At 44.5% G+C, this 72,089-nt stretch overlaps 1 protein-coding gene across 1 annotated transcript; it reads right to left on the reverse strand.

Moving 5' to 3' along the window:
* Positions 1 to 23,664: 23,664 nt before the first annotated feature.
* On the reverse strand, positions 23,665 to 50,522 carry LOC116967722 (testis-specific gene 10 protein-like). Its single transcript, XM_033014328.1, has 7 exons — positions 50,466 to 50,522; positions 42,006 to 42,119; positions 40,740 to 40,878; positions 38,915 to 39,030; positions 27,349 to 27,440; positions 24,800 to 24,920; positions 23,665 to 23,764 (listed from the first exon to the last, which is right to left on the reverse strand). The coding sequence occupies exons 1-7, from the start codon at positions 50,520 to 50,522 to the stop codon at positions 23,720 to 23,722; spliced, it is 684 nt and encodes a 227-aa protein (XP_032870219.1). The 3' UTR covers positions 23,665 to 23,719.
* Positions 50,523 to 72,089: the final 21,567 nt, after the last annotated feature.

Raw genomic sequence — 72,089 nt, forward strand, 5'->3', positions numbered from 1 at the left:
CCTAAATCACCATTTATTGGTGTCCTCCCCTGATTCACCATTTAATGCTGCGCTCCATATTTCCCCATTTATGAGTGCGCTCCCCTAATTCCCCATTTACTGAGGCTTGCTCTTTTTGCACCATGCTCGCAGCTTTCGCAGCAGGCTCGCACTTTTCGCACCAGGTTCGTACATTTAGCACCAGGCTCGCACTTTGCGCACCAGGCTCGCACTTTATGCGTCTGATAGCAGTTTTCGCACCAGGATCGCACTGTTCGTACCAGGCTCGCTATTTTCGTAGCAGGCTCGTACTACTCTCTCCAGTCTCGCAATTTTCGCAGGGGCCTCTCTAAACCCCTCTGACCACCTCAAAACCTCTCCAAACCCCACTAAACACATCTGAACAACTGAACGGCTCTAAATCCACCTATTCCCCTCTGAACCCCTCTAACCCCCGTCTAAACCATCTAAAACCCTCTAAACCCCTCTAAACGACTCTGAACGTCTCTGAACGCCTCTGAACCCCTCTAAACTCATCTGAACCCCTCTAAACCCCTCTAAACCCCTCTAAACTCTACAAAACTACTCTGAACCCGTCTGAACCCTCTGACCCACTTTAATCCCCTATAAACCCCTCTGAACACCTCAAAACCCCTCAACACCACTCGGAACCCCAGTAAACCTCTCGGAATCTCTCTGAACCACTGTCAACCCCTCTGAACCCCTTTGGAATCTTCTGAACCGTTCTGAACCGCTCTGAACCCATCTGGACCTCTCGAAACGCTCTCCAAACCACTCTAACCCCCTCTAAACCCCTCCAAACCTCTCTGAACCCCTCTGAACCGTTAATGTGGATTAATATGAGGTTATCCACTTTGGTGGTAAAAACAGGAAAGCAGACTATTATCCAAATGGTGGCCGATTAAGAAAAGGGGAGATGCAGCGAGACCTGGGTGTCATGGTACACCAGCCATTGAAAGTAGGCATGCAGGTGTAGCAGGCAGTGAAGAAAGCGAATGGTATGTTAGCTTTCATAGCAAAAGGATTTGAGTATAGGAGCAGGGAGGTGCTACTGCAGTTGTACAGGGTCTTGGTGAGACCACACCTGGAGTATTGCGTACAGTTTTGGTCTCCAAATCTGAGGAAGGATATTATTGCCATAGAGGGAGTGCAGAGAAGGTTCACCAGACTGATTCCTGGGATGTCAGGACTTTCATGTGAAGAAAGACTGGATAGACTCGGCTTATACTCGCTAGAATTTAGGAGATTGAGGGGGGATCTTATAGAAACTTTCACAATTCTTAAGGGGTTGGACAGGCTAGACGCAGGAAGATTGTTCCCGATGTTGGGGAAGTCCAGGACAATGGGTCACAGCTTAAGGATAAGGGGGAAATCCTTTAAGACCGAGATGAGAAAAATATTTTTCACACAGAGAGTGGTGAAGCTCTGAAACTCTCTGCCACAGAGGGTAGTTGAGGCCAGTTCATTGGCTATATTTAAGAGGGAGTTAGATGTGGCCCTTGTGGCTAAAGGGATCAGGGGGTATGGGGAGAAGGCAGGTAAGGGATACTGAGTTGGATGATCAGCCATGATCATATTGAATGGCAGTGTAGGCTCGAAGAGCCGAATGGCGTACTCTTGCACCTATTTCTATGTTTCTATGTATCTATGTAAACCTCTGAAGACCCCTGTAAACCCCTGTAACAGCAGGTTAACCCTACAACCCTCTTTAAACCTCTGTAACCCACTCTAAATCGCTCTAACCCCGTCTAAAGTTCAGAAAACCACTCTAAACACCTCTAAACCACTGTAATCCCTCTAAACCTTGTCAAGCCCTCTAAACCCATCTACACCCCCGCAAACGCTTCTTAACCTCTGTAGACTCACTGTAAACCCCACTAATTATGGAGAGGGTCAGAACTGGACCAAGGGTTGAGATATTTGATTGGAGAAAGGCTAACTTTGATGAGATGCGAAAGGATTTAAAAGGAGTGAATTGGGACATCTTGCTTTATGGGAAAGATGTAGCAGAGAATTGGAGGACATTTAAAGGGGACATTTTAAGAGTACAGAATCTTTATGTCCCTGTTCGGTTGAAAGGAAATAGTAAAAATTGGAAAGAGCCATGGTTTTCAAGAGAAATTGGACAGATGGTTCGGAAAAAAGAGAGCGATGTACAATAATTAGAGGCAGCATGGAGTAAATGAGGTGCTTGAAGAGTATAAAGAACGTAAAAAGAACCTTAAGAAATAAATAAGAAAAGCTAAAAGAAGATATGAGGTTGCTTTGGCAAGTAAGGTGGAAGTAAATCCAAAGGGTTTCCACAGCTATATTAATAGCAAAAGGATAACGAGGGATAAAATTGGTCCAATAGAGAGACAGAGCGGACAGCTGTGCCTCCATCACAGTGAGGATTTTAATGCTGATAAGTGTGAGGTGCTACATCTTCGCAGGACAAATCAAAATAGGACGTATGGTAAATGGTAGCGAATTGAGGAATGCAGTTGAACAGAGGGATCCAGGAATAACTGTTCATAGTTCCCTGAAGGTGGAATCTCATGTGGATAGGTTGGTAAAGAAAGGCGTTTGGTACGCTAGCCTTTATAAATCAGAGCATTGAGTATAGAAGTTGGGATGTAATGTTAAAATTGTACAGGACATTGGTGAGACCAAGTCGGGAGTATGGTGTACAATGTTGGTCGCCCAATTATTGGAAGGATGTCACCAAAATAGAGAGAGTACAGAGGAGATTTACTAGAATGTTGCCTGTGTTTCAGCAATTAAGTTACAGAGAAAGGTTGAATAAGTTAGGTCTTAATTCTTTGGAGCGCAGAGGGTTAAGGGGGAAATTGAGAGAGGTCTTTAAAATGTTGAGAGGGATAAACAGAGTTGACGTGGATAAGCTTTTCCTATCGAGAGTAGGGAAGATTCAAACAAGTGGACATGACTTCAGAATTAAGGGACAGACGTTTAGGGGTAACATGAGGGGGAACTCCTTTACTCAGAGAGTGGTGGCTGTGTGGAATGAGCTTCCAGTGAAGGTGGTGGAGGCAGTTTCGAATTTATCATTTAAAAATAAATTGGATAGTTATATGGACGGGAATGGAATGGAGGGTTATGGTCTGAGCGCAGGCATATGGGACTAGGGGAGAATACGTGTTCGGCACGGACTAGAAGGGTCGAGATGGACTGTTTCCATGCTGTAATTGTTATATGCTATATGTTATATGTTATAAACGCTTCGAAACCCTTCTAAAGCCTTCTAAACCGCTCTAACCCCTCTAAACACACTCTAAACCCTTAGAAATATCTCACCCGTCGAAGCCCTTTGAAACCCACTAGGAACCCATCTAAATCATTCGAAACCCCACTATACACCTCGAAAACCCTCTAAACACTTCTAAGCGTTTCTGAGCCCCTCTGAACCCCCCTAAGCCTCTCTAAGCCCCTCTAAACCCTCTAAAGCCCTCTCAACCCCTTGCAGCCTTTCTAACCTCTTCGAAACCGCTCGACACCCCTCTGAACCGCTATAACCCATCTAGCCCCCTCTAAAGCACTTCTAAACACCTGTAAACCCCAGTAAACCCTCTCAAAACGTCTATAACCCCGTCTATACCCCCTCTAAACCACTCACATGTCCAGACTTAAGAACAGCTTCGCACAGCAAGGAGCTTCTGATGCTGGTTTCAAACGAAGATAGACACACAATGCTGGAGTAACCCCGCGTGGCAAACAGCATCTCTGGAGAAACGTGTCTCGAAAAGGAACAGTGCGAGTCTGCACTGACAAGCGAACCCCACACATTATCGATGTCCTACACGCACTGGGGACAACTTACATTTAAACCTGTATATCTACAAATCTAAGCGTCTTTAGAGATTGGGAGGAAACCGAAGATGTCGAAGTAAATCCACGCGGTCAGGGGGAGGACGTGCAAACTCCATACATACGGTATCCTTGGTCGGGATTGAACCCGCGTCTCAGGCGCTGTAAGGCAGCAGCCCTACCGTTGTGCCTCCGAGTTGGATAGCTTTAGCTGAGAAACACAGATATAACATATGTGGTCATAAAAAACTGGAGTAACAGCGGGCCACGCGGCATCTCTGGAGAAAATCCACGCGGTCACGGGGAGACATACAAACCGTGCGGACGGCGGCCGTGTCGGAATCGAACCCGGTCTCTGAACGAGAGGCAGCTGTGCCACTGTTTAATGGCGCGCTCCCCTAAATCCGAATTACTGGTGCCATCCCCTAAATCACCATTTATTGGTGTCCTCCCCTGATTCACCATTTAATGCTGCGCTCCATATTTCCCCATTTATGAGTGCGCTCCCCTAATTCCCCATTTACTGAGGCTTGCTCTTTTTGCACCATGCTCGCAGCTTTCGCAGCAGGCTCGCACTTTTCGCACCAGGTTCGTACATTTAGCACCAGGCTCGGACTTTGCGCACCAGGCTCGCACTTTATGCGTCTGATAGCAGTTTTCGCACCAGGATCGCACTGTTCGTACCAGGCTCGCTATTTTCGTAGCAGGCTCGTACTACTCTCTCCAGTCTCGCAATTTTCGCAGGGGCCTCTCTAAACCCCTCTGACCACCTCAAAACCCCTCCAAACCCCACTAAACACATCTGAACCACTGAACGGCTCTAAATCCATCTATTCCCATCTGAACCCCTCTAACCCCCGTCTAAACCATCTAAACCCCTCTCAACCCCTCTAGACCCCTCCAAACGACTCTGAACGTCTCTGAACGCCTCTGAACCCCTCTAAACTCATCTGAACCCCTCTAAACCCCTCTAAACTCTACAAAACTACTCTGAACCCGTCTGAACCCTCTGACCCACTTTAATCCCCTCTAAACCCCTCTGAACACCTCAAAACCCCTCAACACCACTCGGAACCTCAGTAAACCTCTCGGAATCTCTCTGAACCACTGTCAACCCCTCTGAACCCCTTTGGAACCTTCTGAACCGTTCTGAGCCGCTCTGAACCCATCTGGTCCTCTCTAAACGCTCTCCAAACCACTCTGAACCCCTCTGAACCGTTAATGTGGATTAATGTGAGGTTATCGATTTTGGTGGCAAAAACAGGAAAGCAGACTATTATCCAAATGGTGGCGGATTAGGAAAAGGGGAGATGCAGCGAGACCTGGGTGTCATGGTGCACCAGCCATTGAAAGTAGGCATGCAGGTGTAGCAGGCAGTGAAGAAAGTGAATGGTATGTTAGCTTTCATAGCAAAAGGATTTGAGTATAGGAGCAGGGAGGTTCTACTGCAGTTGTACAGGGTCTTGGTGAGACCACACCTGGAGTATTGCGTACAGTTTTGGTCTCCAAATCTGAGGAAGGACATTATTGCCATAGAGGGAGTGCAGAGAATGTTCACCAGACTGATTCCTGGGATGTCAGGACTTTCATGTGAAGAAAGACTGGATAGACTCGGCTTATACTCGCTAGAATTTAGGAGATTGAGGGGGGATCTTATAGAAACTTACACAATTCTTAAGGGGTTGGACAGGCTAGATGCAGGAAGATTGTTCCCGATGTTTAAGGATAAGGGGGAAATCCTTTAAGACCGAGATGAGAAAAACATTTTTCACACAGAGAGTGGTGAATCTCTGGAACTCTCTGCCACAGAGGGTAGTTGAGGCCAGTTCATTGGCTATATTTAAGAGGGAGTTAGATGTGGCCCTTGTGGCTAAATGGATCAGGGGGTATGGGGAGAAGGCAGGTACGGGATACTGAGTTGGATGATCAGCCATGATCATATTGAATGGCAGTGTAGGCTCGAAGAGCCGAATGGCCTGCTCCTGCACCCATTTTCTATGTTTCTATGTATCTATGTAAACCTCTGAAGACCCCTGTAAACCCCTGTAACAGCAGGTTAACCCTACAACCCTCTTTAAACCTCTGTAAACCACTCTAAATCGCTCTAAACCCGTCTAAAGTTCAGAAAACCACTCTAAACACCTCTAAACCACTGTAACCCCTCTAAACCTTGCCAAGCCCTCTAAACCCATCTACACCCCCGCAGACGCTTCTTAACCTCTGTAGACTCCATGTAAACCCCACTAATTATGGAGAGGGTCAGAACTGGACCAAGGGTTGAGATATTTGATTGGAGAAAGGCTGACTTTGATGAGATACGAAAGGATTTAAAAGGAGTGAATTGGGACATCTTGCTTTATGGGAAAGATGTAGAAGAGAATTGGAGGACATTTAAAGGGGACATTTTAAGAGTACAGAATCTTTATGTCCCTGTTCGGTTGAAAGGAAATAGTAAAAATTGGGAAGAGCCATTGTTTTCAAGAGAAATTGGACAGATGGTTCGGAAAAAAGAGGGAGATCTACAATAATTAGAGGCAGGATGGAGTAAATGAGGTGCTTGAAGAGTATAAAGAACGTAAAAAGAATCTTAAGAAATAAATAAGAAAAGCTAAAAGAAGATATGAGGTTGCTTTGGCAAGTAAGGTGGAAGTAAATCCAAAGGGTTTCCACGGCTATATTAATAGCAATAGGTTAACGAGGGATAAAATTGGTCCAATAGAGAGACAGAGTGGACAGCTATCTGCAGAGCCAAAAGAGATGGGGGAGATATTGAACAATTTATTTTCTTCGGTATTCACCAAGGAGAAGGATATTGAATTATGTGAGGTAAATGAAACAAGTAGAGTATCTATGGGTGCTATGAGATTCAAAGAAAAAGAAGTACTGACACTTTTGAAAAATATAGACGTGGACAAGTCTCCGGGTCATGACAGGATATTCCCTCGGACATTGAGGGAAGTTAGTGTAGAAATAGCAGGGGCTATGAAAGAAATATTTCAAATGTCATTAGAAACGGGAATAGTGCCCCAGGATTGGCGTACTTCGCATGTTGTTCCGTGGTTTAAAAATGGTTCTAAGAGTAAACCTAGCAATTATAGACCTATTAGTTTGACCAGTGGTGGGCAAGTTAAAGGAAAAGTTATTTAGATAGATAGATAGCCTTTATTGTCATTCAGACCGGAGTCTGAACGAAATTGCAGCAGTCATACATATAATACAATAAAAACAACAATAAACACATATTAACATCCACCACATTGAGTCCACCCAGCATCTTTTCACTGTGATGGAGGCAAAAGTCTTAGGTCTGCAGTCTCTTCCCTCTTCTCCCTCTGCACTGAGGCGATACCCCCCGGGCGATGTTATAAATCAGTCCCGCGGCTCAAACACCGCGGCCCGCTGCCGCCCACCAGTCCTGCAGACACAGCCGCTGGCCCGCGGCCGAACCCCGAACTCAGGCCACCACCGCCAGAACACCGTCCCAGCCACCCTCACGTGAGTACCGTACCGTCTTCAGCCTCGGGCCGGGCCGCCCCGGACATGGGCGCCGAACCTCCCCCGGGCCGGGCCGCCCCGACATGGGCGTCGCTTCTTCCCCGGGCCGGGCCGCCGCGACTTGGGCGTCGCTTCTCCCTCTGGCCGGGCTGCCCCGACTTGGGCGTCGCTTCGCCCTCTGGCCGGGCTGCCCCGACTTGGGCGTCGCTTCTCCCTCTGGCCGGGCCACCCCGACATGGGCGTCGCTTCTTCCCCGGGCCGGGCCGCCCCGACTTGGGCGTCGCTTCTCCCTCTGGCCGGGCTGCCCCGACTTGCGCGTCGCTTCGCCCTCTGGCCGGGCTGCCCCGACTTGGGCGTCGCTTCTCCCTCTGGCCGGGCCGCCCCGACTTGGGCGTTGCTTCTTCCTCGGGCCGGGCCGCCCCGACATGGGCCCCGAACCTCCCTCGGGCTGCGAGCGCCGCACCTCCCCGAGCTCGGCCGCTCCGACGGGAGCCTCGTTCCACCCTTGGGCTGGCCGCCCTCACGGGAGTGTCCCAACCTCTCACGGGAGCACTGTTCCAGCCCTGAGCCGGACCACCCTCACGGGAGCGGGCTCAGGGCGAGTCCTGACGGGCTCTGCCTCCGGAGCCTCGAGGTCCTCAGCGCAGCCGGAGGCAGAGAAGGGGAATACGACAAAAAAGTCGCATTCCCCCGCAGGGAGAGACTGCAAACCCCGTTTCACCCCCCCCCCCCCCCCCCCCCCCCAACACAAACTAAGAACCAAAAACTAGACTAACCAAAACAAAATAAACAACACAAAAAACACAAACAAACGGGACTGCCGGTGAGCCGCTGCAGCCAGGGCCGCGCCGCCACTCCGAAGATTAGAGATAATATATAATATATATGTATGACATAGTTGGCACCTAAAATTAGGTGCCACTGTATTGTTTTGTATTGTATTAACTTCTAATAAAATAAACAAAAACAAAAAAAGAGATAATATATATAAGCATCTGGATAAACAGGGTCTGATTAGGAACAGTCAACATAGAATTGTGCCCGGAAGGTCATGTTTGACTAATTTTCTTGAATTTTCTGAAGAGGTTACTCGGGAAATTGATGAGAGTAAAGCAGTGGATGGTGTCTATATGGACTTTAGTAAGGCCTTTGACAAGGTTCCTCAAGGAAGGTTGGTGAAGAAGGTTCAATTGGTAAATATTAATGCAGGAGTAGCAAGATGGATTCTACAGTGGCTGAATGGGAGATGCCAGAGTGTAATGGTGGATGTCTGTTTGTCAGGTTGGAGGCAGGTGCCTAGTGGGGTGCCTCAGGGATCTGTGTTGGGTCCATTGTTGTTTGTCTTGTACATCAATGATCTGGATGATGGTGTGATAAATTGGATTAGTAAGTATGCAGATGATACTAAGATAGATGGTGTTGTGGATAATGAAGTAGATTTCCGAAGACTACAGAGAGATTTAGGCCATTTGGAAGAATGGGCTGAAAGATGGCAAATGGATTTTAATGCTGATAAGTGTGAGGTGCTACATCTTCGCAGGACAAATCAAAATAGGACGTACATGGTAAATGGTAGCGAATTGAGGAATGCAGTTGAACAGAGGGATCCAGGAATAACTGTTCATAGTTCCCTGAAGGTGGAATCTCATGTGGATAGGGTGGTAAAGAAAGCGTTTGGTACGCTAGCCTTTATAAATCAGAGCATTGAGTATAGAAGTTGGGATGTCATGTTAAAATTGTACAGGACATTGGTGAGACCAAGTCTGGAATATGGTGTACAATGTTGGTCGCCAAATTATTGGAAGGATGTCAACAAAATAGAGAGAGTACAGAGGAGATTTACTAGAATGTTGCCTGTGTTTCAGCAACTAAGTTACAGAGAAAGGTTGAATAAGTTAGGTCTTTATTCTTTGGAGCGCAGAGGGTTAAGGGGGGACTTGAGAGAGGTCTTTAAAATGATGAGAGGGATAGACAGAGTTGACGTGGATAAGCTTTTCCTATCGAGAGTAGGGAAGATTCAAACAAGAGGACATGACTTCAGAATTAAGGGACAGACGTTTAGGGGTAACATGAGGGGGAACTTCTTTACTCAGAGAGTGGTAGCTGTGTGGAATGAGCTTCCAGTGGAAGTGATGGAGGCAGGTTCGATTTTATCATTTAAAAATAAATTGGATAGGCATATGGATGGGAAGGGAATGGGAGGTTATGGTCTGGGTGCAGGTAGGTGGGACTAGGGGAAAATAAGTGTTCGGCACGGACTTGTAGGGCCGAGATGGCCTGTTTCCGTGCTGTAATTGTTATATGGTTATATGGTTAAATCCCCCTAAAACCCTTGAAACGACTGTAAACCACTACAAACACCTCTAAACCCTTGTAATGCCTCTAAACCCATGTAACCCAATGTAAACCTATCTAAACCCCTCTACATCCTTGTAAACTTATCTAACCCTCATGTAAACCCCTGTAACCCCTTGTAATCATATCTGAGCCCCTCTAAACACATCTGAACCCCTCGAAACCACTCTTAACCCCTCTAAACTTCTGTAAACCCATCTAAACTCCGTAAAACCGTTCTAAATCACTCTAACCCCCGATAAACCGCTCTAAATCCCTGAAACCCACTCTAAACCCATCTAAACCTCTGTAAACCCCTCCAATACCCTCTACACCCCTGTAAACCCCTCCGAACCCCTCTAAATTCATCTAACCCTCTGTAAACTCCTGTAAACCCCTCTAAACAACTCTGAACCATTCTAAACCCCTCTAATCTCCTGTAAACACATCACAACCCTTCTGAAACCATCCAAACCTATCTAACACCCTCTAAATCCCTCGAAATGGCTCTAAACCACTCTAAATCACTCTAAACCACTCTACCCCTCGAACCCCCTCGAGACCCATGTAACCCCCCTCTAAACCACATCTAAACACCTCTAAACCCATCTCAACACCTCTAACCCCTTCTGAACACATCTGAACCCCATCCAACCCCTGCAAATCCCTCTAAACCGCTCTGAATTTCTCTGGGCCCAAACGTCTCTAACCCCCCTTTAAACTCCTCTAAACGCACATGAACCCCTGTAAACCCCTCTAATCTACAAAACGAACCTACAACCATTATGCACATTACAAAAAAGAGCAATAAGAATTAACAATAACTTTGTATATCTTGAACATACCAATTTATTATTCTTAAAGTCACATACACTGAAGTTCACTGATCTGGTTAAATTTAAGACTGCGCAAATCATGTACAAAGCAAGAAATAATTTACTTCCAAGAAATATACAAAAACTGTCTCTGGAAAGACATGGTGGGTATAATTTGAGAGGGGTACATAATTTAAAAAAACTCAATGTCAGAACAGCTCTTAAAAGTATGTGTATAGCAATCTGTGGTGTGAATTTGTGGAATGGTCTGGAACAGGAGATAAAACTTAGCAGAAGCATAATTCAGTTTAAAAAGATGTACAAAAACACATGTTTAAAAGGATATTGGGATGAGGATAGGTGATTGTGATGTTTGTTATACTGATTGTATTGGGAAGGGTGATTATAGAGTGATGGGTTGTAAAATTGACTAAGACACTGTATAGTATATGAGGGGTTTCTCTTTTTTTTCTTTTTTCTTTTTTGTCTGGCTTTGTAAATATTTGATTAGTGTTCAAATGTAAATAATTTTGTGTACATATAGCTGCTAAATTTGTATGAGATAATTACAAGCAGTTGAATAAGGGGTGGTTATTAATAAGCTTTGGCTTCTTCCTGCTCCTTTTCGGACATATGCTTTCATTTATTTATAGATATTTTTTATGACACTTTATAAATATTTTTATTTTGTTTTTGTATGCTGTTTCAAATTTGCTTTATATTTTTTTATGCTGCCCGAAAAAATAAATAAATAAATAAATAAATAAATAGATGAATAAATAAATAGATAGATAAATAGATAAATGAATAAATAAATAAATCTCCTCTAAACCCCTGTAACCCCTCAAAATTCTTCTAAACACGTTTAAACCACTGAACCGCTCTAAACCCCTCTAAACCATATTAAACGCTAAGGGACCCCTCTAAACCAAATTAAACGCTAATGGACCCCTCTAAACGCTTCTAAACATCTTTAAACCCATCTAAACCCATCTAAACCCATCTAAACACCTCTGAACACTTCGAACCCCCTCCAAGCACCTCCAACCCCCTCTAATCCCCTCTAAGCCCCTCTAAAGGCTCTATATGTAAATCACTCTATATGCAGGACTGCAAGGCAACAACATTTCGGCTACTTTGACTTTTGACTGACGTAATCCCCTCTAAACTCCTATAAATCCCTCTAAACAACTCTAAATCACTCTGAACCCCTCTAGACCTCTCTAAACCCCTCTAAACACCTGTGAACCCCGCTAATCCCTATAAACCTGTCTGAACACATCTAAACCCATCCAACCATTCCAAAAGCTTCTAAACGCCTCTAAACACCTCTAAACCCCTCCAATCACCCCCGAACACCTCTGAACACTTCTAAACCCACCTGAACGCCTCTGTGCCCCTCTGAACACCTCTAACCCAAATTAACCCCCTCTAACGCCATCTGACCACTCTAAACACCTCTAAACACCTCTAACCCCGCCCCCAAGCACATCTTAACTTCTCTAAACCACTACAAACTCCTCTAAACACTTCTGTACATCTCCAAAAATATCTCAACCCCTCTAAACCCCTCTGAACCTCTCTGAACCCTTCAAAACCCCGACAAATCCATCTACACCTCTCTGAACGCTTCTGAACCCCTCTATACAACTCTAAACCCCTCCAAACCCCTCTGAACCAGTCTGTACAAATATAAACCTCTGTGAACCCCTCTAAACACCTGTAATCGCATGTAGACCTAGTCCTCTTTAAAGCACTGTAAACCACTGTAAACCGCTCTGAACCCGTCTAAACCTCTGAAAACCACTCGAAACCACTATAAACCCCTCTAAACTTTGCTAACCACTCTAAACCCCTCATGTAAACACCTGTAAACTACTCTCAATCCCGGCAAACGCCTCTAAATTATGTTAACCCATGTAAACACCTGTAAACCTCTGTAGACCTCAGTAAACCCCTCAAAAACCCTGTAAACCCTTCCAACCCACTTTAAACCTCTGTAAACCACTTTAAACCGCTCTAAACCCGTCTAAAGCCCTGAAAACCACTATGTAGACCACTAGGTTACCCCCTCTAAAATCCTGTAAACCCTTCCAACCCACTTTAAACCTCTGTAAACCAATGTAAACCCCTCTAAACCTTGCTAATTAATCTAAATCTCTCTGAACCGCTGTAAACCCCTGTAAACCCCTCTAAACCACTCGAATCCCCACTCGAATCCCCCTTTAGCCCCATCTAAACCTCCTCTAAACACCTCTGAACACATTTGAACCGATCTAAACACCCTTCCCGCTTCTAAATAAATAAATTCCGCTTCAGGATATCTGAATTTCCCCTGAATAAGGGGATTAATAAAGTAAATCTAATCTAATCTAATCTAATCTAAACCCCCTCTTAATCCCTCAAAAACCCTCTAACACCACTATACCTCTAAATACCTCTACACCCGTGCAATCCCTTCCAAACCTCTCTAAACCCCTATAAATAATTCGAATCTCTCTACACCCGTCTAAACCCATCTAAACCTCTCAAAAGTCCTCTAAACACGTTTAAACCTCTAATGCCCTCTAACCCACTTTAAACCCATGTAAACCCCTCTGAACCCCTGTAAACTCCTGTAAACCGCTCTAAAAACCTCGAAGTTCCTCTAAATCCATTTAAAGCCCTCTAAATAGATCTAAACTCCTCTATTCACTCTAAACCCTGATAACTCCCCCCCCCCCTCCTATAAACCACTCTAAACTCCTCTCCACTCTAAACTCCAAACTTCTCTAAAACCCTCGAAACACCTTGACTCTTCTAAACACCTCTAAACCCCTCAAAAAACCTCTAACTCTACTATACCCCTCTAAACACCTATAAGCCAATCTAAACCCCTCTAAACCTCTCTAATCCCCTACAAACCCCGCTAAACCCCTCTAAACCTATCTAAACATCTATAAAGTTATCTAAAGCCCTCCAACCCCATCAAAACACCTCTAAACCCCACTAACGCCCGCTAAAGCCCTCAAAAGCCATCGAATCCCCTCAGAATCATTCTAACGCTATCTAATCCCCTCTAAACACTTCGAAACCCTTCGAAGCGACTCTTAACACTTCTAAATCATTCGAAACCACTCTAAACCCCTCTGAACCCCTCTAAACGTGTCTAAGCCACTTTAAACTTCACTAAAGCCCTCTAACCCTCTCGGCCCGAGATGCTGCCTATTTCCTTCGCTCTAAACCCCTCTTACCCCCACTATACCCCATAAACCCCTCGACAGCCCTCCAATCCCCGCTGCTGCACCCGCTGAATTTCTCCCGCACTTTCGTCCAACCACCTCTAAACCCTTCTAAACCACTCTGACCCCCCTACCCCCCTCACCCCCTAAACCTCTCTAACGCACTGAAAACCCCTCTGAACCTCTCTAACCCCATCTAAACTCTTGTAACCGCCTCTAACACCCTCTACCCATGTCTAAACTCCTCTGAACCACTCTAAACACCTCCTAACCGATCTAAACCCCTCTAAAGCCATCTTAACACCTTTATCCCACGCTAAAGCCCTCTAAACCCATTTAAACTCATGTAAATCCCTCTACACCACTCTAAACCCCTCAAAGCCCCACGTCTAAACACCTCCAAACCACCCATACCCCCCTAAAGACATCTAAACATATCTAAACCCCTCGAAACACCTCTAAATCCCTCTAAATCCCTCGAAACGCTTCTAAACTCATCTATACCCATCTAAATCAGTCGAAACCTCTCTAAAACCCTCTAAACACATCTCACCGCCTCCAAACTCCTCTAATCCCGCCCCCAACGCCCTCTAAACCCATCTAACCCCTCTAACCCCGTTTACACACTTCTAAACCCCTCTTAAACCCATCTAAACCCCTCTTAACTGCTCGAAACCCCTCTAAAGCCCTCTAAATAACTTTAAACCACTAAAGTCCTATAAACCCCTTTAAACTCCTCGAAAACCCACTAAACCCCTCGAAACCCCTCTAAAAACATCTAACCCCATTATACCTTTCTACACACATCGTTTCCCCTCCAAACCCCCTCTACCCCCCCCCCTATAACGATCTAAACCACTCTAAACAGCTCTAAACCCCCCTAACGCCGTCTAAACCCCTCTAAACTACTCAAACCCCCTCTAAACCCACCTATAGCTCTCCATAACCATCTAAACACCTTTGAACCTCTATATCCCCTCTGCGACACCCAAAACCACTCGAAGCCCCCAAATCCCCTCTAAAGCCCCATAGTCCCCTCTAACCCTCTCTAACCCCCTCTAGCCCACTCTAAACCCTTCCAACCCTATCCCCGACAAACTCAACCCCATCTAACCCCTTCTACCCACTCTAACCCACTTTTAACCCATCTAAACCCGTTGTAACCACTCTAAACTGCTCTAAACATCTCTAAACACCTTTAAACCACTAAAGCCATCTAAACCCCTTTAAACCCCTCTAAACCCCTCTAAACCCTTCGAAACCACTCTTAACCCGTCCAAACCACTCTAAATCCCCTCTAAACTCCTCTAAATCCCTCTACGCCTTTCTAAGCCCCTCTAAGCCCCTCTCAACCCATATAAACACGTCTAAGCCCCCTTCAAACGATCTAAACGCCTCTACGCCCTTTAACCCACTCTAAACCTCTCTAAACAAATCTAACCTCCTCTAACCCTATCTATACCCCTTCACCGCCCTCTGAACCCCTCTGAACCCATCTAAACCCATATAAACCTTTCTAACCCCCTCGAACGGCCTCTACCCACTTCTAAGAAGAAACTGCAGATGCTGGAAAACCGAAGGTAGACAAAAGTGCTGGAGAAACTCAACGGGTGCAGTAGCGTCTATGGAGCGAAGGAAATAGGTAAAGTTTCGGGCCGAATCCCTTCTTCAGTCTGAAGAAGGCACCCGCTTCTCTCGCTGAGTTTCTCCAGCACATTTGTCTACCAACTTCGTTGGGGAACAGTTCGGGACTAGTAATCACAATACCATTAGTTTCAATATAATTATGGAGAGGGTCAGAACCGGACCTAGGGTTAAGATTTTTGATTGGAAAAAGGCTAACATTGAGGAGATGCGAAATAATTTAAAAGGAATAAATTGGGACAGTTTGTTTTATGGGAAAGATGTGGAAGAGAAATGGAGGACATTTAAAGGTGACATTTTAAGAGTACAGAATCTTTATGACCCTGTTCGGTTGAAAGGAAATAGTAAAAATTGGAAAGAGCCATGGTTTTCAAGGGAATTTGGACACTTCAGTTCGGAAAAAGAGAGAGATCTACAATAATTATAGGCAGCATGGAGTAAATGAGGTGCTGGAAGATTATAAAGGATGTAAAAAGAATCTTAAGAAAGAAATTAGAAAAACTAAAAGAAGATATGAGGTTGCTTTGGCAAGTAAGGTGAAAGTAAATCCAAAGGGTTTCTACAGCTATATTAATAGCAAAAGGATAACAAGGGATAAAATTGGTCAGAGTGGACAGCTATCTGCAGAGCCAAAAGAGATGCGGGAGATATTGAACAGTTTCTTTTCTTCGGTATTCACCAAGGAGAAGGATATTGAATTATGTGAGGTAAGGGAAACAAGTAGGGTAGCTATGGAAACTATGAGATTCAAAGAAGAGGTAGTACTGACACTTTTGAGAAATATAAAAGTGGATAAGTCTCCAGGTCCGGACAGGATATTCCCTAGGACATTGAGGGAAGTTAGTGCAGAAATAACAGGGGCTATGACTGAAATATTTCAAATGTCATTAGAAACGGGAATAGTGCCGGAGGACTGCGCATGTTGTTCCATTGTTTTAAAAGGGGTCTAAGAGTAAACCTAGCAATTATAGACCTGTTAGTTTGACGACAGTGGTGGGAAAATTAATGGAAAGGGTACTTAGAGATAATATATATAAGCATCTGGATAAACAGGGTCTGATTAGGAACAGTCAACATGGATTTGTGCCTGAAAGGTCATGTTTGACTAATCTTCTTGAATTTTTTGAAGAGGTTACTCGGGAAACTGATGAGGGTAAAGCAGTGGATGTTGTATATATGGACTTCAGTAAGGCCTTTGACAAGGTTCCTCACGGAAGGTTGGTTAAGAAGGTTCAATTGTTGGGTATTAATGGTGGAGTAGCAAGATGGATTCAACAGTGGCCGAATGGGAGATGCCAGAGAGTAATAGTGGATGGTTGTTTGTCAGTGACTAGTGGGGTGCCACAGGGATCTGTGTTGGGTCCACTGTTGTTTGTCATGTACATCAATGATCTGGATGATGGTGTGGTAAATTTGATTAGTAAGTATGCAGATGATACTAAGATAGGTGGGGTTGTGGATAATGAAGTAGATGTTCAAAGTCTACAGAGAGATTTATGCCAGTTGGAAGAGTGGGCTGAAAGATGGCAGATGGAGTTTAATGCTGATAAGTGTGAGGTGCTACATCTTGGCAGGACAAATCAAAATAGGACGTACATGGTAAATGGTAGGGAATTGAAGAATGCAGGTGGACAGAGGGATCTGGGAATAACTGTGCACAGTTCCCTGAAAGTGGAATATCATGCAGATAGGGTGGTAAAGAAAGCTTTTGGTGTGCTGGCCTTTATAAATCAGAGCATTGAGTATTGAAGTTGGGATGTAATGTTAAAATTGTACAAGGCATTGGTGAGGCCAATTCTGGAGTATGGTGTACAATTTTGGTCGCCTAATTATAGGAAGGATGTCGACAAAATAGAGAGAGTACAGAGGAGATTTATTAGAATGTTGCCTGGGTTTCAGCAACTAAGTTACAGAGAAAGGTTGAACAAGTTAGGGCTTTATTCTTTGGAGCGCAGAAGGTTAAGGGGGGACTTGATAGAGGTCTTTAAAATGATGAGAGGGATAGACAGAGTTGACGTGGATAAGCTTTTGCCACTGAGAGTAGGGAAGTTTCAAACAAGGGGACATGACTTGAGAATTAAGGGACAGAAGTTTAGGGGTAACATGAGGGGGAACTTCTTTTCTCAGAGAGTGGTGGCTGTGTGGAATGAGCTTCCAGTGAAGGTTGTGGAGGCAGGTTCGTTTTTATCATTTAAAAATAGATTGGATAGTTATATGGACGGGAAAGGAATGGAGGGTTATGGCCTGAGCGCAGGTATATGGGACTAGGGGAGAATACGTGTTCGGCACGGACTAGAAGGGTCGAGATGGCCTATTTCCGTGCTGTAATTGTTATATGGTTATATATGGAAACCCCTCGAAACCCTTCTAACAGACTCTAGTCCCCAGTAAACCCATCGAAGCCTTTCGAAACCCTTACAATTCCCTCTAAATCATTCGAAACCCCTCTGAACCCCTCTAAATCCTCATATGCCCCTCTGAATCCCACTGAACCCTTCGAACCCCATCGAATCCCTTTGAACCCCCTATAAATCCCTCTAAACCATTCTAAGCCCCCTAAGCACCACTGAACCCCTATACACATGTCTAACCCCCTTTAAATCAATCTAAAAAACCCTCGGCACCCCTCTAAACTCTTCATAAGGCCACCAGACACATCTAAACTCCTCCAACCCCTCTAAAACACTCAGCACCCCACTAAACCACTCTAAATCCCTCTAAACCTCTCTAAAACCATGTAAAGCCCTCTAAATACCACTAAATATCTCTATCCCCTCTGAACCGCTCCATGTAAACCCTCTAAACCCCTAAAGCCCTCTAAATTTATCTATACCTTCTAATCCCCTCTGGACTACTCTAAACTAATCTAAACCCCTCTAAACCCATCTAAACCACACCAAACATTTCGAAACCCTTCTAAAACCCTCGAAACACAGACAAACCCCTCAAACCACACTATACCTCTCTAAACCTCTGCTACAGACCCACAAAGTCATTGCAATCCTGCTCCAAGAGACTCACAAAAGTGATAGCACCCATCTGAAGATCCTTGGTGATACCCTGGCCGCCTGCACCAAGAGCGACACCCACGGGATTGCCTCTTTTGTAAGGAACACAGCAAAATGGAAAGCGATTCCAGTGTCCCCTCCTGACTGCGACGTGGAATGGGCAACAACGCAAGTCGAAGGTGTCACGGTCATCAATGTATACAAGCCACCTTCTACCAAGCTCCACAAAGACTCCATCTCCACCTTTGGTTCGCCCTGCATGTGCGCCAAAGACTTTACCTGCACAGCACCACCTGGGGCTACCATTCAACTAACTCAGATGGCGCTGCACTAGAAGACTGGGTCTCAGTTCCTGCCGTTCAACTCCTGTATGACCCAAAACAACCGGACAGCTTCCAATCTGGCAGGTAGAACAACACTACCAACATTGACTTGGCTTTTGCAAACCTGAATGGACCATCCCCACACCGTATCATCCTGGATCACTTCCCGAAATCACAACATCACCCATCTCTGATTATCCCGGACAACCCCATCGAGCTGGACCCAACCAAACCTTCGAAGAGGTGGAATTTCCATAAGGCCAGGTGGGACCAGTTCACAAGTCTGGTGGACTTCTGGATCGACAGCCTTCCCACCCCCACCTCCACCAATCTGGACAAAGCCTACTCAGCCTTCTGCAAACTCCTCATCAGGGCAGCGAAGAGTTCCATTCCCCGTGGCTATCATTGCCGGTACATCCCCACATGGGACGAAGAGTGTGACGCATGCTACGATGCATTCCTGGATGCTGAACCTGGCGAAGAGGTTGCCTCCAAGGCTACGGAAATGACAATCCGCCTCGACAAGAAGCGCAGAGAGCGGTGGGAAGAGACAGTCCAAGGAATCGACTTCACACACTCCAGTAGGGTGGCATGGAAGACCTTCAATCGCATCACTGATCGAAGTACCCGCCCAAAGCATTGCCCTGTCACGGCCAACTCCATCGCCCACCAGCTCATGGCCAACGGCCACTTCAAAGACGTGGACAAGAATCATACTCGTTCTGTCAAACAGGAAACCACTAATCTTTGGAAAGCTCCAGGCGCTGATGGGCTCCTGTCAGCAGCCATTTCCTCTGCAGAATTCTCTCATGTCATCACTCAATTGAAATGCGGAAAAGCCCAGGGTCCTGATAACATCCCCCAGAATTCCTGAAACACTGCGGTCCAAAATGCCAGGTCTGGCTCCGTGAGTTCTACTCCCCTTGCCTCATTGGTCAGTACATTCCGAAGATCTGGTGGAAAGCCACCGTCATTGTGCTACCAACACCAATACAAGCGTGTGTACGACCCAAGGAACCATCGGCCCATCTCTCTCCTCTGTGTCCCATACAAACTTCTCGAACGGCTTCTCCTGGCCCGGCTCGATCCAATCGTTGACCCCCAACTACCCGCTGAACAAGCCGGATTTCATCCAGTATAAAGGTATATAACCGTTTTATATAACACATAGGGCTCATGTTGTCGACCTCCCCGTGGTGAGTCCTGTCAACTGACCTCAGTCAGGCAAACGACAACAAATAGAGACGGCAGCAAAAATAACCGCGATCAACAACAGCGTGCAGCCCTAATGCAACCTCAGTCGCCGCAGCTCGGCGCCAACCAGGAGCATGTGCCCTTTTTAGGGCGGGCACCTACAGATGTCGAACCGGATGGCATCACCCTGCTGCAGCTGAATGCAGAAGACCTCACCAAGGCCAAGACCATCATCATTGAACATCTGCTACAGACCCACAAGCTCATTGCAATCCTGCTCCAAGAGACTCACAAAAGTGATAGCTCCCATCTGAAGATCACTGGTTATACCCTGGCCGCCTGCACCAAGAGCGACACCCACGGGATTGCCACTTTTGTAAGAAACACAGCAAAATGGAAAGCGGTTGCAGTGTCCCCTCCTGACTCCGAAGTGGAATGGGCAAAAACGCAAGTCGAAGGTGTCACGGTCATCAATGTATACAAGCCACCTTCTACCTAGCTGCACAAAGACTCCATTCCCACCTTTGGTTCGCCCTGCATCTACACCAGAGACTTTACCTGCCACAGCACCACATGGGGCTACATTCAACTAACTCAGATGGCGCTGCACTAGAAGACTGGGTCTCAGCTCCTGCCGTTCAACTCCTGTACAACCCAAAACAACCAGACAGCTTCCACTCTGGCAGGTGGAACACCACTACCAACCCTGACTTGGCTTTTGCAAACCTTAATTGACTATCCCAACACAGTATCATCCTGGATCCCTGTGCTCATTGCCGGTACATCCCCACATGGGACGAAGAGTGTGACGCATGCTACGATGCATTCCTGGATGCTGAACCTGGCGAAGAGGCTGCCTCCAAGGCTACGGAAATGACAATCCGCCTCGACAAGAAGCGCAGAGAGCGGTGGGAAGAGACAGTCCAAGGAATCGACTTCACACACTCCAGTAGGGTGGCATGGAAGACCTTCAATCCCATCACTGGTCGAAGTACCCGCCCAAAGCATTGCCCTGTCACGGCCAACTCATGTTGTCGACCTCCCCGTGGTGAGTCCTGTCAACTGACCTCAGTCAGGCAAACGACAACAAATAGAGACGGCAGCAGAAATAACCGCGATCAACAACAGCTTGCAGCCCTAATGCAACCTCAGTCGCCGCAGCTCGGCGCCAACCAGGAGCATGTGCCCTTTTTAGGGCGGGCACCTACAGATGTCGAACCGGATGGCATCACCCTGCTGCAGCTGAATGCAGAAGACCTCACCAAGGCCAAGACCATCATCATTGAACATCTGCTACAGACCCACAAGCTCATTGCAATCCTGCTCCAAGAGACTCACAAAAGTGATAGCTCCCATCTGAAGATCACTGGTTATACCCTGGCCGCCTGCACCAAGAGCGACACCCACGGGATTGCCACTTTTGTAAGAAACACAGCAAAATGGAAAGCGGTTGCAGTGTCCCCTCCTGACTCCGAAGTGGAATGGGCAACAACGCAAGTCGAAGGTGTCACGGTCATCAATGTATACAAGCCACCTTCTACCTAGCTGCACAAAGACTCCATTCCCACCTTTGGTTCGCCCTGCATCTACACCAGAGACTTTACCTGCCACAGCACCACCTGGGGCTACCATTCAACTAACTCAGATGGCGCTGCACTAGAAGACTGGGTCTCAGCTCCTGCCGTTCAACTCCTGTACAACCCAAAACAACCAGACAGCTTCCACTCTGGCAGGTGGAACACCACTACCAACCCTGACTTGGCTTTTGCAAACCTTAATGGACTATCCCAACACAGTATCATCCTGGATCACTTCCCGAAATCACAACATCGCCCATGTCTGATTATCCCGGACATCCCCATCGAGCTTCTCCCAACCAACCCTGCGAAGAGGTGGAATTTCCGCAAGGCCAGGTGGGACCAGTTCACAAATCTGGTGGACTTCTGGATCGACAGCCTTCCCACCCCCACTTCCACCAATCTGGACAAAGCCTACTTCTGTAAACTCATCAGGGCAGCGAAGAGTTCCATTCCTCGCGGCTATCATTGCCGGTACATCCCCACATGGGACAAAGAGTGTGACGCATGCTACGACGCATTCCTGGACACTGAACCTGGCGAAGAGGCTGCCTCCAAGGCTACGGAACTGACAATCCGCCTTGACAAAAAGCGCAGAGAGCGGTGGGCAGAGACAGTCCAAGGAATCGACTTCACACACTCCAGTAGGGTGGCATGGAAGACCTTCAATCGCATCACTGGTCGAAGTACCCGCCCAAAGCATTGCCCTGTCACGGCCAACTCCATCGCCCACCAGCTCCTGGCCAACGGCAACTTCAAAGACACGGACAAGAATCATACTCGTTCTGTCAAACAGGAAACCACTAATCTTTGGAAAGCTCCAGGCGCTGATGGGCTCCTGTCAGCAGCCTTTTCCTCTGCAGAACTCTCTCCTGTCATCACTCAATAGAAATGCGGAAAAGCCCATGGTCAAATAGTCAAGCTGACCAACAACATCGAAGTCAGTTTGGGAAAGGTTTGCAAGGCGAGCGTCACACCGATGGACCTCACCGCCGCTTACGATACAGTGTAGCACCAGGGCCTGATCTTGAAGCTCCTCCACACCATTCCTGACCGCCATTTTGTGCGGTTCCTTGCCAACATCCCGGCCAACTGCAGTTTTGTACTCAAGACCAGCGACAGACAAGCTAGCCGACTGCAACAGCTAAGAAACGGAGTCTCCCAGGGCTCGGTACTGGTTCCCATGCTCTTCAATCACTTTATCAGCGACATGCCACTCACGACCTTGTGCCAGTATGTATACGGAGATGACCTGGCCCTACTGTGTAGTTGGTCAAACGTGGAGGATGTGCTTTCAGTGGATATGGAACTTGTCGCGGGCTGCCTTAAGACCTGGAGGCTAAAACTGAGTGTGGCAAAAACCACCACAACGGCCTTTCACCTGATCAACAAGGAAGCTCAACGCCAGCTAACCGTCACCCTCAATGGGTCAGCCCTACCCTATCAACCCATTTCCTACATACCTCGGGTAACTAGATCGGCAGCTGACCTACAAGCAACTCCTTGAAGCTCTCCGTGCTAAAGTCTTGGTGCGGAACAACCTCCTGCGTTGCTTGGCTGGATCGTCATGGGGCGCCAGGACATCTAATCTCTGAACCAGTGCTCTAGCACTCGTGTATAGTGCCGCTGAGTACACCGCCCCAGCATGATTCCGCAGCGCTCGTACTAGCAAGCTAGACGCCATCCTCAACGACACCGTGCGGATCATCACCGGGTGTTTACGTCCTACTCCGGTTCTTCTGCCGGTGCTCGCAGGTATCACACCCGCCAAGCTACGCAGAGAGTACTTCACCCACACGCTGGTGTGCAAGGCCCCATCGGACGCCAAACATCCTTTGCACCACCTCGCCCAGGACTCACAGCAACTGGGACCTCAACGCCTGTCATCTCGTCGCCACTTCTCCCGTCACGCAGCCACCCTCTGTGGCTCCGGTTTCAACACACTAGGAGCTTGGAGAACCGGCTGGGAACAGACTTCCCGACCTCTTCAATTCACTGTTGCACCGAACACCACAGCCACACCTGGCTCGGACATGCCCTGCAAAGAGTGGGTCGCCCTGAACCGGCTCCGTACAGGGGTCGGCCGGTTCAACCCCAACATGCATCGCTGGGGGCTGCCTTCATACATTAACAATACAGAATTCATTTATACAGAACTCATTAACAACTTTGATAAATACATTGGTGTCATTCCCATCTGTAGTGCGTCTACAAAAGCCTCGCCAGGTACATGTAAAAGCAAATGTGGTGTTGCAAAGTACGCCAAGACCAAGTAGCGTGACCTGGTCCGGGAAGTCTTCATTTTCAAGCAGTAAATAAGCGCTTGAAGAAATTCACTCGCCTCTTCCCCTGCAAAACAGAAACAGAGGTCAATAGCTAACTAACATCAACCTAATACAGGTGTCAGAGTACTTGGGGAGAAGGCAGGAGAATGGGGTTACAAAGGAGAGATAGATCAGCCATGATTCGATCAAGGAGTTGACTTGATGGGCCAAACGACCTAATTCTTATCCTATCACTTATGAACCTCAACTAATTAGTTCTTTCAGAATTAAACTAATTAGTAAAATACCAAGGTACAGATGTGAAGATTTGTTTTTACTTATCATTTTATAAAGATCCGCATTATAATGTACGAATGGGTGGCAGCGGCTTCAATACAATGGTCCAAATGAATGCACTATTCTATGAGTAAACAAGCAATGTAGATTCCTTGGTGAACTATTGGACAGGAGGTCTAGATTCTAAACAATCCTCTATCACAGTCAATCAGAAAATGACAGAGCTTCCATGGTTAGTCTTGGATTCCTTGGTGATGGGTGACGTATCCATTCTTACACTATACAGCATGATGAAGGTGGGGAAAGATGAACCTTCATCAGCTGTTTTTCCTGCTCTCCGTATTCCTGGAAAGGTGTCTCTACATTTAAGATCTTCTTTTGGTTAAGAAGAGATAACTAAATTTATTGCATTTCTTTCGAGATTTGGCTTACACCTTGGCTTGTATTCACTGCGCTCTTTCATACTGAAACAGAGAGATTAGAGATATGCATTTGAAAACCGATTCGCGTGAGTGCGACATGAGAGTAACTCAAACACCTCATGTCTCGCAGGAGAGGAGGAGTTGCTGGGTGAGGGGACGGGCACCACGTGCAGACCTCGAGGCTGGACAAAGAAACCAGGCCAGGTTTTCTGTGTTGATGCCTGAATCACCCACTCCAAACCAATGCACTATGTATCCTATTTATTAGTTAGTAAGTACATAGAAGCAGGTTTTCCAGAGTTTCCCAGTTCACTGGGGTGGGGGTGGGGGGCAAGATATATGTAAAATATCAGGAAATTAGACTACAACTAGAAAACGATTAATTGATTGGCAATACACACCTTCCGTGCCACCACCACCTGTTCACTGGGGTCTATCTCCAAAGCCTCCTCACATTCCTCGTATGTTTCATTTTCAATGGTTTGCTCCCTGGGTGCTGGGCTGACAAGAAGAGGTCCATGTCTGGAAAGAAACAGCAGTATGAACGGTAACACAGTAACCCCACCTTCTCAATGAAATGTCATAGAAACCAAGGGCTGGGAAGAACACACGGCTTTCAAGGAATCTTCTCCAAGGACTTTGAAGCAGCTGCTTTCTGCAGTCAGTGGATTCCTCTACAAGCGGTTTGATGGAGCAGAACAGGAAAGACCATTTCTTGAATTGGAGGAAGCAAGGGTATAGAAACTAGCAAAAATGCCAGGGGAAGAGGAGGAGGAGAAATTATTTTTCACTAAGCAAATTATGACCGTTATATTCCCTTAAAAAGTGGTAAAAAAATACTCAATAATAATATATATATTTTAAAACAATTCAAAGGCGCGTCAAAGAGGAAAGGGGGTAGCATTAAGTGGATAAATCGTTCAGTGCTAGTACAAGCAGAATTCTGTAATTCCACATGGTTCCTCAGATTCTATCAAGTAACAGTTTCCTCCCACATCCCAAAGACGGGAGGGTTTGTAGGCTATTTGGATTGGTTAAAATTGTAATTTGTCCCTAGTGTGTAGGATTGCGCTAGTGTACGGGATGGTTGCTGGCCGGCGCAGACTCAGTAGGAAGAAGGTTGCTAAAAGTGATGGACGAAATGGATGTGCCATTCTATTACCATGTTAACAAACAAGCACCAACATTCAACTCAGTGACTCAATTCAACTTCAAGCAATGCTTCCTCTGCAGAACCTCTCCTTAGTTCATCATCTCAAGTTAGCCAGTTTGTGAAACAGAGACAACTGTCTTTTCTTTGGATTTGGATCCAGCCGTTGTTTGACTGTGCATTCTGCTGCTCCATTTGAAGTGGAATGGTATGGAGCGACTCTAGTGTGTTTTAAACCATTCCCTTTCATGAATTGTGCAAACTCTTGTGAACAGAATTGAGGTCCGTTACCAGACACAATTTCCTCTGGAAATCCATAGGACGCAAACAGTCCTCGCAAAATGTCTATCGTTTTGCTGGATGTCGTTTTGTTCATTGGAAACATCTCAACCCACTTGGAGTGACTATCAATCACAATGAACAATTGTTGTCCATCTAACTCTGCACCAGACCACCATAGATAGCTTCTACCTAGACTCTTTGTTAGACACATTCCCAAATGCTGATCAGGAGGATCTCCGAGCAATTTTACTCCGTATCTTTCAGGGATTACAACTCTCGCTCCCCACATGACACACCCTTGGTCTACTGAGAGTTCATTCCTACGTACAAAAAAATGGTTTCAGTTCTGCCTCTGAATCCGGCAATTTGTTTGGCTATCCATTTGTAACATACTCCTGCACTCTTGACAAAGGTCTGTCAGTGCGAGTAGCCTTCCGCCTGTCCCCTGAAGTGATAGGTAACTCATCTACATGAGAGAAATAAAACACGTTCTCTCTGTTTGGGGTAACCTCCGATTCCAAAGATATGGCGTCAGCATTGCTGATACTGGTGTGCAGTCAATATCAATGCCCATCTTTCCATTCTGTCTGCTGCCAGAGTTGGTATGTGTGCTTTTGGATTTAGGATCACTGTCAACGGCTGGTGATCTGTCACGATTACAAACCTTCTACCATACAAGTATTTGTGAAACCTTCCTAACGGCAAAAAATAATGCAAGATCCTCTCGTTCTATTTGTAACTGAATGTACTAGACGCAAAGGCTATAGGCCTCTCCTCTCCATTTACTAGCACATGAGAGACAGCACCAACACCGTATGGTGAAGCATCACATGCTAACTTCATTGGATTATTGACATCGTAATGAACAAGTATTGTACTCTCTACCAACTGAGCTTTACATGATTTGAAAGCTAGGTCACATTCACGTGTCCACTTCCATGGTACATCTTTTCTCAAGAGCTCGTTCAAGGGATGTAAACAGGTGGACAGACATGGCACAAGCTTCCCACAATAATGTGTGTCTCAAGGCATGTGAGTACCACTTCCAACCTTTCATCATGTACCTGCCTGCCAGGGGCTGAGATGAGGATGTCATCGAAGTAACACACCACACCTTCAATTCCGTCTAGAATTTGTGTCATAAACCCTTGAAAAATCCCAGGGGCTGATGATATGCCAAATGGGAGCCTATTGAACTGAAACAATCCCAAATGCGTGTTGATAGTCAGTTTGGATTTAGATTCTCTCTAAACTAAACTAATCTAAAACAAAGCAAATGAAAGCCGTTCAGCCATTCGCAACAGAATGTCCTCCTTTAACCAAACGGATTCTCCTTCGTCAAGGAGTTGAATAATTTGTGGCTCTACGACACCACCCTACGAAAATTGACTGCCGTGTTTGCTACCATCATCGACACTTCAAACGTTGTTTGCTGGCCAAAGCATTAAAGGATAATCCCATTTGATCGTATGGGACAATAGAAATGCAACTGATATCCCAGTCCAAGTAGAACCAAACCTTAGCTCAGCCAATTCATTCTTGCAGGATGGATCTTGCTCTGTGCGCTCCTGCTGTGTTGATTTTTGAAGGGTTTCCAGTTCTTCCTTTTCCTGCAAAATGAAAATAGTGCTCAATCTTTATACACACATGAATGCAAAACAAGATTACAACATATCTTTGCTGTGTCCAAATTGGAATCTTTTAAATTAAAAAATAAATAAATATACAAATATTTAGTCATCATATGCATCCTGAGGAACAAGTCTCACCAATGAGCAATGTCATGGCTTCATCTTTAGTACCTTGAGATTTAGTATCCTGCTCAATTTATTAATTGATGCAAGGGCTGGTTTCCGTGCATGTCATTAGTAAATGAAAGTGCTCTTTTAAAAAGTCCCTTCTAAGATTTGTGCTTAAAAAACTTTAATTTCTACCTTGAGATCATGTTTGCCTTACTTGAAGTTTCCCAATATCCTCCAGACATCTGTCTCTGTCCGTCTGTACTGCCAGCAACGTTTTCTCAAAAGATTCTGCCCGAGAAGCAACTTCCTTGTTCTCGTTTATAACATCCAAAAGTCTTTGCTTCATCACTGACAATCCCACCAACTATTCTTCAGGTTTCTCCTACGCTATTCCATCAGCACTTTCAGACATTTTCACTCCCGCCTTTACTTGAGCCAGATTTTCAAATTCAGTTTCTTCAAGGGCTTTCGGCCTTCATTACTTTGTTTTAGATTAGTTTGTTTAAGGGATCTTTAAGGGACTTTGTTTAAGCGGTCCTTGTGCAACTATCCATTGCTCTTTGAAGATGGATTTCTCGTTCTCAAGATGCTTAATTTGCTGTTGTTGCTTTTGCAACAACTCCTTCAACTGATTATCCTTCAAAGGCAGGATCTGGTTTAGCTCCTCCCTGTACTGAACTAACTGTGCTTTTAGCAACGCGTTGTCAGAATTAAGGTCATCCATCTGAAGCTGTTGGGAGATATGCTGCCAATGTGATCATCGGTGCACTGGCGGCAGGTCAACCATCAACAGAGTAGTTGTTGACATCGGAAGCATTGGAGAAGTCAAACAGCTCAACTATTGCTCAGTTTACATCTTCACTTGCTGTACTTTGGCCAGAAGGTATAAAACACGAGAATGTTCTTCTGTTTGTGACTTAAAAGTTTTATTCCCTCATAAATAATAGTATCCAAAATATTAATAGAAACGTTTACTTCCTTGCACATGAATTCACAACACAGTTGTACCACGGAACAACAAAGTTGCTGTATTAACAACCCTTTAAATTTCCCAAATGTAGTTACTTGGTATCAAGCTAAAATGAATTCACCAACGCTCTACTCATTTGCTTTGATGTATTTTAAATACTTCCCTTGAAAAATACAGATCCGTAAATGATCGGTAGTAACAGAGATGGAGATACTGTGCACACTGGATGGAACCCAATGACTATTAACACCAAACATAAAAATTGGGAGTTAAAATTGATCAGGTTGTCACAACCCCAGAAGCCATCCTTTTGCCCATTATGTCTAAAACTGATATTTATGTTGAACTATTCCAAATGTTTATATATAAAGGGGTAAATTCGGTAAAATGACAATTATTGTTGTACATTCCAGATTTGTCAGTGATTTCCCAAAGTATACTTCTGTCTCTATTGTTTGTCATTTTACTTTTAATATTAGAAATTGAACATGTGCTTGATATAATGCTTTCTCATTGTATGAGGCCAGCCATCTCAGTCTAACTTATAATGGCTCTGAAAATTGAGTTGAAGGCTTTTTCAGTTTAGCAAATCTCAGTATATATTTACCTTCTCAAAACTAATGAAGGCTTTGGACTTTCAAGATGCAGCAGGGAAACAGGCCCTTCGGCCCAATGTGTACAGGCCAACCAGCGATCACCCCCGGACACTATCCTGCACACTAGGGACAATTTACAAGTTTTACCCAAGCCAATTAACCTGCAAACCTATACGCCTTTGGAGTGTTGAAGGAATCAGTAGCACCCGGAGAAAACCCACGTGGTCACAGCACCAGTTGTCACGATCGAACCCGGGTGTCTGGTGTTGTAAGGCAGCAACTCTACCACTGTGCCACTGTGCTGCTCCCCACTCCCCCCCCCACCCCCCACTCCAAACAGAAAATATTTTATTCAACCTTGGCAAAGCTTAAAATTAATAACAGCGTAAAATGTCGAGTGAACTCAAGCATTAAATTTCCACAGATATTTAAAATCAAAGTTTAAATTGAAAGTGTCAGACTGAGCACATACCATAAGCTTTTGGCCAGCTGTGGTCTGGTTTGTCCATCCTTGATCCTGTCCTCGTCTCTGAAGACCCCCCAGTTCCTCCTCCAGCTCCTGCAGTTCTGAGATCAAATCTGGATCAGAGCAGCCAAGAAAGAACCAGTCATCCTCAATCAGTTTTGTGTCACAGGAAGACACGTCATTCAGAAAAACAGCATGAACACAGACACAAAATGGACTGATTGGACCCTGGTGACCATCGCTACCTTGTGGCTTCCCCAAGTTAAGGTGTTAGTTTCTGACTGGGCTAAAACACCTTGAAGCTGGCTGGCTGGCTTTAAATTTTAAAAGCTTGCAGTAACAAAGCTACATTTACATCACTGGTATTCCAGAGACAACTAATACCAATACTGATTTATGTATTGATAGTATTTCAGTTTTTTATCAGGTCACTCACGTCGCAGCGGCCTCTGCAATCCGTCTGTTTTTTTGTTATTTTTTGTCCCGTTTAAATGTAGTTTTTTTTTGTTTTTTTTTATGGGGTTTGTGTGTGTGTGTGTGTGTGTGTGTGAGTGTGTGGGGGTGGGGTGGGGGGACTTTTAAAATCTATCCCCTGCACGGAGAACCCGACCTTATCCCTGTCGGGTCTCCGTTGTCATTGTGGCTGCAACGTGGAGCGGCCTCCAACAGGAACGTCCTGGGGCTCCAGTCGCAGAGCCTGCGGACCTATTCACCATCATGGAGCTGGCTGAGTTCGGAGTGGGTGGAGCGGTGGTGGCGCGCTGCTGTGGCCCGACCCCCGGAGGTTCGGAGGCTCCAACCGCAGGTCTGGCAGACAGTAATATCGGGGGTACTCAAAATTGCTGGGGAAACTCAGCGGGTGCAGCAGCATCTATGGAGCGAAGGAAATAGGCGACGTTTCGGGCCGAAACCCTTCTTCAGACTGATGGGGGGTGGGGGGGGAGAAAGAAGGAAAAGGGGAGGAGGAGGAGGAGGAGCCCGAGGGCGGGCGGATGGGAGGGTGGGAGGAGACAGCTAGAGGGTTAAGGAAGGGGAGGAGACAGCAAGGGCTAGCAAAATTGGGAGAATTCAATGTTAATGCCATACGGACGCAAGGTCCCCAGACGGAATATGAGGTGCTGTTCCTCCAATTTCTGCTGTTGCTCACTCTGGCAATGGAGGAGACCCAGGACAGAGAGGTCGAATTGGGAATGGGAGGGGGAGTTGAAGTGCTGAGCCACCGGGAGTTCAGGTAGGTTATTGCGGACTGAGCGGAGGTGTTCGGCGAAACGATCGCCCAACCTACGCTTGGTCTCCCCGATGTAAATCAGCTGACATCTAGAGCAGCGGAGGCAGTAGATGAGGTTGGAGATACAGGTGAACCTTTGGCGCACCTGGAACGACTGCTTGGGTCCTTGAATGGAGTCGAGGGGGGAGGTGAAGGGACAGGTGTTGCATTTCTTGCGGTTGCAACGGAAAGTGCCCGGGGAGGGGGTGGTGCGGGAGGGAAGGGAAGAATTGACGAGGGAGTTGCGGAGGGAGCGGTCTTTGCGGAAGGCAGACATGGGGGGAGATGGGAAGATGTGGCGAGTGGTGGGGTCACGTTGGAGGTGGCGGAAATGGCGGAGGATTATGTGTTGTATTTGCCGGCTGGTGGGGTGAAAGGTGAGGACCAGAGGGACTCTGCCCTTGTTGCGAGTGCGGGGATGGGGAGAGAGAGCAGTAATATCGGGAGCCCGCGGGTCCCTGCTGGGAGACCGTTTTTCGGGGCTTCCGCAACGGCGACTTCGCCCGCCCGAGTCGCGGGGTCGAGGATGACCTGGAGCGGGACCTGACATCATCGCCCGGCGTGGCTTCAACGGCTGCGGGACTTTGCTAGCGCCCGCCGGGGGCTCTAACAACAAGACCCGGAGCGTGGCCTTGCATCACCCGGCGCGGCGTTAATGGCCGCGGGACAATTGCCATCGCCCGCGGGGGGCTTTGACTCTGACATCGGGAGGGGAATGGGGAGTGCAGGGGAGAGATAAGTTTTCTTGCCTTCCATCACAGCGAGGAGGAGATGCGCTGTGATGGATGTCTGTGTAAATTGTGTTGTGTCTTGGGTCTTTTTTTTCATATGTGTATGACTGCAGAAACAACATTTCATTTGAGCCTCTATGAGGTTCAAGTGACAAATAAATTGTATTGTGTATTGTGTATTGAGAGGCCGATTTGTCATTTAACCTGCAAATCCATTAATAAACTGAGTGACGCCTGTGTCGTGGCCATTTGGACAAAAAGGTAAGTGTTCTACCTTTGCAATTACCAATGTAAATATCGGAGAAAAAATAAATCCCTTCGCATTGAAAAGTTATAAGGAAGTTTGGATCATTTTACTTACATCAGGTAATGGATGGGATAAACTATGGGTTAAAACAGTGTTCCCTTTCATTACTAAATAGTCCAAAGAGTTGTACAGCACAGAAACATGTCCTTTTCCATCCAATGTGTCTGTGCCGACTATCATGCCATCTATATTAACCCCACTTGCCTGTGTTAAATAAACCTCCTAGTCTTTCAGTGAAACTTGCGTATTCATCAAAACTCACTCTAAAGTATGTAATTGGAAATTTAACTGCATGTGTAATGCACAGCTAAATGTTATAAAATGATTAGATTACTGAATTAACTAAAGAATTCAATGATAGTATATTTTAGTTGGGGTTTATAACAATTTTGGGAAATGAGCAGTACCTTTAACTGGAATCTACTAATAATTTTAGTACATTACTCGGGCATTCATTTCATCAAGGTTGGCGAGTGCAGACGATTTGGGCACATGCAATGCAAGGTGGGCTAGCCAATTGGATCTAAATAGGAGGCAGTGATGGAAGGATGTTTATCTGATGGGAAATATGTGATTATTGTGGTATCACAGGGATCACAGCTGAGATTTCCGTTTGGTGATAACAGCTTGGATCACAATGTAGGATATAAGCTTGCAGATGACATGAAAATTGGTGGTTTATGGAGAGCGAGGTGAATGTCCAAGGTTACAGCAGGATATAGATGAGATGGAAAGTTGGCCGGAGCACAGGCAGATAGAATTTGGGAAGTAAAAATGGTTGTAGGACTTAGGTCAGGGCACTGATGAATGTTGATGAATAGAGACTTAGATGTCCAAGTACAAAGTTCTCAAAATTTAGCAGGGCAACAGACTGGTGACAAAAGCATATGGCATGTTTGCCGTCGTAGGTGTGGGTATAGAATATAATAGTTGGGATGTCTTATTGCAACTTTACAAAACACGAGTTAGGCCACACTTGAAGGGATGTGTGCAGTTCATGTCAGCACACTATGTATGAACTGCATAGGCTGGTTTACAAAAACAGACACAAAGTGCTGGAGTAACGCAGCATCTCTGGTAACATGGAAAGGGGGGTTTCAGGTTGGGCCTCTTCTACAGTCTGATCAGCGATAGATTTGGAGAAAATGGAGAGAAAATTCACAAGGATGTTGCCTGGATTGGAGAACTTTAGTTATGGGGAGAAACTGGATGGATGGGGCTCTTTTTCCCTGGAGTGAGAAAGTTAAGGAGTGACTGATGGAAGTATGTAAGATTATGTGAGGCAGGGTAGATAGCCAAAATCTTTTTTCCATGGTAGAGTTACAAAACAAGAGAACATAAGTTTAAGGTAAGAAGACGGAGTTGTAAAGGTGATCTGAGGGAAAGTTTATTTCTCTCCCCCGAGAGGTCTTTGTATCTGGAACTTGCTGCCAAAGGAGGCAGAATCAAATGCAATTAAAACATTTTTAAAGTAATTTTAGACAAACATGTAATAGGCAAAGCATAGAAGGAGACATATATAATGCAGGCAAATGAGATAAGTGTAGATGGGAAACAAAAATCAGCATGGACGTGGTGAGATGAAAGGCCCATTCCTGTGCTGCACAACTCAGATTCTAATTACATCATCATACTAGGCAAAATATTTTGAACCATCTGTTATCATCATAAACTAATTACGGAAACAATTCAGCATTGCTGTCAGTAATTATAAGAGCCATGAGAGGCTTAAGGGTGTAAAAGAACCAAGGACTAAAGCGACTCACAAATAAAAGAAAGCTTGTCGCAGCTAACAAGCAACATTTGTTCTGAACAAATGGATGGAACAAGGGGAGAAAATTCAGCCCAAACAAATTTTCAGGGTACAGAATTCCAGAGATTCACCACCCTTCGCAATGGGAAATTCCTACACATCTCAGTGTCCCTTTATCTTGTATCTAGGGTTCCCCTATTCCTTTTCTCCAGAGATGCTGCTCTGACCCGCTGAGTTATTACAGTATTTTGTGTCTATCCACATGTTCAAGACTCAGGCACAAATGGAAACATGTCTTCACAGTCAGGCTCCATTGAGATGTTTAGAATTTTAAATAAGGTCACCCCTAATTCCTCCAAACACCAAAGAACACATTCAACTCCCTTGCTGCTTACGATCGGACAACACTCTCATTGGTCGAATTAGCCTCGCTTTGTGCAATATGTTTAATCAGCATTTACATATTTTAATTAGAACTAAATAAGTATCAGATCAAAATTAAGATGTTCAATGAAATACAGAAATATTTTAATTTAAATTATTTTAAAGTGGATTTTATTCTGAAATATTTATGCAAGAAATCATCCAAATCTTTAATTTTAGGGGCCATCAGATTATGGATAGCAGATGTAACCAGTTTGTAAATCCAGGAAATGTCATCCATTCCCTGGATTGTTGTGGAGAAGGCTGCAAAGCAGCATAGTTTGTATCAGTATTCAAAACCATGGGACAACTTCATGATTTCCAAAGTCAAGTCCAAAGTTCCCACGTTCATAATATAATAACTAAAAACATTTAAACATTACAACAACCTCAAAATCTGAGGTATTCATATCAGACAACTATCTTCATAAATATTCTGTCTCTACAATTAATCTATCTTGGGGAAACCATTCGGAAGAAATGTCATTGGCTTATAGACACAAATAGGCAAGACACGCAGCAATCATTAGCTTGTCAATGGCAAGATAATTTTTTACTTCAACGAGGGACAGGAATACTTGGGCGTAAAAATAAACCGAATATTAATTCTAGGGAGGGTGGGATGTAAACTATATGCTAATGCATTTGCCAACTAACGCATTAGCAAATATTAAAAGTGAAATGACTATGGCAAAAATAATTTTCCCGTCTGTTTTGTGATTTGGAGTTTTGTGATTTGCAAAGGATGTTATATTCAAATGAAATTTGACTCAACATACAAAGCACCAAAGAACGTTTCAAGACAGTAATTTATGGCCTCATGCAAAGTAGGCCAAACATTCACTATTGTGCAATGGTAAAGGTTTCATTGGCTATATTTAAGAGGGAGTTAGATGTGACCCTTGTGGCTAAGGGGATCAGAGGGTATGGAGAGAAGGCAGGTACGGGATACTGAGTTGGATGATCAGCCATGATCATATTGAATGGCGGTGCAGGCTCGAAGGGCCGAATGGCCTACTCCTGCACCTAATTTCTATGTTTCTATGTTTCTATGTTGCATAGGAAGGTGGGAATGATCGATGGCAAATCATATTCCACAGGAATTGCGCATGGACACTTCTGAGCAGGGTATGTTCTGTGAATAACAATCCAGTCACAGCACAATTTAGCTAGTGAAGTGCCTTTGTCTCGACTGAAATATGGACAACAAACAGATCCCTAAATAGAGGTGCACTCGACTTTCAAGTCATCAAGATCAAATCAAGTCATTCACTTCTTAAATATTTTAAATTAAAACAAAGTAAACTATGATTCGTTCCAAGTGAGAACCAGAGAGCACCACAATTTACCTTCTCTTTTTTCCTCAACATGCTTCATCCTTAATTCCACCACAGTCCTCTCATCGTTGTCATGGCTCGGTGTTGGCTGATAAACCGTTTCTCCCCAATTCATCAGTTCCTCTGCAGATTCAGATTCACCTACCTACAGACACATTACACACAAAGCAACATCATCCACTCATCTAACTGGCCAATTAGATGCTTGATGCCATAAGAAACAGAAACGCTTCAGCATGATACAAGAGTAATGATTCTCTATGTTTGCCTCCTGGACATATTTGATTAACAAAATAGCAAGCTGATTTGAAGTTTAGAGTTATTCAGCAACACGACCAGAGGTGTGATAAGCATTAAAAATGGAACTTCATGGTGAAAAATATAGTTTTTAAAAGTTTACCATTTTTTATTCTCTGCGGGAAATGATTTGATGATTTCAGTGATTTTCAGATATAAGTAAAATTATTTTAATTGTCTTTAAGATAAATGGACCTATGGGCAATGAAGCACTGACTTGTTCCTTTTAATGAACACTTTCAAGTCATATTGTTACATGTCATTAGAATTGCAAGTTGTAGAATTGGATAATTGGAAACTTTTATTACGTTAAAAAATCAGCCCTTGAGCCTTATTCATTCTATCACGTGATCATGGCTGATTTGATCTATGATCTAAACATTTACCTAATCCCCATAACCCTCAACTTCCCGCAGTGTAAAATTCTAGCTGGCTAACCCTTGAATATACTGAATGGTTCTCCACCCACAGCTCCGGAGGGTAAAGAACTCAAAAGATTCTCAACCCTCAGAGGAGAAATGTCAAGTACTTTGGATCCATCTTCACTGAGGAGGATACAAACAAACTTCCTGATGTACTAGTGGCCAGAGGATCTGTGGTGACGGAGGAACTGAAGGAAATCCACATTAGGAAGGAAATGGAGTTGGGTAGATCCCCAGGGCCTGATTAGCCAATTAGGGCACATGGTATTAGGCCTAGAGTACTGACATGGATAGAAAATTGGTTGGCAGACAGGTAACAAAGAGTAGGGATTACCGAATGGCCCACTCCTGCACCTATTGCCTATTGTCTATTACAGCTTTGAAGACAATCCTTATCCTGAGGCTCTGCCCTTTAGGTCTAGACTAAAGGACGTTATTTTTGGAAGGAGATGAGGGAAAATGTCTTTACCCAGAGGGTGGTGAATCTGTGGAATTATTTGCCACAGATGGCGGTAGAGGCCAAGTCAGTGGATATTTTTAAGGCATAAATAGATTCTTGATCAGTACAGGCGTCTGAGATTATGAGGGGAAGGTAGGAGAATGGGGTTAGGAGGGAGTAATTGATCAGCCATGATTGAATGGTGGGGTAGACTTGATGGGCCGAATGACCTAATTCTACTATTCCTTATGACCGTATAATATTAATAGGTAAAATTCCCATACCATATAAAAAAGTCTGGAAATACTCTGTTGGGTCCCCAACCAAACTAGCTAATTCAGTAGACATTCTCCTTGTCCAAGGCTTGTGGTAATGCATACAGAAACCATCTGGTGTGGAAGCAAATAGCACCCCTCAGATGCAAGCATCAAGCCAAAAAGTAAGGATGGTGATAGAAAAGAGCAAAATAAAAATTTACTTAAATGACCCATATAATATAACCATATAACAATTACAGCACGGAAACAGGCCATCTCGACCCTTCTAGTCCGTGCCGAACACATAATCTCCCCTAGTCCCATATACCTGCGCTCAGACCATAACCCTCCATTCCTTTCCCATCCATATAACTATCCAATTCATTTTTAAATGATAAAAACGAACCTGCCTCCACCACATTCACTGGAAGCTCATTCCACACAGCTACCACTCTCTGAGTAAAGAAGTTCCCCCTCATGTTACCCCTAAACTTCAGTCCCTTAATTCTCAAGTCATGTCCCCTTGTTTGAATCTTCCCTACTCTCAGTGGGAAAAGCTTTTCCACGTCAACTCTATTTAATAACTCTGTTATTTAAAAAAATAAATCTGAATAAGCAACATAAAATACAATGTAATATTAATTAGCAGGATACTTGAGACTCTTGAATCTGTGCAGAATGTGCACACTTGGAATTAAGATTACTGTACGTGGGGGAATTAAATGCATCATTTTTGGTTGCTCCCTTGGTAATTTGTTCTAAACCTACTTGCATGAACTGGTATTGATCTTCATATTCTTCATATTCTTCTAATATTGTTTGAGGCTTCTCTGTAAGAAAACACGTATCACCATTTAAATAAAGAGAACGAGGAAGGGTCCCTGACCTGAAACATCACCCATTCTTTGTCTACACAGATGCTGCCTGTCCCGCTGACTTATTCCAGGTTTATGTGTCTATATTCGGTTTCAACCAGCAACTGCAGTTCCTTCTTACACAAGAGAATGAAGGATCTCTAACCAAATAACCCTTCCATTCTCTCTCTCCCTGTCTATCCCCCACCCTAGTCCTCTTGCTAATTTCCCCATTTATATTCCTTCATATTCACCTCATCCCCAGCCAACAATGGACCATTGTCAGCTCCAACCTACCTGAGTCATCGATGCAGGCTCTGCTTTATTCTGTACCTCCTTATACCTCTAATTTCACCCTCCCTGACTCTCAGTCTGATGAAGGGTTTTGATCCAAAACATCACCTATTTTTTTCTTCAAAGATGCTGCCTGACCTGCTGACTAGAGCATTTTGTGTCTACCTTCGGTGTAAACCAGCATCCCCAGTTCCTTCTTACCCAATTAAAGTCATACTATACACACACCATTTTGTGCCTCGACGTATTGTGACCAGTTCACTTTTAGGTGTAACTGGTCGTCCTCCTCTTCATAGTCAATCTCTACATCTTTGTGCTTCAGCAGCAGCTTCTGAGCAGAAACAAGCTGGGTAGAAATAAGTTTAGTGTCAATTAAAGCCAAGGGATTTCTAGTGGTCTGTTAAATAGCCACCATTCAAATTCTAGATTAAATATTTTGTTTTATGACTCTACAGGCAGGTAAGACTAGTGTAGATGGGGCATGTTGGGCAGTGTGGGCAACTTGGGCTGAAGGGCCTGTTTCTGAGCAGTATGACTCTAAATAATTTTAACATGCATTATACTTTTAATGTGCCACTGTCGACAGCTCCATTCTACCTCAACTATTTTATGATCGAATTTTCCTGCAGGCTCACATCTATCCCATGTCACTTACTCTTCAGAAAGGGGTTCTACACGGATTGGAGTGAGCAGTGGAATATAGGGAAGCATTCCTTCATACAGTTGAGCCCAGATTAAATATATACAATGTACATAATTAACTGTGTAAAAAATAAAATGGTTCCTATAACGCTTCAACAACTCACGGTATATCATACCATCAATTTTCCTTTTTTGAAAAGATGAAGTCATTTCATTCCAGGCAAATGGCAAACAGATCAATATTCAGTTAATCGTCACCAGGTGCAAGGGACTTATATTTGGGGTACCTGTACATTGTCCAGCTCCTCTTGGATCTGCTCGATTTTAGACAGGAATGAAGCTTCAATTGACAAGGACCTGCCCTCCGATCTTTCCGCCTCTTGGTTCAGAAGCCTCACTTGTTCTTTAAAAAAGAGAAAGGAAAAAACACCCATAATCATCTGATATTTGTTGCAAAAAAAGCAATACCTCCATAGTTTGCAATTTTTTCCACTGCAGTTAATGGCAATCAGTGAAAATCATATGTTCTACTAATTACAAGCATTTGAAATCACAAAATATCCTTGAAATGCTACAATTCATTAAGCTTGAAAATTGCTCAGGCAAAATGGTAATTCCATTTACATATTTATCCAATGATAAATTCCTTAACTATCACTAGTGAGAAAAGATTAGAAGCTTGAATAAAGCTCCACAGTAAATGTGTCTCCTCAACATTTTCGAAATTAAGGTATAAAGTTACTTAATCCCAAAACAAACAAAATGATCATTCTCCACTGGCTCCATTAAAACCCTTATTTATTTTAAATTACTCCAATTGAATATCCTCTTCTGCCGCTGAATATAGTCTCTCTACCTTGTCCCTGGTTTCACCCTCTCTTCCATAAACTGTCATGCAAACACAGCTCAAGTCTCACAGAGATAAGACATTCATGGAGTTAATGAAGTGTCATGGTTGCTCTGTGGTCTTCTCATTAAAAGCTATTTGAAATTAATATACTTTGATGAACCATTTCCGGCAAGGGCATTGTGAATGGTAAAATGTCTTCAAATGATTTTATTTAGAGATAAAGCGTGGAAACAGGCCCTTCGACCGACTGTGTCTGTGCCGACCAATGATCCTCGCACACTAACACTATCCTACACACACTAGGGATAATTTACCATTAACCCAAGTCAATTAACCTACAAACCTGTACGTCTTTGGAGTGTGAGGATAACGGAGCACCTGGATGAAAACCCACAGGAGAACATACAAACTCCGTACAGACAAGCACCACAGTCAGGATCAAACCCAGGTCTCTGGCGCTGAAAGGCAGCAACTCCAACGCTGCGCCACCAGGCCACCCTTCACGATGTCATGTTTTAACTATCAGCACCGTCTCAAAATTAAAATTCAGTGATAGCGATGGTTAAAGGATTCAAGAAGAGAATGTTTTTAAAAGTATCTGTACGAGTCTGTCCAAATGACTACTGTGTGTTCCTGTCAGCCATTTGGCAGACTCTCACAAATGCTTCTCAAAGAATTCTTTTCTTGAATCCTTTAAACAACACTATCTTCTGATCAAGGAATCTGACCAGAATACCTGAATGAAAAAAACTTAGATTACACGCTACTTTTCCTGAATGTGCGAACCCATTTACCAACCAATGAAGTATATTTTTAAGTGTGATCAGTGATAAAATATGGGATTACAGCAACTAATTTGCATACACAAAATCTCACGAGGTTACAGGGACGAGATAATTGCATGGCAAAACAAAAATGAAGAGTTTTGTTATAAAATCCACTCCATTCCTCTAATGCTAGAATATTTTAGGGCAAACCTACTCCCTACCACGAGACGACAGATGTACAAATCTGCGGTAGGACCATTTATGGCCAAAAATATTAACAGGTCAACTTTGAGTAATTACCTTGCAGTTCGTTAATCTTCCGTTCGGTGAAATAATTTAAAGAACCAGTTGCCTGTTCTGCAAGGTGTGCACAGAACTTGGCGTGAGGTCCTAAATGTTGGTGACATTTGTGAAGTTGTAAACAGCACTGATCTTTCTGTGATGTTTCTTGTGCATGTTTCTCCCTGTTTTTACGGAGCTGAGTGCTGTGTTTACCTTTGAGATTTGTTAAATCAGCTTTGTGTCTTTCCTTCAGATCTCGGACCTTGATATGCGTGGCGTAGTCTTCAGCCAGAAGCTTGTTGTCGAGATTTTCATTTTCTTCCTCAAGCTTCCTCAAATTTTCAACCAACTCCTAAAAAATTAAAAAGTAGCCAAATTACACTAAAAAGATTTTCGGGAGCCTGTTCCACTTAGGCGATTTGTCAGGCGTATTTCAAGTTGCCGGCAGTCACCTGAAAAACCGACAACTGGAACGGCGACTGTCAGAGTGGAACACACACACACACACACATCGCTTCCTTCACCAGCCCATTATGCAGGCGGGAGACAGGGCAAGCAGGGGAGGCGCTGTCTGAGTGAAATTCACAAGGTGCAAAGCCAAGGTGATAGACACACGCCGCGATGAACAGGAAGGTTGGCGCTGTAATTAAGACGGCTAAAGCACAGTGGACAGTAAGTCCTTTGAAAGAGGGGGGGAGAAGGGGGAAAAAGGAGTGGAGAGAACTTTTAAGAAGCCAGAGATCCACGGTTGTGAAGCTCGGCGGACATTAACATTACAACAGTTTTCCTTGGTTCTGAAAACTACTGTTTACTTTTTTTTTCCCAATGAGCCAATGAAATTCACCGATCTGCACCGGCTATAACCTACGAGAACCTTCAACCTCCTGGCAACTCATTAGGATCTTTGGCACGGGAATTCTCGCTACTCTCCATGTTGAAAAATTTGCGGCGACCATAAGGAGGCCGCGACGAGTTCTCAGAATGCGGGAACTCCTCACATCCATGAAGGCGACTCTCCAACAACCACCTGCGAACATGTGGTGACCATGTGATGTCTCCTGCAGTCGCCTAAAAAGTCACCTGTGGGACAATCCCTTTAAGCTTAGAATAATGCAGCTTTCTAAAGTAACATTAAATGAATGAAATGAATAAGCCAAGAAGATAAGCAAGAAAAGTTGAACCTGTCAAAATGGAATTGTCAAATAGTCATCAAAATTTAAACAATGCTGCAAGGCTCCACATAAACTGTGATCTGCACTATAACAGATCATAAAAGGGTTAATGAACTGATTTAGAAAAAAGAATGGGGAGATTCATATAAAAGAAAATCTTCAAATGTTTTCATATTTACAGATATATTTCCAAGAGGCTCCCTGCTATTTTTATTTCATTGCCAGTTACAACAGAATCCCTTAGCTGGTTGCAGAGATCTTTCCCTGTAATAGAGATTCACACAGCAGCAAACGATGATGTCCTTACCGCTAGCTCCAGATTCTTCTCATCGAGCTTTATCTGCAGCACTTCCACATGTTGTGTTGTTTCCAGCAGTGCCTCGTCCTTTTCACAAAGGTTTTTCTTCAAGTCTTCCAGCAACTGAGGAAGTTAACAAGTGATTAATACCTCTAAACAGTGATAAAAACTGGGCAACATAGAATGGAAATCACACACGCAACATTTGTAATTCAAGTGCACCAATAGTTAGGTCTTCAATTCCACCTTGGTATTAAGACATTAAAATTAAAATTATCATTAATGAAATCAGGGGATGAAATCATTCATTTGCATTCAATCGTTTAATGGTCCTTTATTGTCACGTGTACTGAGGTACAGTGAAATTTGATTTACCACACACATACCAAAAAAGCAACAAGACACAAAACTACATAAAGATTAAACATAAACAGCCACCACAGCGACGTGTGAGAATCCCTAGGGCACACAGGATAAGCGGAGACCCACAGCCATCAGTTCAATGTCCGGGCCACACAAACGCTCCTTCACCGACCGCTGTACTATCTCTGCAGTCCCTGTCCGCCCAAAGTCAGGAAGCTGTCCACACTCGCACCAGACTCCAGGAACACTGCACTCACGGCAGTCCCCCCGATTCCCCACCAGGGCAGGCAGCTCGTCCATCGTGTTTTTCGGCGACCACATATTCCCCACTGTGATGGAAGGCGAATAACTTTTACCATCTTCCTCCTTTTCTCCCACGGTCGGGAAAACAAACTCTCTCATGGTCAAGGTCCGAAGAATCATTACTGGATTTAAACAGAAAGCAATTACTTCCTCCAAGTGTCTAAAATTTGTTTTATGCAGCCACATGCTCATATTTTAATGTGGCTGCAAAATAACCAAAATAATAATTAAATAGGATTGGTACGGAGCAGAGATTAGTTTAACCGGGCATCATCCGTGGCACGGACATTGTGGGCCAAAGGGCCTGTTCCTGTGCTGTACTGTTCTATGGTCTATGCTCTTGAGTTTACGTTTAGTTTGTTGTCACGTGTACCGAGGTACAGTGTAAAGCTTTTGTTGTGTGCTGACCAGTCAGCAGAAGGACAATACATGTTTGCAATTGACCCATTTACAGCGCAAGGTAACCCCAGCAAAGTCTGACCAAGGATAGTCCAAGGGTCATCAAAGAGGTAGATAATAGTTCAGTACTAATGATGCGAATGATGAGATTAGCAAATGGCAGAGGGGTCCAATTGAAGAAAGTGACACCCAATGCAAAGCGGATCAGTGGCAGATAATAAAGAGACATTAAAGTGAATGGAGTGGAGGAATCTCTTTAATCAGAGGGTGGTGAATCTGTCTAATTCATTGCCACTGAAGGATGTGGAGGCCAAGTCAATGGATATTTTATGGCGGAGATTGATAGAGTTTTGATTAGTGTGGGTGTCAGAGGTTATGGGGGGAAAAGACAACAAGTATGAAGGCAGCTGGGCTCTAAAATTCAGGTAGTTCCAATGTGTGAAATTATCATACATCTAAATTCCTTACAACCAATAAGCAGAGCAGGATTAAGGGCTCAAAGATGCCTCAAAAATGCTCAATAATGAGGAGTTGCAATAATGGACAATGCAATGCAATACACAAAATATTTCTATGAGAGTGGATACGTGGAACTTGGGACCTCAATTCTTTTGGAAGCAGGGTTAAATTTCAGTTAACTTTTGATCATTGAACATGTACATGGTTTCACTTTGGTGAACGTAGCTTTCAATGAACACATTAGGGTAATATTTCTCTACCCAATGGAAAGCCAGCCTATTACAAAACAAAATGGTTAAAATAGGAAATATCCTGAGCACGCTAGATGCAACAATGGAAATAAAACTGAGGCAACTGAAAGGTGTAGCATGTATGGATCACAAGACAAAGGAGCTGCCATTTAAAACAGGTGTGCAAGAATTTCTTCTCTCAGTGGATGATGAATCTCTGGATTTTTCTATCCTGGATGATGTCGAGGTTAGATCACATGAGGTATTCTCGCAAGGTAAATCAATCAAATCATGTTATCAATTAGGTCCACTTAATATAAATAATGTTCACAAAATCCACATTACATCAATTCACACAAATAAAATAACCATTACAGCAGAACTACCTGTATCAAATCATACACAAACGTCCCAAATTACCTTAATTTCACAGATTTCATCACGTCACAAAATGGTGCAAAAACAGCAAATTTTACTTCGGAGTCACGTGAGGGACTCCATGAAGATCCCGCTCGTCCGCATGCGCGTCATTACGCTACACGCATTGCACGAGTCATGTCGATGGAGGAAGGACGTTCCTCCTAAACGGCTGGTGTATAAAACCAGCGAAGACAGGTAAGAGATCTACGTTTTTCTTACCTCTAGGATGGACAGAAGAGGAACCAAAGCTGCAAAAAAGCTGGCGGGGGAGAGCCGTGCAGGAACGGGCAGCCAGCGGTGGCAGACGGCAGGGCTGTCTCCATTGTCGGGAGCACCTGTGCCGGAGCTAGCCTCACCACCGGCGGGTGGAAAGGCTAAACGTAAAACCGACAGAGCCGTTCTTTCGGACGACTCGGATTTCGAACAGCCCCACGCCACCTACGCTCAGGGGCCTGTGGGGCTGAAGGTATTGGAGGAGCAGCAAGCGACCAGTGACCGAGATCACTGGAACGCGTTTGAGCTGCGGGACCTGCGACCGCGAGCGGTCAGCGCTTGAAAGCTCTGTACCACGTTGGAGCGGCAGCTGATCCAGGACAAGCCGCAAGAGCCAGGTGCCCGAGAGCACTGGACAAAAATGGAGCGGCTGATGGAGCCAATACTCCAGAGGGGGTCTGGCTCTACTGGGCAGACATTCAGCCCCTCTGCAGTACCTTATTCAGGGCTGTATTCGGCGTCTATTGCCTCCCAGGACAGCATAGCGGGGCAGATTTGGACTGACCCTGAACAGGAACTGATGGAAAACTCAGTGCAAGGGGTGAGTGGGAACTTACTTGAAATGGTGGCTCAGTTCGCAAAACCAGAACTCACAGGGGATAATTTACCAGCCAGGTTAGCGGCAAGCATTAATTACATGTCCCTGAACCAGCTACAGGGACAAGCCCTAATTGACACCATGGGGCGTCACTTGCAACCTGGAAACGGTAAATCCCTTAATGTCCCAACCGTGAACGCATGTATTTGGAAGCATGTAGGAGCAAGCATCAGGACAAGGGATGTCTTACTGAAAAAAGTACTTAAAACCCTCACCGCATGGATAACAGCATTCACACGAACCCTGTATGAGGAAGATATGCATCAACACCAGAAAGATGCCCTGGCCCTCTTCTGCAATACCCAATATGAACTAAATAATATCAGAAAGAAGAGCATACAGCCGGTACTAGACCCAAAATTTGCAGGATTATGCAGAACGGAAACGACCACCGAAAAGAGTTACCTGTTTGGAGGGGACCTACCAAAACAGGTAAAAGATTTGGACGAAGAATCCAAAGCCCTGGGAATCATAAAAGCAACCAAACGCCACCCCCAGAAGTATCACCCCTATGCACTCATGGGTCGCAACGACTACTCCGGGGAACATTCGAGGGCACGACCAATCCAACAGCGGTCTTTTTTAGGACATGGCCCAGGCCGGCCCTCGTGGAAGATGCACCCATCTACAACAACACAAATCAAGACACCGGGGCCTCAACGTCCTCGGGGACAAGGGAAGAAATAACCATAACCATAGAGGTAGGTGGGTCTGGTCCCTTACTTGGATTTCTTGGGATTTACCGTTAACTCAGTTCTTATGTCAGTGACTTTGCCACAAGACAAAGCAATAGCCCTCGAGGAGGATTGCAGCAAAATCATTGACACAAGAAAACCATCTATTAGACAGGTGGCGAGAATGATTGGCAAGATAATAGCAGCTTTTCCAGCTGCACAATTCGGACCTTTATATTATCAGAATTTACAAAGGGCCAAAATAAGAGCTCTAAAATACAATGGAGGTCATTTTGATAGACCTATGGAACTACCAAAAGAAGCCATATTAGAACTACAATGGTGGAAAGAAAACATTAGGCATTGTTCCAATCCAATCATTATCAGCAATCCGTCTATCATACTACAAACAGATGCTAGTGCTCTCGGATGGGGTGCCACGGATTCCATCACCAGCTGTGGTGGGAGATGGAATGAACAGGAGTCATCATTACTACACACTTTGGGCATAAATTACTTAGAAATGTTGGGAGCTTTTCACGGCCTTAAGTCATATTGCTTAGGTTTATCTCACCAGCATGTAAGATTACAAATTGATAACACCACTGTGGTAGCATACATCAACCACATGGGTGGAAACAAATCAACATCATATGACAATCTGGCAAACAAGATCTGGCAATGGTGCATCCGCAGAGGAATTTGGATATCAGCTACCTACTTACCAGGTAGACAAAACTTAGTGGCAGACACCAGGTCACGCAAATTCAATGAGAACATCAAATGGATGTTGGACAAAAAAGTATTTGCTGAAATTACAGCACGATACGGAACACCAGATGTCGATCTATTCGCATCCAGGCTTAACCACCAAGTGCCAAAATATGTATCATGGGAACCAGACCCTGGGGCAGCAGCTACAGATGCTTTTTCGCTGCATTGGGGGAAATTGTTCTTTTATGCATTCCATTCCTTCTGCCTCATCAGTCGGGTACTAAGTAAGATAAGACAAGACTCTGCGTCTGGTATCTTAATAGTACCCGATTGGCCTACCCAACCATGGTTCCCAGTGGTACAGGAGATGATATTAGAACCTCACATCACTATTCAACACAGACCAGATCTACTGGTAAATCCAGCAACTAGGACAAGTCATCCTTGTCATCGTCACATTAAAGTTTTGGTTTGTAGAGTCTGAAAGCTCCTTTATTACACCTGGGCTTAACAACGAAGGCTATGAACATGTTCGCTGGAGCCCAACGAGAGTCAACAAAAAATCAATACCTAGTACACTGTTTATATCAGAAAATGGCACAGGTATTGCAACCAGAACAACATTATCCACATACCTACGAACATTCAACCGGTATTGGAATTTCTGGTAAATTTACACCATAAGGAACGACTTACGTACAGCGCCATCAACTGTGCCAGAAGTGCCCTGTCTACCTACCTCTGGAGAGAAACGGAACGACAGCCTGTGGGGTCACACCCTTTGGTAACCAAGCTCATGAAAGGCATATTCAATGCTAACCCTCCTAAGGCCAGATATTCCCATATATGGGATGTTGGCATCGTTCTGAATCTACTAAGGAACTGGACTCCAGCCACTAGCCTGTCATTACAGACTTTAACCTTAAAAACGGTCATGCTGATGACATTGGTCACAGCACAAAGGGTGCACTCCCTACACAAACTGAGGCTGGATAACATGACCAGTTCGCAGGGAAATTTACATTTTTACATCCAGGAACTGGTAAAACAGAACAGACAGGGGTCGGCAGGCCTAAAAGTGATTTTCAATAACTACCCTGCAGATGAGCGACTGTGTATGGTAACACATCTAAAAGAATACATTAAACAAACCAAAACCATCAGAGGCACAGAAAAGGCACTGCTCATTAGCCACAGACAGCCTCATAAACAAATAACAAAACAGACCATTTCCAAATGGATAAAACAAGTACTTACTAAAGCAGGTTTAGATACTAATTGTTTTAAATCTCACTCCACCAGGGCTGTCGGCAGCATACAAGTTGGATGTTCCATTGGATCAGATCCTCAAGAGATGGTCATCAGAAGGAACATTCCGTAAATTTTATAATAAATCAGTGGAGGAAACTGGAACTTTTTCAAAAACTATTTTAAGTTCTGTAATATAATTTGTCCCCATGAATATACGGGGTTTTATGATTTCTTTTGTTAATAAATTTGATTGTTGCATCTACATACCGTATGGATGTCGAATATATTTCTCCCCTATACCAAGGCAGATGTGTGTCATGGACTCGTCCATGGCAAGAATCACAGAGCTTTGAAATCTTCATGAAGTCCCTCACGTGACTCCGAAGTAAAATAGTAAGATTAAACGAGAACTTACCAGTTCGAAGTTTGATCTGTATTTTATGAGGAGTAACGTTGAGGGAATACATGCCCTCCGCTCCCACCCTGGATCATAAACTTGACTGGTATCTTTTTCTCTAATCTTACTATGTTTAAGTCATTACAGGTATCTGTGATTCACACCGCTGCTTTGAAGAATGACGCGCATGCGGACTAGCGGGCTCTTCATGTATTCCCTCAACGTTACTCCTCATAAAATACAGATCAAACTTCGAACTGGTAAGTTCTCGTTTAATCTTACTATTAAAAGTTAAGACACAGATTAAAGTTGCATCTCAATGTAATTAGTTTAACATCATATTCCATAACTGTGCCACAGTTGATCAGTTTATTTACAATGACTGTTGCTAAAACTGGCCCTACTTGTGAAGAAAGTTTGCCATCCTGCACTGCACAAAAGTAGAACACAGCTTGATATCCAATTGCAAACTTGAGCCTTACAGCACCTCCTATCAGCTGTTATTTAATTCTACAAGTATGGCCAATGTTCTATATAGATTTCCTTTGCCGATATTGGACTTATCTGTATTTCATCCCATTTCCATTTCCATGTGCAAGGACACAAACAAATTGCTTTTTCCATGAGCACTTTCCATTTTTCAGCATTCCAATAATTTTGAATTATTGTCATTGCTAGGATACAGGAAAACAAACCAACTGATTTGGACATGGCAAAGTTCCCCCAATAACCAGATAAAATATTCTGGTGAAGTTGGTTCCTGTTTAAGTATTAGGCATCAAAAATCCCCGGTATTCATCAAATAGTACCATTGAGCATAAAACGACAGATTAGGCCTCTAGTTCATCCAGAATTGGCACCTCGGACTGTGTAGCACTTCCTTATCACTGGATTGGCAATTCTCGCAGGATATGTGTCTATAAACTGACTCAAAAGCAAATCCTGCTCTATTCTCAAAGTAACTAAAACTCAAAACAAAGAAAACAATGGAATTTGCACTCATAAAATGAGCAGCACAATGGCGCAGCCAGTAGAGCTACTACCTCACAGCACCAGAGACACAGTACCTCACAGCACCGGAGGGTTCTGTGGAGATTGAGTGACTGTCTGGGTTTCCTCCGGGTGTTCCAGTTTCCTCCCACATCCCAAACACATGCAGCTTTTTTGGTTACCGTAAATAGCCTCCATAAAATTGCCACTAATGTGTAGGGAGTGTTTGAAAAAGGGGAATAACATAGTATAGCGACACCCGGTGGTGGCTCTGGGTAATCGAACCCTTGTGATTGACTGGAGGGAGGAGTCACTGAGCGCGGGTGTTCTAATGGCTGTATTTTTTTGCTTATGTAAATTATCAGTACTATACAAGGCAAGTGGAAAAGAAAATTACAATACCTGTATCAATCCAAATGTCACAATTTATAAAAATATTTGATGATCTTTCCCCAAGCGGACAATTTCCAGATTGAATTTAGCCTCCTGATGACAAAGAAGGCTATTGTCTACTGCGAGGGGAATTGATTACAAAGGCACGCAGTTTCTGCGGATAGTCGCAACACTTCCCCGTGAAAGATCTTTTACAGGAAAGGTCTCAGAATATAAAGATGTAAAGAATACTAAGTTGTTCAGGTTAAGTCTGCTCAACCAATAGCTGAATTGGGATAAGCAGTGCTCTCTTCTCACTGTTACCATCGACAGTAGCCACAGAAGTGTAAACTTCCCACACTCCCAGTTCGAAAAAAGCTACTGTCCCATCAGGTTCTTGAACTGACCAAATGCTACCACAGCAACGGAATATTACAGACCATCTCTTGGCAACAAGGCATTGTTTAATTTTCTGACTTCCATTTTATAGACAATAGACAATGTCATATGACAATTACCTGAATGGTGCAGGAGCAGGTCATTTGGCTCTTTGAGCCTACACCATCATTCACTGTGATCATGGTTGATCATCCACAATCAGTATCCCCTTCCTGCCTTCTCCCCATAGGATAGAATATAGATTATTGGAGGTGTTTCAGTTTGTTCCTGCAGCCAAATAATTTATCATATCAAATTCCTTTAGTCCACTGGAAGTAGATCACCAAACTTCAGAGATGTCCTGCTTCTATCGCCATAATCTCCAAGCCCTGTGTCATTAATCCTAACATTGATTTCTTTCAATTCCTACCTTCCACACATATAGAAACCTAATAGCCCTGCCCCACGGTGCGAGTTCATTCCAAGAGCTCTCCCAAGTTTAAAAAAAATCAAACTTGTGGTAAGCACGGTGAATGAACGTACAAGGAAGCTCAACGCCAGCTAACCGTCACGCTCAATGTGTCACCCCTACCGTATAACCCATTTCCTACATACCATGGGTTGAAACTAGATCTGCAGCTGACCTACAAGCAACTCCTTGAAGCTCTCCGTGTTAATGTCTCGGTGCGGAACAACCTCCTGCATTGCTTGGCTGGATCGTCATGGGGTGCCAGGCCATCTACTCTCTGAACCAGTGCTCTTGCACTCGTGTACAGCGCCACTGAGTACACCGCCCCAGCATGATTCCGCAGCGCTCATACTAGCAAGCTAGACGCCATCCTCAACGACACCATGCGAATCATCACCGGCTGCCTACGTCCTACTCCGGGTCTTCACCCGGTGCTCGCAGGTATCACACCGGCCAAGCTTCGCAGAGAGTACTTCACCCACAGGCTGGTGTGCAAGGCCCCATCGGATGCTAAACATCCTTTGCACCACCTCGCCCAGAACTCACATCAACTGGGACCTCAACGCCTGTCATCTCGTCGCCACTTCTCCCGTCACGCTGCCACCCTCTGTGGCTCCGGTTTCAACACACTAGGAGCTTGGAGAACCAGCTGGGAACTGACTTCCCGACCTCTTCAATTCACTGTTGCACCGAACACCACAGCCACACCTGGCTCAGACATGCTCTGCAAAGAGTGGGTCGCTCTGTACCGGTTCCGTACAGGGATCGGCCGGTTCAACACCAACATGCATCGCTGGGGGCTGCCTTCGTACATTAACAATACAGTATTCATTTATACACCAGAGATCAGTGTTCAACTCATTAACAACTTTGATAAATACATTGATGTCATTCCCATCTGTAGTGCGTCTACAAAAGCCTCGCCAGGCACATGTAAATAAGCAAATGTGGTGTTGCAAAGTACGCCAAGACCAAGTAGCATGACCTGGTCCGGGAAGTCTTCATTTTCGAGCAGTAAATAAGTGCTTGAAGAAATTCACTCGCCTCTTCCCCTGCAAAACAGAAACAGAGGTCAATAGCTATCTAACATCAACCTAATACAGGTGTCAGAGTACTTGGGGAGAAGGCAGGAGAATGGGGTTACAAAGGAGAGATAGATCAGCCATGATTCGATCAAGGAGTTGACTAGATGGGCCAAACGACCTAATTCTTATCCTATCACTTATGAACCTCAACTAATTAGTTCTTTCAGAATTAAACTAATTAGTAAAATACCAAGGTACAGATGTGAAGATTTGTTTTTACTTATCATGTTATAAAGATCCGCATTATAATGTACAAATGGGTGGCAGCGGCTTCAATACAATGGTCCAAATGAATGCACTATTCTATGAGTAAACAAGCAATGTAGATTCCTTGGTGAACTATTGGACAGGAGGTCTAGATTCTAAACAATCCTCTATCGCAGTAAATCAGAAAATGACAGTGCTTCCATGGTTAGTCTTGGATTCCTTGGTGATGGGTGACGTATCCATTCTTACACTATACAGCATGATGAAGGTGGGGAAGGATGAACCTTCATCAGCTGTTTTTCCTGCTCTCCGTATTCCTGGAAAGGTGTCTCTACATTTAAGATCTTCTTTTGGTTAAGATGAGGTCTACATTTAAGATCTTCTTTTGGTTAACGCCTGCACTGTCTCGGACTGCTGTGTCGGGAGAACCCAGCGGCCTGCAGAATTGCGGAGAATTGCGGGAAATTGCGGAGAATTGCGGAGACTTTCGCAGGCACTGGCCGCTACAGGAGAACACGGAGGCGGCGCTACAGAAGACAGAAGCGGGGCTGTCGAGGGGGGCTAACGGCGAGGCTAAAGGCTAACCCGTGGAGGACACCGCTCCCATCCATTCTCCTGTCGAATGTCCGCTCTCTGGAAAATAAAATGGACTATCTACATCTGGATCTCACAATAAAAAGGGAGGTGAGAGACTGCTGCGCTATAGTCCTGACAGAGACATGGCTAATCTGTACCTGATGCGGTTGTTAGCTTAGGGGAGCTAACAACATTCCGGCTCGACAGGGACACTGTTTTGACTGGTAAATCCCGGGGTGGGGGTGTGTGCATCTACACAAACAACAGCTGGTGTAATAATGCTACCGCTGTTTCCAGCCACTGCTCTCCGGGCATAGAGCTTTTGACTGTGAAATGCAGGCCATTCTATCTGCCACGGGAGTTTACTGTGGTTAGCATTACTGCTGTATACATCCCCCCCGCAGCCAACACTAAGGAGGCTCTGCGTATTCTCTACCGTTCCATCAGTGAGCTGCAAAGGAATCATCCAGAGGGCGTTGTCATTGTTGCTGGGGACTTTAACCAGGCCAACATGAAGACTGTCCTCCCTCATTTCCATCAATATGTGGACTTTGCTACACGTGGAGAGAATACGCTGGACCGGGTCTACAGCAACATCAAGCAGGCTTTCAGAGCAGTACCCCGGCCTCACCTCGGCTCCTCTGACCACCTCTCTGTAATGCTCATCCCAGCCTATAAGCCCCTTCTGATCAGAGAGAAACCTACTGTGAAGCAGGTTAGAGTCTGGTCTGAGGGAGCTACAGAAGCACTCCAGGACTGCTTTGAGTGCACAGACTGGGACATGTTCAGGACAGCAGCCACTCATAACGAAAACATCAATGTGGATGAGTATGCCATGTCAGTGTCGGGCTACATACAGAAGTGCATGGAGGACGTCACTGTCATCAGGAACATCACAACCCGGGCCAACCACAAACCTTGGATTACTGCAGAGGTGCGTGCCATGCTGAAAACACGAAATGCGGCTTTTAAATCTGGTGATTTGGGAGCTCTGAGAACAGCGAGAGCCAACCTCAACCGCGAAATTAAGAAAGCAAAGCGCGCCCACGGACAGAAAATCCAGGGTTTCTTCCAGGATGATACCAACACCAGGAACATGTGGGAAGGCATCCGGGCCATAACAAACTACAAGGCACCTCAGATGTCTTGTAAGGATGACACAGACTTTCTAAATGAACTAAATAATCATTTCGGCAGGTTTGAGGCACTGAACACCACTACAATGAGGAAATTAGAGCATCAACCAGGAGAACAGACACTGTCCTTTGAAACTGCTGAAGTCCGCAAAATCCTGGAGGGTATTGACCCGCGAAAGGCAGCCGGACCGGATAACATACCGGGGCGTCTGCTTAGGGGATGTGCCGACCAGCTGGCTCTGGTTCTGACAGACATTTTTAACATCTCCCTGAACCAGGCCATTGTTCCATCATGTTTCAAGACAGCCACCATCATACCAGTTCCCAAAAAGTCTACAATAACCTGCCTGAATGATTACCGCCCCGTAGCACTCACACCAATAATAATGAAGTGCTTTGAGAGGCTTATTAAGCAGCACATGGTCTCTAAACTCCCCTCCAGTTTTGACCCGTTCCAGTTTGCTTATCGCCCGAACCGCTCCACAGAGGATGCTATTTCCTCTGTAGTCCACCTGAGCCTACAACACCTGGAGGAGAGGAACACCCACGTGCGGATGCTGTTTGTTGATTTCAGCTCAGCATTTAACACGATAATCCCCCAGCATCTGGTGAGCAAACTGGCACCCCTAGGTTTCAATACCATACTATGCAACTGGATCCTGGATTTCCTTTCTGAAAGACCCCACTCTGTGCGGGTGGGGAAGAACACCTCCTCGGTCATCACACTGAGCACCGGATCCCCTCACAGCTGTGTCCTGAGTCCGCTGCTCTTCACATTGATGACACATGACTGTGTCGCCAGGTCCACTACTAACCATATCATCAAATACGCGGATGACACAACAGTAGTGGGCCTCATCCGCAATAACGACGACCAGGCATATAGAGAGGAGGTGGAACATCTCGTGAGCTGGTGCAGCAGGAACAACCTTCTCCTAAATGTGAACAAAACCAAGGAGATTGTCGTCGATTTCAGAAGGAAAATTCAGCCCAGTCACACTCCACTTTGCATCAACAACTCAGCAGTGGAGCAGGTGAAAAAGATCAAGTTCCTGGGGGTGCATATAACGGACACCTTAAACTGGTCCACAAACATTACATCTCTGGCAAAACGGGCACAGCAGCGGTTGTACTTCCTCCGCAGGTTGAGAAGTTTACACCTCCACCCTCCCATCCTCGCCACCTTCTACAGAAGCACAATTGAGTCGGTCATGACCAGTTGCATCTCTACGTGGTGCGGCAGCTGTACAGCTGCGGACTGGAAGTGCCTTCAGAGAGTGGTGAGGACAGCGGAAAAAATCATTGGGACTTCTCTTCCTTCAATCATGGATATGGGGTACAAGCGCTGTCTGATTAGAGCTAAGGGCATTACCAGAGCCCCCACACACCCACAATTCGGACTGTTTATACTGCTTAACTCTGGGAGGAGGTACCGCAGCATGAAGAGCGGGACAACCAGGTTCTGCAACAGCTTCATCCCCCAGGCCATAAGATTACTGAACAATCAACAAAACCGAGGCTGGAACTTTTAAAATATCGACACTTTAAAAAAAAAAACTTTTTATATATATTTATTTTACAGAACCATGCACATGAGGCATTTTTATGGACGCACCTAGCATTTTTACTTTTACTATTTACCTGATTGGAGAGTCAAATGCAACGAAATTTCGTTCAAGGTGCACTGTGTCTAGGTGTATATCTGAATGACAATAAAGTTTTCATTCATTCAAACTAAATTTATTGCATTTCTTTCGAGATTTGGCTTACACCTTGGCTTGTAATCACTGCGCTCTTTCATACTGAAACAGAGAGATTAGAGATATGCATTTGAAAACCGATTCGCGTGAGTGCGACATGAGAGTAACTCAAACACCTCATGTCTCTAGCAGGAGGAGGAGTTGCTGGTGAGGGGACGGTCACCACGTGCAGACCTCGAGGCTGGACAAAGAAACCAGGCCAGGTTTTCTGTGTTGATGCCTGAATCACCCACTCCAAACCAATGCACTATGTATCCTATTTATTAGTTAGTAAGTACATAGAAGCAGGTTTTCCAGAGTTTCCCAGTTCACTGGGGTGGGGGTGGGGGGCAAGATAGAGTGTAAAATGTCAGGAAATTAGACTACAACTAGAAAACGATTAATTGATTGGCAATACACACCTTCCGTGCCACCACCACCTGTTCACTGGGGTCTATCTCCAAAGCCTCCTCACATTCCTCGTATGTTTCATTTTCAATGGTTTGCTCCCTGGGTGCTGGGCTGACAAGAAGAGGTCCATGTCTGGAAAGAAAACAGCAGTGTGAACGGTAACACAGTAACTCCACCTTCTCAAAGAAATGTCATCGATACCAAGGGCTGGGAAGAACACACGGCTTTCAAGGAATCTTCTCCAAGGACTTTGAAGCAGCTGCTTTCTGCAGTCAGTGGATCCCTCTACAAGCGGTTTGATGGAGCAGAACAGGAAAGACTATTTCTTGAATTGGAGGAAGCAAGGGTATAGAAACTAGCAGAAATGCCAGGGGAAGAGGAGGAGGAGAAATTATTTTTCACTCAGCAAATTATGACCGTTATATTCCCTTAAAAAGTGGTTAAAAAAAAACTTAATAATAATATATAGTTTTTTAAACAATTCAAAGGCGCGTCAAAGAGGAAAGGGTGTAGCATTAAGTGGATAAATCGTTCAGTGCTAGTACAAGCAGTATTCTGTAATTCCACATGGTTCCTCAGATTCTATCAAGTAACAGTTTCCTCGCACATCCCAAAGACGGGAGGGTTTGCAGGCTATTTGGATTGGTTAAAATTGTAATTTGTTCCTAGTGTGTAGGATTGCGCTAGTGTACGGGATGGTTGCTGGCCGGCGCAGACTCAGTAGGAAGAAGGTTGCAAAAAGTGATGGGCGAAATGGATGTGCCATTCTATTACCATGTTAACAAACAAGCACCAACATTCAACTCAGTGACTCAATTCAACCTCAAGCAATGCTTCCTCTGCAGAACCTCTCCTTAGTTCATCATCTCAAGTTAATAATATAATATATCTTTTATTGTCATTGCACGTCAGTGCAACGAGATTTAGTGTGCAGCTCCACTGATGTACAAGAAAGGTAAATAAATACAATACATAAATAAACAAGCTGAATTGATTGACGTGACCATCTGAGGGAGACTGTCCAAAGGGGGTGGGTGGGGGGGCACTCATTAATGCCGGTTCAGAGCCGCTATAGCTCTTGGGATGAAACTGTTCCTGAGTCTGGAGGTTCGGGCGTAGAAGGCCTTGTAACGTCTGCCGGAGGGAAGTAGTTGAAACAGACCGTGGCAGGGGTGTGATGAGTCCTTATGGATGCTGAGGGCCTTCCTGAGGCACCGCGTGTGGTAGATGCCCTCCAAGGCTGGTAGCTCTGTCCCGATGATCCGCTGCGCTCTGTTGAAACAGAGACAACTGTCTTTTCTTTGGATTTGGATCCAGCCGTTGTTTGACTGTGCATTCTGCTGCTCCATTTGAAGTGGAATGGTATGGAGCGACTCTAGTGTGTTTTAAACCATTCCCTTTCATGAATTGTGCAAACTCTTGTGAACAGAATTGAGGTCCGTTACCAGACACAATTTCCTCTGGAAATCGATAGGACGCAAACAGTCCTCGAAAAATGTCTATCATTTTGCTGGATGTCATTTTGTTCATGGAAACATCTCAACCCACTTGGAGTGACTATCAATCACAATGAACAATTGTTGTCCATCTAACTCTGCACCAGACCACCATAGATAGCTTCTAGCTAGACGCTTTGTTAGACACATTCCCAAATGCTGATCAGGAGGATCTACGAGCAATTTTACTCCGTATCTTTCAGGGATTACAACTCTCGCTCCCCACATGACACACCCTTTGTCTACTGAGAGTTCATTCCTACGTACAAAAAAATGGTTTCAGTTCTGCCTCTGAATCCGGCAATTTGTTTGGCTATCCATTTGTAACATACTCCTGCACTCTTGACAAAAGTCTGTCAGTGCGAGTAGCCTGCTGTATGTCCCCTGAAGTGTAGGTAACTCATCTACATGAGAGAAATAAAACACGTTCTCTCTGTTTGGGGTAACCTCCGATTCCAAAGATATGGCGTCAGCATTGCTGATACTGGTGTGCAGTCAATATCAATGCCCATCTTTGCATTCTGTCTGCTGCCAGAGTTGGTATGTGTGCTTTTGGATTTAGGATCACTGTCAACGGCTGGTGATCTGTCTCGATTACAAACCTTCTACCATACAAGTATTTGTGAAACCTTCCTAACGGCAAAAATTAATGTAATATCCTCTCGTTCTATTTGTAACTGAGTGTACTAGACGCAAAGGCTATAGGCCTCTCCTCTCCATTTACTAGCACATGAGAGACAGCACCAACACCGTATGGTGAAGCATCACATGCTAACTTCATTGGATTATTGACATTGTAATGAACAAGTATTGCACTCTCTACCAACTGAGCTTTACATGATTTGAAAGCTAGGTCACATTCACGTGTCCACTTCCATGGTACATCTTTTCTCAAGAGCTCGTTCAAGGGATGTAAACAGGTGGACAGACATGGCACAAGCTTCCCACAATAATGTGTGTCTCAAGGCATGTGAGTACCACTTCCAACCTTTCATCAATGTAGGATATCATGAACACACCAATATACTGTATTTAAAATTACACACCTTAAAGATTAAGGATCTGGTAGAATTTAAGACTGCACAAATAATTTATAAAGCAAAAAATAAACTGCTACCTGTAAACATACAAAAACTGTTCAAAGACAGAGAGGGGGGTTATAACTTTAGAGGGAAACTAAACTTGAAACAGCATTATGCTCGGACCAATTTAAAAAGTATGTGTATTTCCATTTGTGGGGTGGTTTTGTGGAAAGGTCTTGACGAAACGATTAAACAAAGTATGAATATAATGCAATTTTAAAAAATGTACAAAAGATATATCTTTGAAAAGTACAATAATGAGGAAGGAGAATGTAAATCTCACAGATGTTAATGGTGCTTGTTCTTTTTGTTCTTTTCTTTTTTTGTTCTTTTTCTCTTAATAGCTTGATTGGAGTAGTTTTATTTGAATTGTTTGTTTAGTTTATTTTATTGAATTTTGCATTTGTTAATGGTGAAGAATGGGGGTAGGGCTTGACAAGCATAGGCTTCTTCCTATCCCTTTTCCAACGAGTCTAATGTGTATTATGTTGAAATTGGCTTTTGATTTTTTAATTTATGTATGTACATATATGTTATGTGTATGTGTGTATGTGTGTATATGTGTATATGTATGTATGTGTGTATGTATTTATGTATATATGTATGTATATATACAATTTTCCTTTTATTTATTCATTTTCATAGAAACATAGAAACATAGAAATTAGGTGCAGGAGTAGGCCATTCGGCCCTTCGAGCCTGCACCGCCATTCAATATGATCATGGCTGATCATCCAACTCAGTATCCCGTACCTGCCTTCTCTCCATACCCTCTGATCCCCTTAGCCACAAGGGCCACATCTAACTCCCTCTTAAATATAGCCAATGAACTGGCCTTGACTACCCTCTGTGGCAGGGAGTTCCAGAGATTCACCACTCTCTGTGTGAAAAAAGTTCTTCTCATCTCGGTTTTAAAGGATTTCCCCCTTATCCTTAAGCTGTGACCCCTTGTCCTGGACTTCCCCAACATCGGGAGCAATCTTCCTGCATCTAGCCTGTCCAACCCCTTAAGAATTTTGTAAGTTTCTATAAGATCCCCTCTCAATCTCCTAAATTCTAGAGAGTATAAACCAAGTCTATCCAGTCTTTCTTCATAAGACAGTCCTGACATCCCAGGAATCAGTCTGGTGAACCTTCTCTGCACTCCCTCTATGGCAATAATGTCCTTCCTCAGATTTGGAGACCAAAACTGTACACAATACTCCAGGTGTGGTCTCACCAAGACCCTGTACAACTGCAGTAGAACCTCCCTGCTCCTATACTCAAATCCTTTTGCTATGAAAGCTAACATACCATTCGCTTTCTTCACTGCCTGCTGCACCTGCATGCCCACTTTCAATGACTGGTGTACCATGACACCCAGGTCTCGCTGCATCTCCCCTTTTCCTAGTCGGCCACCATTTAGATAATAGTCTGCTTTCCTGTTTTTGCCACCAAAATGGATAACCTCACATTTATCCACATTATACTGCATCTGCCAAACATTTGCCCACTCACCCAGCCTATCCAAGTCACCTTGCAGTCTCCTAGCATCCTCCTCACAGCTAACACTGCCCCCCAGCTTAGTGTCATCCACAAACTTGGAGATATTGCCTTCAATTCCCTCATCCAGATCATTAATATATATTGTAAATAGCTGGGGTCCCAGCACTGAGCCTTGCGGTACCCCACTAGTCACTGCCTGCCATTGTGAAAAGGACCCGTTTACTCCTACTCTTTGCTTCCTGTTTGCCAGCCAGTTCTCTATCCACATCAATACTGAACCCCCAATGCCGTGTGCTTTAAGTTTGTAAACTAATCTCTTATGTGGGACCTTGTCGAAAGCCTTCTGGAAGTCCAGATACACCACATCCACTGGTTCTCCCCTATCCACGCTACTAGTTACATCCTCGAAAAATTCTATAAGATTCGTCAGACATGATTTACCTTTTGTAAATCCATGCTGACTTTGTCCAATGATTTCACCACTTTCCAAATGTGCTGCTATCCCATCTTTAATAACTGACTCTAGCAGTTTCCCCACTACCGATGTTAGACTAACTGGTCTGTAATTCCCCGTTTTCTCTCTCCCTCCCTTCTTAAAAAGTGGGGTTACGTTTGCTACCCGCCAATCCTCAGGAACTACTCCAGAATCTAAAGAGTTTTGAAAGATTATTACTAATGCATCCACTATTTCTGGAGCTACTTCCTTAAGTACTCTGGGATGCAGCCTATCTGGCCCAGGGGATTTATCGGCCTTTAATCCATTCAATTTACCCAACACCACTTCCCGGCTAACCTGGATTTCACTCAATTCCTCCAACTCCTTTGACCCGCGGTCCCCTGCTATTTCCGGCAGATTATTTATGTCTTCCTTAGTGAGGACGGAACCAAAGTAGTTATTCAATTGGTCCGCCATATCCTTGTTCCCCATGATCAACTCACCCGTTTCTGACTGCAAGGGACCTACATTTGTTTTAACTAATCTCTTTCTTTTCACATATCTATAAAAACTTTTGCAGTCAGGTTTTATGTTCCCTGCCAGTTTTCTTTCATAATCTATTTTTCCTTTCCTAATTAAGCCCTTTGTCCTCCTCTGCTGGTCTCTGAATTTCTCCCAGTCCTCCGGTATGCTGCTTTTTCTGGCTAATTTGTACGCATCATCCTTCGCTTTGATACTATCCCTGATTTCCCTTGTTATCCACGGATGCACTACCTTCCCTTTTCATCTTTTCTTTTCTTCTTTTTTTTTAATCGTTCGAAATAAAGATATCATTCATTCATCATGTGCCTGCCTGCCAGGGGCTGAGATGAGGATGTCATCTAAGTAACACACCACACCTTCAATTATGTCTAGAATTTGTGTCATAAACCCTTGAAAAATCTCAGGGGCTGATGATATGCCAAATGGGAGCCTATTGAACTGAAACAATCCCAAATGCGTGTTGATAGTCAGCTTGGATTTAGATTCTCTCTAAACTAAACAAATTTAAAACAAAGCAAATGAAAGCCGTTCAGCCACTCGCAACAGAATGTCCTCCTTTAACCAAACGGATTCTCCTTCGTCAAGGAGTTGAATAATTTGTGGCTCTACGACACCACCCTACGAAAATTGACTGCCATGTTTGCTACTATCATCGACACTTCAAACGTTGTTTGCTGGCCAAAGCATCAAAGGATAATCCCATTTGATCGTATGGCACAATAGAAATGCAACTGATATCCCAGTCCAAGTAGAAACAAACCTTAGCTCAGCCAATTCATTCTTGCAGGGTGGATCTTGCTCTGTGCGCTCCTGCTGTGTTGATTGTTGAAGGGATTCCAAATCTTCCTTTTCCTGCAAAATGAAAATAGTGCTCAATCTTTATACACACATGAATGCAAAACAAAATTACAACATATCTTTGCTGTGTCCATCTTGGAATCTTTTAAATAAAAAAATAAAAAAATACACAAATATTTAGTCAGCATACGCATTCTGAGGAACAAGTCCCACCAATGAGCAATGTCATGGCTTCATCTTTAGTACCTTGAGATTTAGTATCCTGCTCAATTTATTAATTGATGCAAGGGCTTGATTCCGTGCATGTCATTAGTAAATGAAAGTGCTCTTTTAAAAAGTCCCTTCTAAGATTTGTGCTTAAAAAGTTTCCCAATATCCTCCAGACATCTGTCTCTGTCCGTCTGTACTGCCAGCAACGTTTTCTCAAAAGATTCTGCCCGAGAAGCAACTTCCTTATTCTCGTTTATAACATCCAAAAGTCTTTGCTTCATCACTGACAATCCCACCAACTATTCTTCAGGTTTCTCCTACACTATTCCATCAGCACTTTCAGACATTTTCACTCCCGCCTTTACTTGAGCCAGATTTTCAAATTCAGTTTCATCAAGGGCTTTCGGCCTTCATTACTTTGTTTTAGATTAGTTTGTTTAAGGGATCTTTAAGGGACTTTGTTTAAGCGGTCCTTGTGCAACTATCCATTGCTCTTTGAAGATGGATTTCTCGTTCTCAAGATGCTTAATTTGCTGTTGTTGCTTTTGCAACAACTCCTTCAACTGATTATCCTTCAAAGGCAGGATCTGGTTTAGCTCCTCCCTGTACTGAACTAACTGTGCTTTTAGCAACGCGTTGTCAGAATTAAGGTCATCCATCTGAAGCTGTTGGGAGATATGCTGCCAATGTGATCATCGGTGCACTGGCGGCAGGTCAACCATCAACAGAGTAGTTGTTGACATCGGAAGCATTGGAGAAGTCAAACAGCTCAACTATTGCTCAGTTTACATCTTCACTTGCTGTACTTTGGCCAGAAGGTATAAAACACGAGAATGTTCTTCTGTTTGTGACTTAAAAGTTTTATTCCCTCATAAATAATTGTATCCTAAATATTAATAGAAACGTTTACTTCCTTGCACATGAATTCACAATACATTTGAACCACGGAACAACAAAGTTGCTGTATTAACAACCCTTTAAATTTCCCAAATGTAGTTACTTGGTATCAAGCTAAAATGAATTCACCAACGCTCTACTCATTTGCTTTGATGTATTTTAAATACTTCCCTTGAAAAATACAGATCCGTAAATGATCGGTAGTAACAGAGACGGAGATACTGTGCACACTGGATGGAACCCAATGACTATTAACACCAAACATAAAAATTGGGAGTTAAAATTGATCAGGTTGTCACAACCCCAGAAGCCGTCCTTTTGCCCATTATGTCCAAAACTGATATTTATGTTGAACTATTCCAAATGTTTATATATAAAGGGGTAAATTCGGTAAAATGACAAATATTGTTGTACATTCCAGATTTGTCAGTGATTACCCAAAGTATACTTCTGTCTCTATTGTTTGTCATTTTACTTTTAATATTAGAAATTGAACATGTGCTTGATATAATGCTTTCTCATTGTATGAGGCCAGCCATCTCAGTCTAACTTATAATGGCACTGAAAATTGAGTTGAAGGCTTTTTCAGTTTAGCAAATCTCAGTATATATTTACCTTCTCAAAACTAATGAAGGCTTTGGACTTTCAAGATGCAGCAGGGAAACAGGCCCTTCGGCCCAATGTGTACAGGCCAACCAGCGATCACCCCCGGACACTATCCTGCACACTAGGGACAATTTACAAGTTTTACCCAAGCCAATTAACCTGCAAACCTGTACGCCTTTGGAGTGTTGAAGGAATCAGTAGCACCCGGAGAAAACCCACGTGGTCACGGGGAGAACGTACAAACTCGGTACAAACAGCACCAGTGGTCAGGATCGAACCCGGGTGTCTGGTGTTGTAAGGCAGCAACTCTACCACTGTGCCACTGTGCTGCCCCCCCCCCTCCCCCACTCCAAACAGAAAATATTTTATTCAACCTTGGCAAAGCTTAAAATTAATAACAGCGTAAAATGTTGAGTGAACTCAAGCATTACATTTCCACAGATGTATAAAATCAAAGTTTAAACTGAAAGTGTCAGACTGAGCACATACCATAAGCTTTTGGCCAGCTGTGGTCTGGTTTGTCCATCCTTGATCCTGTCCTCGTCTCTGAAGATCCCCCAGTTCCTCCTCCAGCTCCTGCAGTTCTGAGATCAAATCTGGATCAGAGCAGCCAAGAAAGAACCAGTCATCCTCAATCAGTTTTGTGTCACAGGAAGACACGTCATTCAGAAAGACAGCATGAACACAGACACAATATGGACTGATTGGACCCTGGTGACCATCGCTAACTTGTGGCTTCCCCAAGTTAAGGTGTTAGTTTCTGACTGGGCTAAAACACCTTGCAGCTGGCTGGCTGGCTTTAAATTTTAAAAGCTTGCTGTCAAGTCAAACTGAAATGAAAGAACAGGTGCAGAGAAATGCTACATTGAAATCACGAGACAGTGATTAAAGTGGGCGGAACCCCAGCCTGCCGAGTTCTGCCCGGGTCTTTCAAAAGGGCACACAGCACCAGAAGCCAGGGAAGAAGACGGAAGAGACTTGCGGGCGGCAAAACTTGAACAGTAAATCAAAAGGACTGTCCGAAAAGACTGCCGCGATAGCCAGAAAAGGCAAGCATGACTGATGTTCTACAGACCCGATTGGCAGCCGGCAAGCACTGAACTCTAAATGAACTGAGCCAAACTCTAAATGAACTGAGCCGAAGACTGCAGCCCCAGAGACTCTGTTTAACCCTTTAATATCTGAGAAACTTGTCTGGCTAACGTGTTGATTGAGAAAGTTTGAAATATTGGTGGTGTTTGTTAACCAAGATGACAGGGTGATGATAGTGTTTGTTGTCTATGTAAAGTGCACCCTGCTTCATTGTGGGATTAAGAGCTAATGTGAGCTAATTTCTAATGCTTATATGCTATGTGTGGTGTTAGTTTAAATAATTGCATTTTTAAAAATATGATAAAATGTGTTAAAACAGTAAAGATTCATATGATATTAAGCTAAAAAATTGGTAACAGTAGTGGGCATTATCTGTATTTTTCATTTAATGAAATGTGAAAATCATTTATTTTTAAAAACAAACAATGGCTGCTATGAGTTGGAATGTTAGATACATGTAATTTTCTGTTATTTATATTTGGTTACAGTAATGTGTATATTTTTTGCCTTTGTGTCTAAAGGTTTTTCACCTGGTAAAGACTAAAACTGCTAAAAACTGCTAAAGACTAATCTGCCAAAATAAAAGGAGGAGAAAATAAAAAAGGTGGAAAAGAAGTGTTTGGTCTGAGTGAATCCAGTTCATCATTTCGGGGTAGATAAATCAAATCCCTTTCAAGCGGGGAATCTGCAAAAACATTAGAAGACTTGACACTTGCAGTAACAAAGCTAAATTTACATCACTGGTATTCCAGAGACAACTAATACCAATACTGATTTATGTATTGATATTATTTCAGTTTTTTATCAGGAGAGGCAGATTTGTCATTTAACCTGCAAATCCATTAATAAACTGAGTGAAGCCTGTGTCGTGGCCATTTGGACAAAAGGGTAAGTGTTCTACCTTTGCAATTACCAATGTAAATATCGGGGAAAAAATAAATCCTTTCGCATTGAAAAGTTATAAGGAAGTTTGGATCATTTTACTTACATCAAGTAATGGATGGAATAAACTATGGGTTAAAACAGTGTTCCCTTTCATTACTAAATAGTCCAAAGAGTTGTACAGCACAGAAACATGCCCTTTTCCATCCAATGTGTCTGTGCCGACTATCATGCCATCTATATTAACCCCACTTGCCTGTGTTAAATAAACCTCCTAGTCTTTTAGTGAAACTTGCGTATTCATCAAAACTCACTCTAAAGTATGTAATTGGAAATTTAACTGCATGTATAATGCAGAGCTAAATGTTATAAAATGATTAGATTACTGAATTAACTAAAGAATTCAATGATAGTATATTTTAGTTGGGGTGACAAAAGCATATGGCATGTTTACCCTTCTCCCATCAGGGGGGCGGTACAGGAGCCTCAGATCTCGTACTAGTAGGATGGGGAACAGCTTCTACAACAACACTATCACATTGCTGAACTCGGATAGATTTCTCCAGTCTCTCCGTCCACATTGTTTGCTTATTCTGTATTTTTTATTTATATATTGCACTATTACTGACGCTAAACTGCATTTCGTTGTACCCATACTTGTATCTGTGCAATGACAATAAAGTTGAATTGAATTGAATTGAATTGAATTGCCATCGTAGGTGTGGGTATAGAATATAATAGTTGGGATGTTTTATTGCAACTTTACAAAACACGAGTTAGGCCACACTTGAAGGGTTGTGTAAGATAGCGGAAAGATCTTTTACAGGAAAGGTCTCAGAATATAGAGATGTTAAGAATACCAAGTTGTTCAGGTTAAGTTTGCTCAACTAATAGCTGAAATGGGATAGGCCGTGCTGTCTTATCACTGTTACCATCAGACAGGAGAGACAGAAGTAAAACGTCCCACACTCCCAGTTCATAAAAAGCTACTGTCCCATCAGGTTCTTGAATTGACCCAATGCTACCACAACAACGGAACATTACAGACCATCTCTTGGCAACCATGGATTGTTTCATTTTCTGAATTACATTTTATCAACGATGTCATATGACAATTAACTGAATGGTGCAGGAGCAGGTCATTTGGCCCTTTGAGCCTGCACCACCATTCACTGTGATCATGGTTGATCATCCACAATCAGTATCCCCTTCCTGCCTTCTCCCCATAGGATAGAATATAGATTATTGGAGGTGTTTCAGTTTGTTCCTGTATCTAAATAATTTATCATATCAAATTCCTTTAGTCCACTGGAAGTAGATCACCAAACTTCAGAGATTTCCTGCTTCTATCGCCATAATCTCCAAGCACTATGTCATTAATCCTAACATTGATTTCTTTCAATTCCTACCATCCACACATATAGAAAGCTAATTGTGCCCTCCATTGTGGAGATAGAACTGAACAGCATTTATGCTGCAATTTATTTGTTCCCAACCAGGGTTTCTAACCAAGAGACTTATTTTTGATTTCAATTACATTTCATCAGAACTGGAAGAAGCTATAAAACAAGCTTATATTTCTCACTTTTTCCCAGTTCTCATGAAAAGTTGTTGACCTGAGATGTGAACTATGTTCCTCTCGCCACAAATGAGTGAGTGAGTGAGTGAGTGAGTGAAGCTGCGGCTTTGGGTTGGTTGGTTTGTCTGTGTGTCTGTCCCGCTCCAACCCCGCCGGCCGTCATCAGCTGCTGTGATGTTTCCCCTCCCCCCCCCCTACACGTGGTGTAGGAACCACGGGGGCGGAGCCATGGCAATGGGCGGGGCGGGCGGCTCCGATTGGCGGATGGCGCTGTTTGTCTGTCCGAGGGGCGGGGCGACGGTTCGACCTATAGGTCGCTGTGATCGGCGGCGGTGGGCGGGGCCGTGGGTCTGATCACGTGAGGCGGGTCGGTGACGTAATCTGCTCACGTGAGGCGGGGCAGCCTCAGCCGACGGGAGGAGCAGCGGGAGCTCAGGTGAGAGGTCGCGGTGCAGCGTCTCTGGTCCTTCAACAATAGCGCCTACTGGCGGCTGGAGACCGCGGTGCAGCGGCTCTGGTCCTCCAACAGTAGCGCCACCTGGCGACGGGCGGTCGCGGTGCAGACGCTCTGGTCCTCCAACAGTAGCGCCCCCTGGCGGCGGGCGATCGCGGTGCAGACTCTCTGGTCCTCCAACAGTAGCGCCACCTGGCGGCGGGCGGTCGCGGTGCAGCGCCTCTGATCCTCCAATAGTAGCGGTCCCTGGCGGCGGGCGGTCGCGGTGCAGCTCCTCTGGTCCTCCAAAAGTAGCGCCCCCTGGCGGCGGGGAGACCGCAGTGCAGCGCCTCCTCTGATCATCCAATAGTAGCGGCCCCTGGCGGCGGGAGACCGCGGTGCAAGGATACAAGGATGGAGTTAAAGGGAAAGCGAATACTGGGAAAGTTAATAAATACACCAGAATTAACGGGGCAGATGCTGAGGAAGGGGTAGGAAATAATGGCCAAGTGAAATCGGAATCAATGTGAAAGGTGAGAGGAATAACGAATGTACGAATTATATGGAATAAAGTGGACGAGCTTGACAAATTAGAGATTGACAAATATGATGTTGTGGGAATTACAGAGACATGGCTGCAAGAGGGCCAGGGCTGGGAACTGAATATTCAGGAGTTAAACATCCTATCGTAAAGACAGACAGGTGGGCAGAGGGGGTGGGGTTGCTCTGTTGGTGAGGAATGAAATTCAGTCCCTTACGAGGGGTGACATTGAAACAGGAGAACTGGAGTCAGTATGGATAAAACTAAGGAATTGTAAGGGTAAAACGACCCTAATGGGACTTATCTACAGGCCCCCAAACAGTAGCCTGGATACAGGGTGCAAGTTGAATCAAGATTTAAAATTGGCATGTAGCAAAAGTAATGCTGTACATAAGGAAGTACAGCACGGTACTTAAGGAAGTGGCTCTAGAAATTGTGGATGCATTGGTGATAATTTTCCAATGTTCTATAGACTCAGGATCAGTTCCTGTGGATTTTAAGGTAGCTAATGTTATCCCACATTTTAAGAAAGGCGGGAGAGAGAAAACAGGGAATTATAGACCAGTTAGCCTGACATCGGTGGAGGGGAAGATGCTGGAGTCAATTATAAAAGATGAGATAGCCGAACATTTGGATAGCAGTAACAGGATTGGTCCGAGTCAGCATGGATTTACGAAGAGGAAATCATGCTTGACTAATCTTCTGGAATCTTTTGAAGATGTAACTAGGAAAATGGACAAGGGAGAGCCAGTAGTGTACCTGGACTTTCAGAAAGCATTTGATAAGGTCGCACATAGGAGATTAGTGGGCAAAATTAGGGCACATGGTATTGGGGGTAGAGTGCTGACATGGATAGAGAAGTGGTTGGCAGACAGGAAACAAAGAGTAAGGATTAATGGGTCCTTTTCAGAATGGCAGGCAGTGACCAGTGGGGTATCGTAAGGCTCGGTGCTGGGACCGCACCAATTTACAATATACATCAATGATTTGGATGAAGGGATTCAAAGTAACTGGGTGGCAGTGTGAACTGTGAGGAGGATGCTATGAAAATGCAGGGTGACCTGGACAGGTTGGGGGAGTGGGCAGCTGCATGGCAGATGAAGTTTAATGTGGATAAATATGACGTTATCCACTTTGGTACCAAAAACAGGAAGGCAGATTTCCACTATAAACCTACTGACTCCCATGGCTATCTGGACTACACTTCTTCCCACCCTGCTTCCTGTAAGGACTCCATCCCCTACTCTCAATTCCTTCGTCTACGCCGCATCTGCTCCCAGGATGAGGCGTTCCACACCAGGGCATCTGAAATGTCCTCATTCTTCAGGGAACGGGGGTTCCCCTCCTCCACCATAGATGAGGCACGCACCAGGGTCTCTTCCATACCCCGCAACACTGCTCTCTCTCCCCATCCCTCCACTTGCAACAAAGGCAGAGTCCCCCTAGTCCTCACCTTTCACCCCACTAGACGTCACATACAACAAGTAATCCTCCGTCAGTTTCGCCACCTCCAACGTGACCCCACCACTCGCCACATCTTCCCATCTCCCCCCATGTCTGCCTTCCGCAAAGACCGCTCCCTCCGTAACTCCCTTGTCAATTCTTCCCTTCCCTCCCGTACCACCCCCTCCCCGGGCACTTTCCCTTGCAAGCGCAAGAGATGCAACACTTGTCCCTTTACCTCCCCCCTCGACTCCATTCAAGGACCCAAGCAGTCGTTCCAGGTGCGACAGAGGTTCACCTGCACCTCCTCCAACCTCATCTATTGCATCCGCTGCTCCAGGTGTCAGCAGATCTATATCGGTGAGACCAAGCGATGGTTGGGTGATCTTTTCGCCGAACACCTCCTCTCGGTCCGCAATAACCAACCTGACCTCCCGGTGGCTCAGCACTTCAACTCCCCCTCCCACTCCATATCCGACCTCTCTGTCCTGGGTTTCCTCCATGGCCAGAGCGAGCAACACCGGAAATTGGAGGAACAGCACCTCATATTCTGCTTGGGTAGTCTGCATCCTGGGGGAATGAACATTGGATTCTCCCAATTTTGTTAGTCCTTGTTGTCTCCTCCCCTTCCTCAGCCCTTCTGCTGTCTCCTCCCATCCCCCAGCCTTCAGGCTCCTCCTCCTTTTTTCCTTTCTTCTCCCCACCCCCATCAGTCTGAAGAAGGGTTTCGGCCTGAAACGTTGCCTATTTCCTTCGCTCCATAAATGCTGCTGCACCCGCTGAGTTTCTCCAGCTTTTTTGTGTACCTTCGATTTTCCAGCATCTGCAGTTCCTTCTTAAACATACTATCTAAATGGCGTCAATTTGGGAAAAGGGGAAGTACAACGGGATCTGGGGGTCTTTGTACATCAGTCTATGAAAGTAAGCATGCAGGTACAGCAGGCGGTAAAGAAAGCGAATGGCATGTTGGCCTTTATAACAAGAGGAATCGAATATAGGAGCAAAGAGATCCTTCTGCAGTTGTACAGAGCCCAAGTGAAACCACACCTGGAGTATTGTGTGCAATTTTGGTCCCTTAATTTGAGGAAGAAAATTCTTGCTATTGAGGGAATGTAGCGTAGGTTTACAAGGTTATTTCCCGGAATGGCGAGCCTGTCATATGCTGAGAGAATGGAGCAGCTGGGCTTGTACACTCTGGAGTTCAGAAGGGGATCTCATTGAAACATATAATATTGTTTAGGGCTTGGACACGCTAGAGGCACGAAACATGTTCCCGATGTTCATGATCGCGGTGCAGCGGCTCTGGTCCTCCAACAGTAGCGCCCCCTGGCGGCGGGCGGTCGCGGTGCAGACGCTCTGGTCCTCCTGCTGTAGCGCAACCTGGCGACAGGAGACCACGGTGCAAGGATACAAGGATGGAGTTAAAGGGAAAGCGAATACAGGAAAAGTTAATAAAGACACCAGAATTAACGGGGCAGAAGCTGAGGAAGAGGTAGGAAAGTATCGCCAAGTGAAATCGGAATCAATGTGAAGTTCAGAAGGGGATCTCATTGAAACATATAAGATTGTTTAGGGCTTGGACACGCTAGAGGCAGGAAACATGTTCCCGATGTTGGGGGAGTCCAGAACCAGGGGCCACAGTTTGTGAATAAGGAATAAGCCATTTAGAACGGAGACGAGGAAACACCTTTTCTCACAGAGATTGGTGAGTGAGTGGAATTCTCTGCTTCAGAGGGTGGTGGAGGCAGGTTCTCTGGATGCTTTCAAGAGAGAGCTAGATAGGGCTCTTAAAAATAGCGGAGTCAGAGGATATGGGGAGAAGGCAGGAACAGGGTACTGATTGGGGATGATCAGCCATGATCACATTGAATGGCGGTGCTAGCTCGAAGGGCCGAATGGCTTACTCCTGCACCTATTGTCTATTGCTGTGGTTGTTACGGGAGATTTCAACATGCAGGTAGACTGGGAAAATCAGGTTGGTACTAGACCCCAAGAAAGGGAGTTTGTGGAGTGCCTCCGTGATGGATTCTTCGAGCTGCGTATATTGGAGCCTACCAGGGAGAACGCAATTCTGGATTTAGTGTTGTGTAATGAACCGGATTTGATAAGGGAACTCGAGGTAAAGGAGCCATTAGGAGGTAGTGACCATAAGATGGTCAAGTTTAATTTACAATTGGAGAGGGAGAAGGGTAAATCGGAAGTGTCAGTATTACAGTTGAGCAAAGGGGATTATGGAGCCATGAGGGAGGAGCTGACCAAAGTTGACTGGAAAGATACACTAGCAGGGATGGCAGTGGAACAACAATGGCAGGATTTTCTGGGAATAATACAGAAGGTGTACGATCAGTTCATTCCAAAGAGAAAGAAAGATTCCAAGGGCAGTAAGGGGCGACCGTGGCTGACAAGGGAAGTCAGGGACAGTATAAAAATAAAAGAGAAGTACAATGTAGCAAAGATGAGCGGGAAGCAAGAGGATTGGGTAATGTTTAAAGAGCAACTGAAGATAACTAAAAAGGCAATACGAGGAGAAAAGATGGGGTACGAAGGTAAGCTAGCCAAGAATATAAAGCAGGATAGTAAAAGCATCTTGAGGTAAGTGAAGAGGAAAAAATTAGTTAAGACAAATGTGCGTCTCTTGACAGAAACGGGTACATTTATTATGGGGAACAAGGAAATGGCAGACGAGTCGAACAGGTCCTTTGGATCCGTCTTCACTAAGGAAAACACAAACAATCTCCCAGATGTACTAGTGGCCAAAGGACCTAGGGTGACGGAGGACCTAAAGGAAATTGACATTGGGCAGGAAATGGTGTTGGGTAGACTGATGGGACTGAAGGCTGATAAATTCCCAGTGCCTGATGGTCTACATCCCAGGGTACTTCAGGAAGTGGCTCTAGAAATCGTGGATGCATTCAAGTCAATTTTATTTCTATAGCACATTTAAAAACAACTCTCGTTGATCAAAGTGCTTTACATTAGTGCAGGTACAAACTTCCTACAAACAGTGGTACATAGATCAACAATACATATATAAATACATACAGCGCTCACTCAGAGGACCTCAAGAAAGGCTTGAGAGTAGAAATAGGTTTTAAGTCTAGAATCAAAGTAGCTGATTGAGGGGAC

This window comes from Amblyraja radiata, chromosome 41 (assembly GCF_010909765.2).
Source record: "Amblyraja radiata isolate CabotCenter1 chromosome 41, sAmbRad1.1.pri, whole genome shotgun sequence".
In the NCBI taxonomy this organism is placed as follows: domain Eukaryota; kingdom Metazoa; phylum Chordata; class Chondrichthyes; order Rajiformes; family Rajidae; genus Amblyraja; species Amblyraja radiata.

Bases quoted from the DNA above. Each gene is read 5' to 3' on its own strand.
- LOC116967722 (XM_033014328.1), bottom strand. From the start codon at position 50,522: ATGCAGGAGGTTGTTCCGCACCGAGACATTAACACGGAGAGCTTCAAG. The intron at 24,921-27,348 runs GTTTGGTTCTAC...GTTTCTTTCCAG, and splicing joins AATGAATTGGCTGAGCTAAG to ACATGGACCTCTTCTTGTCA. The intron at 23,765-24,799 runs GTGTGTATTGCC...TCTGTTTTGCAG, and splicing joins AGGTGGTGGTGGCACGGAAG to GGGAAGAGGCGAGTGAATTT.